General features: G+C 34.3%; 1 protein-coding gene across 3 annotated transcripts; it reads right to left on the minus strand.

Annotated features, from left to right (window-relative positions):
- Positions 1-9,511: 9,511 nt before the first annotated feature.
- INSIG2 (insulin induced gene 2) lies at positions 9,512-40,422 on the minus strand. Of its 3 annotated transcripts, none has more exons than XM_074301847.1 (6): positions 40,309-40,422; positions 33,825-34,163; positions 25,255-25,379; positions 21,067-21,233; positions 20,771-20,870; positions 9,512-19,837 (listed from the first exon to the last, which is right to left on the minus strand). In XM_074301847.1, exons 2-6 carry the CDS (start codon positions 34,066-34,068, stop codon positions 19,796-19,798), a joined length of 678 nt encoding a protein of 225 aa, XP_074157948.1. In that variant the 5' UTR covers positions 34,069-34,163; positions 40,309-40,422; the 3' UTR covers positions 9,512-19,795. The 3 variants fall into 3 exon arrangements, with proteins under 3 accessions (XP_074157948.1, XP_074157950.1, XP_074157949.1); XM_074301849.1 differs by lacking the exon at positions 40,309-40,422 and adding an exon at positions 40,041-40,062; XM_074301848.1 differs by lacking the exon at positions 40,309-40,422 and adding an exon at positions 35,199-35,268.
- Between the last annotated feature and the right edge of the window lie 31,667 nt (positions 40,423-72,089).

Here is a 72,089-nt window from a genome sequence, read left to right on the forward strand (position 1 = left end):
TAATGTCTCTCCTTTCTGTTTCAGATTTCTGCTTGAGAAGAAGAGGATCCTGAAGAGGATGTGAGAATGGAATTCACCACCACACAAAACTACTACTTCCAAACCAAGTTAGGAAAGAAGTTTAAAGGGCAAACAGAGGAATTAATATTTGCCCCTAGGAATAAGGAACTTTTTAATGGAGAGGAAGGAAAAGTGGAAGGGTCAGAACTGTTTTAGGAATTGCCAAATTCTGAAATAAATCAAAACTATGAGTTGAGGAATAAAATGTCCTTAATTGAGATAAAGTGCTGACCTGCCATCTCACCCCCCTCCCAGAGATTTCCAGTGTATTCCCCAACCAAAGAGATCCATGAAAAACTTTTTATATTTTTAGGAGGTGAGGTGAAAGGTGAGGTAACAGGTTCTGGTCATGGGATCTCAGTGGCCTTGGTAACTGGAGCAAGGAAAGCCATTTCATTCTGGCTGTTTTGCCCTTCATGCTATGAATCCCAATAGAAAATGAAAAGAATATTAGGAACTGAGATCCAGCTGAGCTGGGACCCTCAAAGAGGGTGGATGGGGGGAGGGGTGGGAAGGTTGGGGGCAGGGAGAAATGTAATAGGTATGGTTTGGCTCAACTTAATCAAGAGTAAATATCTTAAGAGCAGGAATGTAAGGATATTACTGAAATTCTGATTTAACAAGGATCATTTTAGGGAATAGCACTACATATTACATTTGGTATTAACAATTTTCTGTCATAATACTCAAATTCTTTTACTCTGAATTCATTCTAACCATAATTCTATCCTGTGTATCTCTCCCATTCCCTTACTTTGGCCTTGAGCTCAGGACCTCAGGTGGAATAACTCTCACCTATTATTCTCCAAGTTCATCCCCACTTTTCTGGTTTCTTTACACAGTTCTGAAATCGTGGTCAACTATGTCAGCCATTCATTCATCTTTGAATCCCTTCCCCTTAACATTTCATCATTTCGGCGACTTCCAGCCAAGATGGCGGCGTGGAGGCAGACAGCTGCTTGAGCTCCACGTTTTCTCTCAGAACTTACTTCATGACAAGCCTCAGAGTTAATGCTTGACCCAGAAAGAAATCCACAAATAATCACCAAGAGAAGACATCCTTGAAAGTCACCAGAAAAGGTTTGTGTTTGCTTGGGGGAGGGTGGAACAGACTGGGCGCAGATTGAGGGCAGGCAAGCCAGAGTGAGACAGACAGCTCACACAGCTCAGACCAGAGGGGGGAGGGGTACGATCTCTGCCATTTCTGCAAAAAGATTTTTACCCCAGTGTGGATATTCTGTCTTGGCAGCAAGCCAGGAGCAGCAGAGAGGGTGCAAACACTGGAGGTGAAGATTAAAACCCCCGAAAGCCAGCCACTTGGGACCGGCCACCCCCACCCCCATCTGGAGTGACTCTGAGTTCTCAGAGCCTCAGAGCGCACACTCAGAGCAGCCATCACTGTCCTGTTAGTGGCTCTCTGCTGCCCTACCCCCAGTCTGTAGAGGAAGCCCATTGACACCATCCAGCCCCATCCAGCTTTTGTATGGAGAGAGAGCAGACTTCAAATACTGAGGAGACTTACTGAATACTGAAACAGACTGTCCCCAGAGGAATCCCCTAAGGGGGATATGATCTGCTCCTCAATACAAAAGAACCTCATAGAGGAAATCAAAAAGGCTCTCACAAGAGAGCTAGAAGAGAAATGGGAAAAGGAAAGGGAAGCTTGGAAAGAGAGCCTGGAGAAGTCATCCAGAGTGGATAAAGAGATCAAATCATTGAGAAACAAAATTAGTGAATTGGAAAAGGTAAACAACTCCAAGGAAAACAGGATTAGTGAACTGGAAAAGGTAAACAACTCCAAGGAAAACAGGATTAGTGAGCTGGATAAAGAAATCAGCTCTCTAAAAATTAAAATGGATAAAATGGAAAAAAAATTCCATAGAAGATAAAAACACAATTGGACAATTACAAAAAGATATAAAAAAAGTGAGTGAAGAAAATACATCATTGAAAATTAGACTCGAACAAGTAGAAATGAATGACTCAAGGAGAAACCAAGAGGTAGTCAAGCAAAACCAGAGAAATGAAACAATTGAAAAGAATGTCAAGTACTTTATTAGAAAGACAACAGACCTGGAAAACAGATCCAGGAGAGACAATTTGAGAATAATTGGACTCCCTGAAAAATGTGAGGAAAAAAAGAGCTTGGACACTATTTTCGAGGAAATTATCAAAGAGAACTGCCCAGACGTTTTGGAAACAGAGGGTAAAATAGACATTGAAAAAATTCATCGATCACCTACTGAAAGGGACCCTAAAATCAAAACGTCAAGAAATATAGTGGCCAAGTTCAAGAACCATCAGACAAAGGAAAAGATATTGGAAGCTGCTAGAAAAAAGCAATTCAGATATGGAGGATCCACAGTAAGGATAACCCAGGATCTAGCAGCGTCCACATTAAAAGAACGAAGGGTCTGGAACATGATATTCCGAAAAGCTAAGGAACTTGGTATGCAGCCAAGAATAACTTACCCAGAAAGAATGAGCATCGTTTTCCAGGGAAGAAGATGGACATTTAACGAAATAAATGAATTCCATCTATTTTTGACGAAAAAACCAGACCTACATAAAATGTTTGATCTTCAAATACAGAAATCAAGAGATTTCTAAAAAGGTAAAAAGAAATCTTGAGAACTATATTTCTGTTATAAAAATATGTAAAGAACATATGTATAATTTGTCCTAGAAACTAGAGGTGGAAAGGAAATTATATCATAAAAAAGTGTAGAGTGGTGGTACTACATCTCATGAAGAGGCAAAGGTAACCTATTATATCTGAAAGAAAGAAAGGAGGGAGATGAACATAGTGTGTATCAATAGACATATTCGATTTATGGTGAAACTTCTTCCACTTCATTGAAAAGTGAAAGGGAAGGAGTAAGCTAAGGGGAAGGGAATATATAGCTTGCCCAGATTAACAGAGGAAGAAGTAAGTAGTCTAAATAGTCCTATCTCAGAAAAAGAAATAGAACAAGCTATTAACCAACTTCCTAAGAAAAAATCCCCAGGACCAGATGGATTTACATGTAAATTCTACCAAACATTTAAAGAACAACTAACTCCAATGCTATATAAACTATTTGAAAAAATAGGGATTGAAGGAGTCCTACCAAATTCCTTTTATGACACAGACATGGTACTGATACCTAAACCAGGTAGAATGAAAACTGACAAAGAAAACTATAGACCAATTTCCTTAATGAACATTGATGCTAAAATCTTAAATAAGATATTAGCAAATAGACCTCAGAAAATCATCCCCAGGATAATAAACTATGACCAAGTGGGATTTATACCAGGAATGCAGGGCTGGTTTAATATTAGGAAAACTATTAGTATAATTGACCATATTAATAATCAAATTAATAAAAACCATATGATCATCTCAATAGATGCAGAAAAAGCATTTGATAAAATCCAACATCCATTCCTACTAAAAACGCTTGAGAGTATAGGAATAAATGGACTATTCCTTAAAATAATAACGAGCATATATTTAAAACCGTCAGTAAACATCATATATAATGGCGATAAACTAGGACCTTTCCCTGTAAGATCAGGAGTGAAACAAGGTTGCCCACTATCACCATTACTATTCAATATTGTACTAGAAACTCTAGCCTGGGCAATAAGAGCCGAGAAAGAAATTCGAGGAATTAGAGTAGGAAAAGAGGAAATCAAATTATCACTCTTTGCAGATGACATGATGGTATACTTAGAGAACCCCAAAGACTCTGCTAAAAAGCTATTAGAAATAATTCAGAGTTTTAGCAAAGTTGCAGGATACAAAATAAATCCACATGAATCCTCAGCATTTTTATACATTACCAACACAATCCAACAGCAAGAGATACAAAGAGAAATTCCATTCAAAATAACAGTCGATAGTATAAAATATTTGGGAATATATCTACCAAAGGAGAGTCAGGAATTATATGAGCAAAATTACAAAACACTTGCCACAAAAATAAAATCAGATTTAAATAATTGGAAAGACATTCAGTGCTCTTGGATAGGCCGAGCGAATATAATAAAGATGACAATTCTCCCCAAACGAATCTATTTATTTAGTGCTATACCAATCAGACTCCCAAGAAACTATTTTAATGACCTAGAAAAAATAACAACAAAATTCATATGGAACAAAAGGTCGAGAATTTCAAGGGAAGTAATGAAAAAAAAATTAAATGAAGGTGGTCTAGCTGTACCTGATCTAGAACTGTATTATAAAGCAACAGTCACCAAAACCATTTGGTATTGGCTAAGAAATAGACTAGTTGATCAGTGGCATAGGTTAGGTTCACAGGGCAAGATAGTGAATAAAAATAGCAATCTAGTGTTTGATAAACCCAAAGATCCCAAATATTGAGATAAGAATTCATTATTTGACAAAAACTGCTGGGAAAACTGGAAATTAGTATGGCAGAAACTAGGCATGGACCCACATTTAACACCACATACTAAGATAAGATCAAAATGGGTCAAAGATTTTGGCATAAAGAACGAAATCATAAATAAATTGGAGGAACATGGGATGGTTTACCTCTAAGACTTGTGGAGGAGGAAGGAGTTTGTGTCCAAGGGAGTACTAGAGAGCATTATTGATCACAAAATAGAAAAATTTGATTACGCCAAATTAAAAAGTTTCTGCACAAACAAAACTAATGCAAACAAAATTAGAAGGGAAGTAACAAATTGGGAAAACATTTTTTACAGTTAAAGGTTCTGATAAAGGCCTCATCTCCAAAATATACAGAGAATTGACTTTAATTTATAAGAAATCAAGCCATTCTCCAATTGATAAATGGTCAAAGGATATGAACAGACAATTTTCAGATGATGAAATTGAAACTATATCCACTCATATGAAAGAATGTTCCAAATCACTATTGATCAGAGAAATGCAAATTAAGACAACTCTGAGATATCATTACACACCTGTCAGATTGGCTAAGATGACAGGAACTAATAATGATGAATGTTGGAGGGGCGGTGGGAAAACTGGGACACTGATGCATTGTTGGTGGAGTTGTAAAAGAATACAACCATTCTGGAGAGCAATCTGGAATTATGCCCAAAAAGTTATCAAAATGTGCATACCCTTTGATCCAGCAGTGCTACTACTGGGCTTATATACCAAGGAAATACTAAAGAAGGGAAAGGGACCTGTATGTGCCGAAATGTTTGTGGCAGCCCTTTTTGTAGTGGCTGGAAAATGAATGGATGTCCATCAATTGGAGAATGGTTGGGTAAATTATGGTATATGAATGTTATGGAATATTATTGTTCTGTAAGAAATGACCAACTGGAGGAATACAGAGAGACTTACATCAACTGATGCTGAGTGAAACGAGCAGAACTAGGAGATCATTATACACTTCAACAATGATACTGTATGAGGATGTATTCTGATGGAAGTGGATATCTTCAACATAGAGAAGAGCTAATCCAATTCCAATTGATCAATGATGGACAGAATCAGCTACACCCAGAAAAGGAACACTGGGAAATGAGTGTAAACTGAGAGCATTGGTTTTTTTGTTTTGTTTTGTTTTGTTTTGTTTCTCTTCCCAGATTATTTTTACCTTGCGAATACAATCCTTCCTTTGCAACAACAACAACAAAATTCGGTTCTGCACATATATATTGTACCTAGGATATACTATAAGATATTTAATATGTATGGGAATGCCTGCCATCTAGGGGAGGGGTGAAGGGAAGGAGGGGAAAAACTCGGAACACAAGGGATAATGTTGTTAAAAAAAAAAAAATTACCTATGCATATGTACTGTCAAAGAAAATGTTATAATTATAAAAATTAATAAAAAAAAAGAAAAATTAAAAAAAAAACATTTCATCATTTCTACTAGGTCAGCTTTCAAACTAGAGTAGTTCTCATTATCTTTTGCAATCCTATTGAAGAAAGTCATACAATGTATTGGGTAAGTCCGTTATAATTTCATTTTAACCTCAGGTTTAGTTGCTGCTTTTATTCATCTCTTTTTAATTCTTTATCACAAACCATGCTTCTTTCTGTTCCCTACAATCCCTTGTGGTTAGAGTCCTGGCCTTGGGAGTCAGAAGACCTGAGTTCAAATTCTGCCTCAGATACTTACAAGTTGTGTAACCATGATCAAGTCACTTAATATCTCTCATCTTCAGTTACTTTATGTGTAAAATAAAGGGTTTGAACTAAATGACCCTAAGGTCCTTTCCAGCTATAAATCTATGATTCTATCAGCTTATGTTCTTTTCTCTTCCTCCTCCAATTGCAGCATACATATACTCTACTTTCTTTCATCACCTCAAAAATGTCTGTCTTCATCTATAGTTTTGCCAAAGTGGCCTTCTCACCAAGATTTCTTTCTCTACCTATATTCCTTTGGTCAATGGCATTGGCTTGCACTCATCTATTTTCATATTTTCTTTCTAAAGATTCACATATGACTTTCTCCAAAGATGTTAGCTAGCATTGAGAGGATGTCAAAAATATGCTGATATGTGTTCACAAGCCCTAACAAAACAACTAGTACAAATTTCATGGTGATGTCAAGGGGAAAAGCAGAATGAAATGATGCATGTAATAAAATACTATTTTATACAGCAATTTTAAAATAATATTCCCTTAGTCATTCAAAAAGTTATAATTAAAATTGTTTAGAGTAACTCTGCCAAGTTTCATTCCATTTAATTTCTATCATCTGCTGTCTTGCACAGAGCAAAGTCACAGTTGCTTCAACTATGAAAGCTTATTTTACTCCAAAATCTAGTTTTTAAAAAATTCAAAGGATGTTTTGCTCTTTTCAGTTCTTGTTAGCCTAATTATATTGTTTCATGTTCTTCAAGAGATTAAGTATAACTCAGGCTAAGAACAAAAACATATCTTCAAATCCAATGTGGCTAACACACTACTGTTTCCATAGTTTTCAGTAGGTCATTTGTATGTCAGTTCATTTGTGAAATTAATCCAAACATGAAATTTCCATATCAAGTTATCCTGAAATATAATGCAGAATCTTTAAAGTCACAGTATTTAGATCTAAAGAGAGATTATTTAGTCTACCCTTTTCATTTTATAAATAAGGAAACTGAGGTTTCCTCAGGTTATATACCTTTCCTAAGGTAAGACGGGTACTAAGAGGCAGAACCAGGATTTGAATCCAGATGCTTGGCTTTCAAATACAACCTGCTTTCTTCACTTTACACACTGCCTCTGACAATCTGACTTTATTCCATGTCTTTATACCGCTATGGGATGATATTAAAAACCTCCCTCTTAGTTGAACTAAAAATAATAAAAAGTATTATTTTTTCAACTTATAACTATTTCCAAATTTTTCCCTTTAGGAAATGTACAAGTCAAAGGAAAAACAAAACAAAACTAATGCTTTGGGGAAATGGAATGAATGGTAACCAAACTTTTAAAAAAATACTACTTTTGTATTATAGATTACTATTTTTTCCCATTCTGGTATGTTTCCGATATTGATCACAGAGAGATCCCTTTAATTATTCCACTTAAAAGAGATGGTCAGGGAAATAACTGGTTAGTTACTAAGTTATTAATATGAACTAATATTGTCATATGTTACTAAGAACAAAGAACGATAGATAGATAGTTGGTCCTATTTGAAGGAATAAATGTTAACATTCTCTCCCCAGTCTCTCTCTCTCTCTCTCTCTCTCTCTCTCTCTCTCTCTCTCTCTCTCCTTCCCCCCCCCATATTTGTGTGTGTGTACATATATTCTTGTATATACATGCATGTGTATACATATATTTTTATGCAAACATACACACATGTGCACACATATTGTATGCCTATTCACCATCCACATAGATGTACATGTACACACATATGTATACACACACACCCTTAAATTATCATGGGTTAGGGAGATGTCTGAGGCAATGTGAGAACTATGTGAGTTTGAACCTTTCTTTTTCCAAGATAGAGATATTTGGATCTAAAATACTAAATTTGTTTTAATTGTTTCTGGTGAATGTTTCTAATATACGGAATTATACATTAATATTTTTTTCAACAGCCTAAACAGCTTCAGTTAGTAAACCCAATTCCCAAAACTCAGTTCAATAAACTGAAGCAATGTAAAATATTTTTAAAACCATTTTTGAGATGCTAACTTGTGTTTTTCTAGGAACCATATAAAATTATTTGGATCTCAAGTGTTCAGTTCTCTTCTTTGAAAGTCACACCCTTTTCAAAAAGGACTTTCTTGATTTCAAGATTTCTTGATACCTACTTTGTCTCATTTATTCTTGATTTCTGTATAGCCCTTTGCCACTACTGACTATCTCTTTATCTTCTCCCTTGGCTTCCTCAGGGTTCTCTTCTAATTTCTCTGGACTACTTTTTCTCTTTCTTTGATTTCCCTTTGTTTTATCACGAATATAAAGGTGTAGATTGTAGAGGGCTGAAACCCCAAAAAGATATGCTTGAATCAGATACCTGTTTGATGTGAGATAATGACTATTAGCCCATATTTGGATAAATGGCTCTTCTCATCCTTGGTGCTTGCTGAATGTTTGGTGATAATCATAGGCAAGGACTGGAGGGTGGAGGGAGAGAGGCCAGAGGCACTTGGCAGCAGGAGGAGGAGAGAAGTTGGTGACTCTGGACTCCAGAATCCAGGATTTTACTTGGCTGCCTCTTTCGCTTCTCCCCCTAAAGACCAAGGACTTTAATTTATTTTGACTGGCTGACCCCGAGGCCCTCCAGGGAGTGAGTCCATACTGTACATATAGGCATATCCTACAGCTGTCTTTTCCCCTCTTCTGTCTATGTTCTTCGGTGCAAATCTATTCCCAATAATTTAACAATTATCTTTATATCAACCATAAATTTGTACAACCTACCATGCTTTTTCCTCTGTATTTTAGATCAAATAACTTCTAGGCTACTAGACATCTCCACTGGACTCACCTCAAACTAGACATATCCCAAACCAAACAATTCATCTTTTTGCCAACCTGACCTCCTCTCCCTTCAAAGATTCTGTTAAATCACCTCCATCTTTCCAGTCCCCAAAATCTTGAATCACCTTTCAGTCACTCCTCTCCTTCATCTTCTCACATCAGACCTATTGCCCCTGCTCTTAGCTCACTATTTGTTTCCCACTCCCATTAGAACCAACCTAATCTCAGGACCTTAAATTCTAGACTATTTACAAGAACCTCCTTGCTTACCTAGTCAGTTGTATATAAGATTGCTAGTGATTTTTTCCCCCCTAATGGAGATCCAATTAAAAATAATAACACCAGGGGAGAGCTAGGTGGAGCAGTGGAATAGAGCCCCAGCCCTGAAATCAGGAGAACCTCAGTTCAAATTTGGTCTCAGACACTTAATACTTCCTAGCTGTGTGGCAAGTCACTTAACCCCAATTGCCTTAGCAAAATAATAAAATAAAATAACACCACCACCACCTCACTTGCTCAGTTAACTAAGCAACAAGCATTTATTAAGTTCTTACTATATGACATGCACTGTGTTAGGTGCTAAGGATACAAATACAACAAATGAAACAATCTTTACTTTAAATCTTTATGTAAACATAAAAAGAATTTTTAAAATACAGTGAAATGCTAGGTAGGTTGAGAAGAAGAGCACCTAATGATACCTCTCTTCTCCCTCCCCCTCCATATTATTCCTTGATAATTAAAAATGGAAATCTGGATTAATTCAAATTGACTGGTTATCCAAACAATCACATTTTTAAATACTTTTAATATTTTTTTCCAATTATATGTAAAGTCAAATTTCTTTTTTTTAAATGTTATGTTTCAAGTCTCTTCTTCCCTCACCACCCCAATGAGAAAGTCATTTGATATAGATTATACATAGTCATGCAAAACATATTTCTGTATTTTAGTAATGTTAAAAACTACCACCACAGACAAAACACACACACACACACACACACACACACACACACAAGAAAGATAAATTTTAAAAGTATGCCTTAATCTGCATTTAGACTTTATCATTCTTTCTTGTAGGTGGATAGCATTTTTTATCATGAGTTTTCCGGAATTGTCTTGGATCACTGTATTGCTTCAGAACACCTAAGTCATTCACAGTTGATCGTCATACAATATTGTTGTTACTTTGTACAATGATCTGAATTTGTTCATTTAAGTCTTTCTATGTTTTTCCGAAGTCATTCTATTTGTCATTTTTTATAGCATAGTAGTATTCCATCAAAATCATATACTTCAACTTCTTAAGCCATTTTCCTGTTGATTGGGTATCCCTTCAAATTCTTTGTCATCACAGAAAAGATGCTATGTTTTTACACAAAGGTCCTTTTCCTTTTGGTGGGGTGGGGAGGTGGAGACTGGGAGTGGGGGAGGCAATCTTTTTGGGATACAAACTTAATAGTGGTCTTTCTAGGTCAATGCGTATGCAGTTATATAGCCCTTTGGACAAAGTTCCAAATTGTTCTCCTGAATAATTGGATTAGTTCACAACTCCATCAACAGTGTTTTTAGTGTCCCAATTTTCCCATATTTCCCACATCTGTCATATTAGCTAATCCGATAGGAGTAAGGAGATACCTCACAGTTGGTTTAATTTATATTTCTCTAATGAATAAGGGATTTAAAACATTTCTCTTGTCTGTAAAGAGCTTTGGTTTTTTCATTAGAAAATTTTCTGTTCATATTCTTTGGCCACTTATCAACCAGAGAATAATTTCTTTCCTATACATTTGACTCAGTTTTCTATATGTTTGAAAAATGAGGCTTCATCAGAGAAATGACATTAAAATATTTTCTCTAGTTTTTGGATTTCCTTCAAATCTTGGTTGCATTAGTTTTCAAACAATCACATTTCATATAATCTTAAAAATACCTTAGCATGTTCTGTGAGTAATTTTCAGTATTCCCATCCCACTTATCATGTGCACTTGTTATAACCCCATTCATCAAGATTAGGACTTGAGTTTGATGTTATTTTTAAAGGCAATCTAATCCTACATTCTTGGCTTCTTCATCACTTAGTAGATGACCTTAAAGAATGGTCTAAAAATGCATTATCCTATAGACAAACTCTTTGAATATAGTGAGTCTACTCTTCAGGCAACAAATGAGCCAATCTGTCATTGGGTCCATTTTTTAAAAAATATTAAGTTAAAAACAAGTTTTTATTGCTGGGCCCATATTTGATGAAAATTTCTTTTCCAGTTTAGCTGAACCTAACAGCTTGATAAATCTTGCTCTCAGGTGACTTGCTCTTCAAAAAAAACTAAAAGGTTACCTCTATGACATGATGAGTCATCAATATAGGCATTTAATGAAGGAATTCTTATATTAAGATAGTCTTAGAAAACTAGAAAAGAGAATGGAATAACAAAAATGCTAAAATACCTACAAATAGTCTTGATGTTTCCCTAGTTTTGCTTGTTAAAAAATAATGCAAGTCTGAAAAAAGCATCCATTTTGAAGTAATTCAGTAGCAATAAAAGTCATACCTGAGAGTTCATTCTGAAAATCATTGCACAGACTATAATAGTTTAAACACTTTCAGATTATTTTTCAATAAAAGCTAAACCCTTCTTCACAAAGAAACACTGTGTGATTGGTGTCATATTGCATTTTTTAAATTACAATTGTAATTTCACAACAATTTGAAGGATTTGTGAGGAGAGTATGACAGTTACACCTAGAACAACAGTAAGTAGCTCGGTGGTGATTCTAGTAGAGAGCAATAGATAAGTCCAATAAAAATTCCAGTTCAACAGAGAAAAGAATCCTCTGGCCATCATGTTACCTGAAGACACAGATAGTACTCTGAGGAAACAAAAGAATATTGGAGGCAAAAAGTTAATCCAGCTGGGAAGCCATCCAGAAATGAGCTCTGGTTACGTGTCCCCTTTCCCACTGGTGGTATCATGAATTCTGACATACATGTACAGTAATGTATGTGTGAAGAAATCTATTTTCTCTTATTTTTGCTGGGTTTTGCTTTGAAATCATATATTTGGTTGGCCTTATAAAAGAAACCCATTGATGGAGGCTTCTATGAGCCATGGTTTTGAGCAGATGTTAATTCACATGCTTTCAATCTGATGGAGCTTCTGAGGAACCCAGGTGTAAGGAGCAGCCCACATACTACTATTCCACTCTATGAAACTTATCATCCAGTTCTACTAGGGTTACTTGCTATTCTTTGCACATAACATACCATCTGCCATTTCTGAACCTTTAAGCCAGCTATTCCCTAGACCTGGAAATCTCTCTCCACAGTTCTACATCTTAGAACACCTACCTTTCTTCACAACTCTGCTCAAAGACCACCTTTGTCAGACACCTTCCCCCTGAGGTTACTTTCCATCTGCTGTGTATATGTCTTGTAGATATGCAGTTATTTCTGTAGTGAGGGACTAGCCACTTGAGCCCAATCCTTCTGAGTATGTGCTGGATGCTACTAATACAATTCTGTGGATGGAAGAGGCTAGGGAGCCTGCTTCCAGGAGAGTGAGGACACACAATGCAAGTGCTCTAGAAAGGTTTTGAGCATGTTTTGTGGCGGGTGCTGGGATATTAATCACATAGTAAACAAACCTGAATAACTGAAACTGGAAGGGCATTCAAAAGTCAATAACTAGCCTCATCTCTTTGGTTTGACTTCTGCCAGACCGGAGAGACAATACCATAAAGGGAGAGGCCTTGGGTCCTGCCTGTGTTAGGCAGATTTGTAGCCGGTGAAGATACGTCTCCATTCTTGATTTTGAATTTGTTCTTTCATTTTAAGAATGAAGGTTACAACCTTGTGAGTTTCAAATGGTCCCAGAGTCTAGGCCAGGTTCTGCAGCTAGATTTGAAGCCCCAAAGAATGACCTTCAAGACCACAGCTCCACAGCCTTAAAGACAAGGGTTTCAGCAGCTTTGTGACATGTGGACCTGAATCTGGTGAGATTAAGGCTATGTAGAAATAATGGGAAGTCTGAGCCTACTCTCCCCAAGTAGGGGCAAAGTGCCCTGCAAAAGAGATGGGAGGAGAGAACATTTATATTTTAGTTCTCACTACCTCTTAGAGATTTTTTTTTTTTTTTGTAAAAGAAAACAGATGTTAAACAAGGGGAATTGAGGGCTAACAATGAGGGGAACACAGCTAGAATGGAAGATAAAGCTTATAGATTTAAATTCTAAAACCTCAAAGGTACCTCCAAAGTCTTGAAGAGGCCAGGAAAAGCATTCGAAACATTTCAAGGATTGTTTTTACCTCTATTTGTAATTCCAAAACTGAAGCAGTGCTCACAGCACTGAGCACCTGATTGAGTGAAAATTAAACAACTGCTCTTGTTTCTATAACCATTTTATAATTTACCTTCCTCATAGTAGTCATTCGAAGTGACTTCTATGGACTTCTCAAATTTATAGTATTCAATACAGACTTCTTAAAATGCCCTTTGCATACTCTTACCTTTCAACCAAACTGAATTAATGGTTCTCCAAATGCTACATTCCATCTCAAGCTGTTCTCCCACTTGGAATGCCCTTTCTCATCTCTGCCTCTCACAATCTTCTCTTACCCCTACCCCTACTCTCACTACTTGTTAATAGTCTCTCCTTCTTCAAAGGACCTTTTATTTATTTCTCTGTGCATCTGCTGTACTCTCCTAGTAAAAGGGAAGCTCAAGGGCAGAAAGGTTTACATTTTGTAAACCCTTTTGCTCCAGAGTGTAATTGGTGTCCTGCATACAGAAGGTACTTAAAACAGTACTTTATAGGTGAAGACACAGACTCAGAAGTTAAATGACTTCTTTAATCACATAGACTATAAGTGGCAGACTTGAAACTCAAATCCTGGGCTTTTGTCCCCCAAATCCAGTGTCCTTACATTATACCACAATATTGCTTCCTTAAAGTAATTATCAAAAAAGTTTTTACACATAGTTTTCTATTATTTAGTGGACTTTTGTTACTATGAAATGAGAAGCAATTAAATAAAGAATATATGTAGTAGCATGTTTTAAATTAATATGCACATTTATGAAAGTATGAAGTCATTTGCATTTGAACAAGGTGATACACTTGGATTCTAAAAATTGATTCCTCTGAAGCAAAAAATTAATCAATTAGGTTATAATCAATAATACACATATTGTAGTTAGATTTTTGTCAATATAGATTCTCCCAATGCCACTATTGAAGAACACTGTGGACATAATCTAGGATAGGGACATGTTGATAATTCCACTAATAGTTGTTTTTACAAACATTTTTGGTCATAATTTAAAGATGAATTTTTAAATTTTACAAGCCAAATCTACACAGAAAATATACTTCCAGATACATCCATAGTAAGAATGATGGTGTCACTTACTAATTCTTTAAAGTCCTCTTTTGTGGATCTCCAGGTTTGTACAAAGCAAAAAAGATTGTTTCAAGAGAGTATACTCTTATATCACAGTGGGACAAGTCATTCTAAGAAACTGTTTAGTTGAAATGGGAAAATTATAAAGGGAATAAAAATGAGCTTCAATCTGCAACACAAAATTTCTAAGGAATAGTTCTAAAAGGAAATAGTTTCACCATGTTGTTCTGCCCCCTCTTTGTCTACCCAATTACATATAATGATAAATCAGTCTATGATAACATTCTTTTTGCATAAGTTGTATGTAACAATTCTTTAGTTAAAAGGGGAATCTCGTGAGCAAATCAACTTCACAGTGGCACAATGTGAATCTACTACTTTCAGATTAAAAATGAAATTATTTTAGAACAACAACATCACTTACTATGTGAGCATTCCCTTTAAAGCCTCTAAACCTTTGGGAAGGACATAAAGCACTTAAAAACACCTCTGAGAAGGCAAGGTCAGAAACAAAGAGATCATAATAGGGCTAAATTTATATTTCCTGGAAAACAAACCCTTCACCACAAACTCTTCACTAAATGTTCAACCAGTGAAACACTGAAGGGGAAAAATTGCACACACACAACCATCAGTTTTGACAAGAGGCCCATCAATAGCTAAGTCTTTTACAGCCACATCATTATCAATCTGATCTGCCATATCTGATGCTTGACAACATTGTCTTCCCAACTGTTGACATATCCTGGAAAAGTCTATCTTGTAAATCACAAAGAAAGATGACAGGTTTCATAGATTTCATAAGTGCTGATAGGAAGAAAGGCAGAAAAGTATAGATATTTTTCTCTTGAATATGTTGCAGAAGAAAATGTGCCATTTGCACAGTCTTAAGGTTTATGACAACTTCATATTAATATAGTACTTTGCAGGAAAAAAACAAGAATTTATTAAATGTCTACTATGTCTGACACTGTACTGTGCTTTACAAAATATTACCTCATTTGATTCTCTCCACAACCCTAAAGGTAGGCACTATTATTATTATTCCCATTTTATAGTTGAGAAAACTGAGACAAGTAGCAGTTAAATGTCTTGCCCAGGGTCACAAGGTTAGAATCTGAGACTGATTTGAACTTAGACCTTCCTGATTCCAAACACAAGTACTCTATCCACTACACCACTGAACTGCCTATATATAAACAAATTTGATTCCTACAACTATCCTCTAAGACATTAAGTAATGCAAAGATTATCTCTATCTTACAGATGAGAGAACTGAAGCTTGGATAGGTAACAATCTCCCCAATATAATGTAGGTATAGTAATGAATTCAATTGGATAACCAAATTCTTGCTGTAGTAGAGTGCTGAGTTATTTGAAATTATTCTAGTTCAGAAATGGTGAAGCCTGGCTATTTTATAATGAAATGCTCAAAAGTGATATAAATGTGTCACAGTAGAAACACATTTCTACTGCATTTTGGAATCAAAGAGAATCTGAACTTGAGTATCAGCTCTGCCTCTTATTATCTGTAGAACTTTGGACAAGTCAGCTTCTCTGGGCCTGTTTCCTCACCTGCAAAATGAGGGAGTTGGACTAAATATTTTTTAAACTTCTTTCAGCTCTAAATTGTCCACCTCAATTCTATATTGGGATGTTACCAGTTAAAAAACAATTTGTGAAATTGTGTTAAGCATTTAGTCTTGTGCTAGGACTATTGGGAAAAAGAAACTGAATACAAAAAAAAAAATATATATATATATATATATACATATATATCATAGAGATGATTATCTTAGTAACAATTTCTTGAAGAAAAAAAAAAAAAGAAAAAAATGTCCTTTTCCCTTTAAGTGTGATTAAAGAGTATCCCAAAAATCTCAGCATCATTTTAAGTCTCAGCTATTAAGGATTAAAACTGTACTAAAATTTTAGAATACTCCATTAAAAATGTGCTATTTATTGAAAATTAAAGTGATTACTATAGAAAAGCAGGAGTACTAAATGATTCACTGCAGGGAATTGTTTGGAACTAGATCAACAAAATAAAGATACACCATGGAAACTTTTCTTATAGATAACCAGTCTTACAATGATATCCCCTTTCAAAGGGTTCTTACCTAAAGTTAGTATTGTCACAAATATCTATCAAAATATGACTTATGACTTCTTTGAAAGAAAACAATCTAGATATGTGAGGTGGAAATTAGAGAAAAACTAGAATTTATCAGATTCAAAAACCTTGAGTTTGGCATGGGGTGGGAGAGAAGAAGAAAAACATTTATGCTCTCCTTATTAATTGGCAGAAGTCTTTCTGTAGGAATCTCCATAGCAGGAATCTCCCACCACAGGATTTAAAGGAATAGCTTAGTCTATTGGGAGTAAAGAGAATCTGAGTCCTTCCCAATTTCCTTTTGTTTCCTTCTCCTCAATGTTACCCCTTCCTATCTCTCTGTATTATTTTATCTAGTATTTCTTGCTGGGATGAGGGTAGGTAACATTATAAAGCAAAAATATAGAAATCATTTTCTCATTTAGGAATGGCAAATCAAACAAAGGAGAACTAAATGACAATAAAATCTATTCATTCATTTATCCATCATCTAAATGTCTCAAAGCACCTGACTAAGTGCTAGGGTGGATGCAAAGATGAAGAATACATAGTCCCTGTCCCTTTACTTCAAATAGAATAATGCAACAAGAAAACCATTTCTTGAAACTTAATTTATATCTCCTTAAAAATTAAGAATACTAAAAAAATGTAAAAGATAACAAAAATAAGATATATATTATTGAAACCAATTATTTTTTAGACATTGACATTTTGAATTTTTCTTCTGTTAGTTCAACATAAAAAAATTTAGAATACTATCCTTAAATAAATGTACATTGTCACAAGATTTTACTGCATCATAAAGTTATCTATGCTGTCTTCTTTATTTTCATGTTTACAGTCTTCTTTTCGATATTTCAATATTCAATAGAAACCATACTTATTGTTGGCTTTCTTGACAAGTAGATATCAAATACATTCTGAGTGAAAAACATAAAATCCATAAAAAAATTACAGGGAAATGATTATTAAATGCTCAAGAGACTAATTTATGGTAAATGAGAAAGAACTAATGTTGGCACTTAGCTGAGAATTGACACTGACAAAGTAATCATCTACAGTGAATTGAAGATTATAAAAAAGCAAAAGGCTTTGGAATTAGAAATATGATAAAAATATCATTTAAACAGAATGAAATATTTAAAAGTTGGTGGTGTAGCTTTACCAACTTGAAGTGATAGTTCTGAAAGTCTAAAAAGTTAGCCACCTGTCTGATGAAGAAAATGTGAGATAGAGATTTAATTTTGGATGCTAATTTGCCAATTAAGCTTATAGGTTATATACTGTATATGGCAGGTACTTCATAAATATTTAAAAGAATCTTCCAAGACTAATATATAATTATTAAGTGTGTCTATACAAGATCTTAATGCCAAATTTTCAAATACATTTTAGTTTTCAGACAATTTGCAAAACATTTTCTAAAAGCCTTATGTCTTTGCAAATAATACTCTATATAATTTCCCCTAAATTATTTCTTTTTACAAGTTAAAACTCTGTAGGTTATTTGGCCCATCAGGCTGATTCACAGTATGATCACTTATTATTTACTAAGACAAAAAAGGACAAAAATGATAATCGTATATTTAATATGTATCTTGCTTTTAAAAGCAACTTTTAAAGTTAAGTACAGAGATCTTTTAACTTATTAGTAAAGTTTTCATAGTGCTTACAAAATTGTATCTAAAATATTGACTTATTTATACTAACTTAATAACAGCTTTTTGAAGATAGAATAATAATTTATAATAGCCTACACAAGCTACTGTAGCAAAGGCTGGGTTCATATGTTTAATATGTTTTTTTTTAAGATTTCATAATTCCCTGTCTTAAAATGTGAAAGCAGATTAAAATTTGGCATAAAAGGTCTTAGTCTGGTAACAAGTTCATTAAACTAAAGTTTATTTTTAAAAATCTACTTAATATCATAGGAAAATGTGGGTGTATGTGTACCTACATACATATATACACACATTCTATATATACACACATATATACAAGTATATATTTTGAAATACTATTTTGAAATATTTTCCATATAGCAAAAATTATTATTGATTTCAAATATGAAATTTGGAAATAAATTAACTAATTGATATGCTTATAATTATTCTTAAATGATTATAATCTTAAAAAGCAGATAAAAATGCAAAGAACTTTTAAACAAGACCTTTAATATGCATAAAACTCTCAATACATATTTAACCAATAGACTGGAACTCCTTACTATTGGGTATGTTAATACATAAAAAAAATTACATGCCCCCAATTGCATAAAATGAAGCTGTAAATCCAAGGATTCCAATAAGTCAACCAAGCCAAAGCGATTTGTTAACATTATCAGAACCCCCAAAATAGCATTAGAACCTTCATTTCTACAGATATGGGGGTTGTTTCATGTGCAAAAGAATTAAGAGGTGCTAAATTTCTTGTGACTATTAAAAAAGCCACTTTAAACATTGCGTAGTTGCAGAAAGCCTTTTTTTTCCCCCAAAAAAAATTAACATTCATTTCAGTTTTGCTCTTTCATGGCCCTTATTTTTTTTTTTTTAAAACTATTCATCCTCTCCTAAAATCAGACTGGAAAATAATAATGCTGATGATCTCTCACGGGCTTCACATACAATACTAGTAACATATGTCTAAATAGTAAAATCTGTCTAAATTCTTTGGATTCTCTCCAGAATTTCAGGTAGATATGTATTTCAAAACATTTCACAAAAAGTTCATTTTTATCATAAGACAAAAAATTCAAATACTCTAGGTTTTTGTTTACACATTAAGATAGAATCCCAACCACAAAGTAGGGTACCCATAACTCACACTGATATTCATAGAAAAATAAAAGGCAAGAAAATAAAACACAAAAGAGAAAATATCAGCAGATCAATCAAATTCTTGGCTTTCCTCTTTACATTATGCCATTTCAATAATTTTAATTTGTTCATAATATACTCATATTCTGCATGACAGTAATATAATGTTTTGGCACATTAACATTGTGATAAAATATATGTTAAAAAAATTTAAAACTCATCTATTAACCAATATTCTTGTTTGTGGTGAGTCATTTTTTTTTTTTTTTTACAGTTACTTAAATCAAATACACAAAGGTTTGTAACTGATTTACAGAAGTAGCAATCACAGATTGCAGAAATATATACCACTGAAGGGAAAAACTGCATCTTAGCAATTTTACAGTCCAATGTTTTCTTGGTGTCTCTATCATTTACATGCTTCTTTAAATCTTGCTTTTTTTCTGTACAAAAACATATTTTTGCTTTCTTCATTCTTGATGAGATTTTTCTGCAGTGACTTTACATTCATACTGCAAAAAATTAAAAAATTAACAAATAAAGCTTTCTTTCACAAAACAGCTTTCAAATAACTATAAGGCTAAAATGCTTTGCAGAAATATTAGAAAATGACAAAAGAATATAGACAAAGAAACATGTAGAGGACTTAAAACCTTAAAAGGGCAGGAGGAAAGTACAACCTGGTTCACATAAATAAGTATGACTTAAGATCAGAATTGCTAGTATGAAACAAAAAGGATACATAAGTCTTTTTTTTTTTTTAATCATCATAAAGTAAAGAATGCCAAATAAGAGCAAGTGAATTTAAGGACTAGAGTGCTTAATTATCTTGAATATACATAGACATTTTGCAGGTTTGAAGAAAATAACATTACTAGATATTAGCACATTAGGGAACCAATGTAAAGAAAATATCCTTAAAAATTTAAGCACAGGTTTTGCACAACTGATTGGAGATAAGAGAATGTACTAGAGATAACAATTAGATGACAACTACTAAGACAGTGAATTAATCTAATTTGCTCAAAAGCAAATGGAGATGGTCTCAGCAAAGTATCTTTGTAAAGATCACTAATATCCTAAAAATCTAACAAAATGGCAGAAAAATATGGCAAAATTTGCCAATGAGGTTTTTTGTTTTTTTTTTTTTAAACTCAGTAACATTCTGAGTGTGCGATTACCTGGAATATTGTATGCTACAAACACAAAAGTAAACTACAAACACATGAAAATAATGTATTGGTCACATAAATCTTTTTCAGTTTCTCATTTAATAATATTTATCTTTCTTATATCATTTCAACCCAAATTGTTCATTTCAATGTATTCCTAAAGTAACAGAACTTTAAAAATGTTATCTTTACAAACTAGATTTCTTTAAATATGTGACCATGAAGGAAAATATGCCACTTACAAAAATACTATACAAATAAGCTTTAACTTACCATAGCTAGTTGTCGACCAATGTTTCCCATCGTTATGCCACCAGCAAAAAATATACATGGTAACCAAGAACGAACATAAAGAAAATCTGGAGACGTATATCTAGAATGAAAGAAATAATTTTTAGTGACACTCAGAAAAAGGAAAACTTAACTATAACCAGAAAAAATTTGACTTGGCAAGAAAATGATCATGGAAACACTAAACTGGATGTACTCAATTTCAAAATATGTTTAAATTAAAAATCTATTCTTCTTTTCATTCATTATAAATCCCCACCAAAAATACAAATACTTACTGATAAACCCCATTATAGACTAGTAGTTGAGTGACCAAGGTTGCCAAGAAAGCAATTCCTACTCCAAGGCCAAAACCACTTCGTGATCTATCAAAAGTCCACCACAGACCAATAGATAGTGCAGCTAATGTGAGAGACAACTGTATATTGTTGTCAAAATCTACTTTCTGGAATTACTGTTAAGGATTCATTTTAAAATCTCAAAACAAAGCAAAACAATGCATTTTTTTTTCTAAACCAACAGAAATCCTATACTGACTGATACTGGTAAGAAAGGAATATTAATTCTGTTTACTCTCAAATATATTGTTTTCCAGTTCAACAGAGAACACTTTAGTGTATAAGAACAATCAGTAACATTGGCATTACTAATATTTATTGAGGAAATAAAATATGTGGACAATTTAATAAACAGAATATGGAATCCTTTAATACCTTCCAAAAGTAAATAGTGTATCCCTTCTTCATTATAAGATCTGGTCTAATCATAAGATATATTATAAGAAGAAAAAATCATGTATCTGAAAACTTCTTAACATGGGTCAAAAATTAATATACAGCTTTAAGGTTGTTTTTTTTTTTTTGTTTTTTGTTTTTTGTTTTTACTTTTTTGCTTTTAAAAAAAAAGTCCTCATGAGATTATTTCTGAAACTGGTTTAGAATTACTTGAGAATCATACAAGAATTTGAAAATAGAAGAGTTGACAGCTATTTAACAGGGTACCACATTTTCTATGTGATTTACTGACAGACACATTTTATAATAATGCAGTTCGGAAATAAGAGTACCAAGGACACAGTATGCCTTTCTATTATGTCAACTGTTCTAGTTTTAATTTGTTGTGGATAAAGCCTTGAAATGGGCATTATCTTGCAACCTGTCACGTTATTTTGGTGTCTGAGACTTTTTGGTATAGGACAGTTTGTTCAAGTGATATTTTATTTCAAGCACCTACTTAAGCATCTATTCACAAATGTGTGGCTCTTTTCTTCCCCAAATCTCTTTTTACAAAATAGAGCTTTGCAAATTCAATTTTCTCATTTCTTTGCTAAAGGATTATACTAAAGGTATTAATTTCAGATGTCATTAAAAGGGCATTATCTAGGTCCCACAAGGCCACTCTGTGGCTCTTCAGACATGAAGCTCTCTGGGGTGGGGGGGGGAGGTGTCCTGTGTTTCTCTTGAGACCATCTAGTTCTGCCTTCGCTGCAAAGAAAGGCAAGCACAGTAGACAGCATTAAAAATATCCCACAAGGAGTTTTCTTTTTCCTTTCTACATATCCTCTTGCTTCTCTTCTCCTCCCAGCAACCAACATTTCCTCTACCTCACTTAGCCTGAAGCGTTCAGAAACAAAGGATTAGTCAGGTACAACCCTCCAAGGTTACTAAGTGTGGCCATTCATTGTCTAGGTTTAGATTGTACTATAACCTGGTTTATAGCTATACTTGTTGGAAAAGCTTTTCTTATCCTTCAGTTGGCAATAAACTTAACAATCCAAAATAAACCTCTGATTTCTAGGAAGCAGTAAACATACTGCTACAATATGAAATCTGGCACTAGATGGATCCATTTTAGACTCTTTCAAGGAGTTTCGTTAGGATATCATTGTAGGTCAATATCACAAAAAGACTTGGAAAAAAAGTAATAGATAGAAGGATATGTCTCAGTATGTCTCAAAATACAATATCCCTTTAGAAACTCCAAGTGATTCGATACCACATTCTCTCATCATAAACAATGGCAGTAGACTTTAGGATAAAGGTAATAAGGAAAAAAAGGAAAGAAATTTAAAAATAAAAGGAAAAGTATTAGAAAGAAGGGAGCCTCTGATAATTTTCTCACTAAAAAAGGGAAGTGAAAAATTAGTTTAAAATAAAGTGGGATTATTAAGATTCAAAAGAGGCCTTTTTTTCATCACTAAAAATGAGGAGATTGGACCTAAATGATATCAGTGGAACATAGGCTTCTTTAAGCCTGAGATTATTTCCCTTTTTGTCTTTATATCACTAGTAGAGTGCTTTGCACACAGTACTAAATTGCTAACTCTAAGGTCTCTTCAGGGTAGCAAGGAAGCACAATGGATAGAATACTGGCTCTAGTATTAGGAAGGTCTCAGTTAAAATATTATCTCAAGAACTTACTAGCTGTGTGACTCTTGGCAAGTCACTTGACCCTGTGTGCCTCAGTTTCCTCATCTGTAAAAATAAACGGGAGAAGGAAATGACAAATCACTCCAGTATCTTTGCCAAGAAAATCCCACAAGGGGTCATGGAAAGTTGGACACAACTGAAATGACTGAACAACAACAATGAAGTTTTAGAGCTCTAAAACCCTATTTTCTAAGTCCCTCCTAAGCCTATATGATTTATTTTCTACATGACCACAAAATTCAAAGGTTTTAATAAAATTAATATTACTATTAATTAAATCTTCAAAATAGAAAGAATTATCAATGTAGAAATCAGAATAATGGTCCACAATGTTCTCTCAAAGATTTCCAATCATTCATATGTTTCTATGTCCAAGGATATATTTGCATAGCCATGATATTTATTAGACCCAAAATAACATTTCTTCTTAACAAAAAAAAAAAATTCTCATATTTCTACCTTCCCTCTAGTTACACTTTCATAGCTGACCTCTTATATAAATTGTAAAAAAATCACAATACAAAACATTTTTCTCAGTATTCCCGGACCAATGTTCTTGTGATTGCTATGCTCAAGCACTACAACTTACAATGTTTGAAATCTAAGTAGATAAAAGGCATTTTTTAAAATACCTCTACTAGGATGGAATCAAGAACAACACATTGAGGTAGAATCTTAGGAGAAGGAAAAAGTATTTAAGAGGCTGTGTAGTTTGTTGGTCTTTGGGATAGGAAAGAGAGAACCAGGAAAACACTGGCTCACAGAATTACAGCTGGAAGGAATCCCACAGGCTGTCTTTTCCAACCCTGTCATTTTAATGAAAAGAAAAACTAAAGAGGCCTAACTTTTGACTTGTACAAGTCACCCAGGTAATTAAGTTATAGAGGAAGTATTTGAACTCAGGTCCAGTAAGTTCAAATCCAGGCCAAAATGATTCCTATAACTCTGAAACTCCAAGTAGGTTCTAAAGGCCAACAAGAGCTCAGATAAGGAAGATGAGTCACATGATAAAACTGGGGTGGAGGTGAGGAATGGGGAGAATACATAAGGGAAAAAAAATAATAATATTATCAATATAAATAATAATAATAAAAATAAAGAAAATGAAAAATGGCTCATGAGGGGACTAGCTAGCTCAGTATTACCCCCTTCTACATTACAATAATTAATGAAAATATTCTGCTTCCAGTACTGGGATGGAAGTCAACTTGTAACTCAAAGTATGAGTGACAGGCCTGACATAACCTATTAGTAGTTAATAGGAAAAGGAAAAAGGCATTATCCCCATACTTCTCTCTTTAATTTCCACTCACCAGAAAAAAGGGTAAAACCAAAAATTGTGACTAAAAACATTTTAAAACTCTAAATTTCTATTTATATTAGTGATTTTGTATTGAGATGACACCCAAAATTAGTGAAAATTACTAAAGTACTGATCTCAAAGAGCTAAGATGACATGTATATTTAAGGATTTTACCTACCAATTCCTAGCTTTGCTGTTTCAACTTATTCTTGTTTGGGGGGAGGGAGGATAAATTAATTTTTTGGTGATTAGTTGTTATTTATTAAGACAAACAAGTAACAGTCTACCTTTCAAAAAATATTATAGCTTCTTAAAATTTTGATAAGGCAGGAAAAGACAGAATGTAAAAGGTAAATATCCAAATTCTATGCATTTCAAGATAAAATATAAAAGAAACATTATTCTAAAAAGAAAAGAAATTGTTGAGAACATGGTTTCACTACTGAAGTTAACAAACTAGATGTAATAAATTTAATCCAAAACCTAAATACTAAAAAAACTGTGAACAGTTTTAAAAGATGCATCTGAAAAATACATATTTTAAGGTAATACTTTAACCTACATAACTATATAACTATTCCTCTATGAGATTTTAACAATACATTTCAAATTCTTTTTATGAGTAAGTGAGAATATCAAATTTTGACAACAGTTACATTGAAAGGGGCTGTTTAACCTTTGGTTCATAGGAAGTTGCTTTGTTACTTTGCATTTCATTATAGTGAAAAGGATACAGCACTGGCATGATTTATACCAACAAAGACTGCTACACATCGCATTACACTGGACCACTCTCTTTTAAATTTATGTGGCTCTCCCAGATGCCTGTCAATGCAGGGGTATAATAACCCAATCACAGCTGTGGAAAAAGGAAAGAGAAAATTAAGCCATCTTCAATGTAGCACTGGGAGATACCTAAGCTAAAAGAGTTATTATAATCAACATTTTCAGAAGCTTTTCATTAAATTAATATCAAACACTAAAATTTTAAATTTGACTATAAGAGTTAAATAAAAATAGGGATAATGCCACTGAAGGGAACATTATTAACTACTATAGATCATTAAATTAACAAAACATTAATAATTTTCAAACTGCTTTACAGTTTAGCCAAGTGGACTAGACTCATTTGAGTTTTCTATTAATAAATATTATGATACCAAATAGCTTTAAAATTGTACAATGTACAATGATCCCTCTGAGCAATGAATCTGCAGCATCAAACACTACATATTTGAAATAAAGCAGAGTGGTATACATTATATTAACATGATGTGCTGATATTTCCTGTTTCTAATCACTATATTCTGATTTTAAAGGACCATCCCACCCAATCTGTTCTGACAGTACTTGTTCCATTTCATCAATAAGGTGACAAAAATATAAAATTCATTATACATAGAAATCTAAAAAAAAAAATACTTGGCTTACGAACTAAATCTGGCTCAAATTTTAAAGCTTTTTTTTTTTTTTTAGATGCCATTAACAAATATTTACTGATTGATTAAAGTGACTATAAAAAGACAAAAAACATAATCATAACAACATTTCTTGGTCTGGAAAAGACAATCTGCAATGCTAAGTAGACAATGACACAGAAAACATTACGAATGAACAGATAAACCAAACACAAAGCACTTTGATGCAGAGAAAAGAGCACTAAATCTGGAATGAGAAACCTGGCTGTGATGCTGCCTAGTCCAGTAATCTTTTAAGTTAAGTCCCTCTCTGTGTTAGCTTCCTTAGCTATAAAGTTGACATAAATGATAAAATTCTCCTCCTCAGAAGACCATTGTGAAAAAGTCTTTTTAAGCTTTAAGTGCCATTACACTTAAAAATGGAAAATATCACTTGAGACTTGGAACTTACTTGCCCTAATCCAATACAAAACATTTGTCAAACATCAATAGCATGTATCAAATGGTAGCGAATTTATCACATCTCTGAAGGAAAAAACCCTAATATATTTAAATTTTTCATCAAGTTCTTAGAACTACATATATTTCCATGTACCAAATTCAAATGTAATTTCAATTTATTGATCTTCCCAAAAAAGATCATTATTATATATCTCCTTTCTAGTAATAAAGATACAACTGTCGGTAAAGAAACATGGTTACAATTTTAATATAACCCATGGTTTGTCATTAAAACACTGCACCAAAGTCTAAAAGTCAGAGGCTCCTGCCTTGCCTAGTTAGATGTTTCACAAGTAATGCATCAGATCTTAAAGGGGGAAAAATGGATCCATTAATAACTAAAATCACCTGCTAGCTGACCAGTGAAGCAGCATTTAGAAACAAGATGGTGTGACCACCCTCCCATCTGGAGATAAGATGTTGCAGCAATGTAAGGTTTGGGAGTTGGTTTTTTTAAACACAAAAAAGCAATAGCTATGACCTGACCTTGGTATCTACTGAGAACATAGAAGATATACATCTAAGCTTCATAGCAGTGGGAGCATTTCAGCACCTAATAGTAAATTTTAAAGTTAAAGATTATGTTATTAAAAGTAAATTAAAAATCCTTAGAGACTGAATATTTCAGAAATCCTATTTAATAAATTTGACAAAAAAACATGGATTGATCCATCCTTAGTAATTCATCTGCAACTGATAGGACATTGACTATTCTTCTCTCAGGAATTTATGAAATAAACTATTTTGTCTGTCTTCTTTTTGGTTTCTTCTTGTTCCTGAGTGAAACTGACTAAGATCAGGCATTCCAAGTCAATTTTCCTCAGCAGCTGATGTCATAGGTAAAGAATTACTGCATGGAGAGATCTGACATGTCTGTTGCAAAGGTACAAATAAGTAAAAATGACTATATTTTTATGCACGTGGTATAAGACTCCCAAGTGAGAGACAACCTGAGAGAGAAGAAAAACACAAAAAAAAAGGAATTTACACCGCCACTCTGCCAACCTTGGGATTTGCCAATAAAAATCAAATCTATTGAGTATGCAAGACTCTCAGTTGTTCACTGAGAGAAGAAGAATTCTAGGAAACTTGTCACTTCTCATTACATGTCTTCTTTCTTTTAAATAAAGGTATGGCAAAGTTGGATACCAGATATTTACAAAACTGTGAGCTGCCACTATTAAACAGTTTGAGAACTCAGTAAGAATGTACTTCTCTTGCTCCCATGCCACTTTAATTCCTATCTTAATAAGAACTACAGAAGTTATATTTTGTTCATCACTATATAAAAATAAAGTCAGACTAGTTGTTGTTCTAGTAGATATTTCTCCTATTTGGAAAATATTCTCACTCCATCTGTATGGGATTTGCCAGTTGTCTTCATATTCTGCCAATTTATTAAAACTAAAGTTTTAACATTATTAAGCCTTCATTTCTTCATAACCATGTAACTGAAACATGAGAGGCTACAGTTCTTTAATGAGAGAAAATCGCTAATTCAAGTACATTAATGTGTTCAAAATCAAGATTGAAAAGCCAAAGCAAGTCGTAGGAAAAAGGGCCTCATTGAAAAGGCTTAGGACTAAAATGTTAGGAAACCTGACTTCAAAGTACGACTGATTATACTGCCAAGGACAAATCATTTAGCCAATTTAAACCTCAGTTTTCTCAACTGTAGAATAGGCATAGTTTTTCTATTATTTACCTCTCAAGATTCTCTTAAGAACTTAGTAAACCTGAAAGTGATAAGTAAATATGACAGGAAATTCAACCTAGTAGGGAACAGAAAAACAGCTGCGAGTGATTTCCCTTTCAGTGGGGTAGGAAACTTAAAAAATTGCAGCACCTGTGGCTGTTTCTCTTATAGCTATATCACCCTCTGAAGACTTTCCTCACTATTGCCTAACAAAGAAGTCAAAGAATACGAACAGAGTGATCAAAAAAAAAAAAAAAAAAAAAAAAAAAAGAGATAATCATAAGAACACTTTATATCACTAAAACTAAGAAACGCCAATCAAACTAAGCTTAAGAGGCTTCATTGTGATGAACCCAGAAGAACACCCAGAAGACCAGCAAAAATGATAAAGGATAGAAATAATCATTGTTGAAAGGGAAGAAGACCATACTAGTGCATTGTTGGTAGAGCTGTGAATCAGTACAATCATTTTGGAAAGCAATTTAAAATTAGGCAAAAAAAAAAAAAAAAAAAAGTGACTAATTCATACCCTTTGATTCATAAGTTTTACTACTAGGCATATATCACCAAAGTCATTCATTGATAAGGAGAAAGCCCATATGTACACCAAATATTTCTAGCAACACAACACAGTGGATAAAACAATGGGCCTGAAATCCAGAGACCCAAGTTCAAATCCAACCTGACACTTCTTAGCTATGTTATCTTGGGCAAACCACTTAACCTCTGGCCAGTCAGAATCTCCTTAACAGAACCTATCTCTCAGGGTTGTTGGGAGGGTTAAATAAGATATCTATAAAAGGCCAAGTACTGTGCCAGGTAAACTGAAGATGCTTAATAAATGTTTGTTTTCTTCTTTTTCCTTTCTTCTTTATGTTCCTTCATTTTTTCCTTTTTTTCCCAAAGATGTACAAATAAAGTAGAAGTTCACTGATTAACGAATGACTAAGTTAATTGTGATATATTAATGTAATGCAATATGTACTGTAAGAAACATGCAATATGATGAATAAAGAAAAGCAAGGAAAGAATCACTTGAAGAGATACAAAATAAAGTAAGCAGAGCCAAGAAAAATATTAATGGAAAAAATCATCACCAAGTAATCAAGTGAATTAAAATAACCCTGTGAATTTTGTAGTAACAAAATTACAGAGAATAAATATGACTTTAAAGAAGAGATGTGAAAAGACATCTCCCTCCATTCCTTTAAAGAGACAGAAGTTCCATGGATATGGAACTCCACATAGATTTCAGACTTTTTGAATGTGTTGATCCAATGTGCTGATTTTTCCCCTCTTTTTTCTTTGTTTTTTCCCACTTTTAAAAATCAATGATGTCAATAAAAATTTATTTTTAAAAAGATTTTCCTCATCATTCTGTTTTCCATATCTTTTCTTCCACTATCTTCAGTAATGATTTTCAGCAAATGAGTCAATTTAATTCAACAAAACTTTATTAAACACTTACCATGTGCATATTATACTAGAACTTAGGGTTCAAAGACCCATAGGAAATAGTTTATACTCAAGTAGATTATGTTATATTGAAAGATATCATACACATATAGAGGAAGAAAATGTCAAGAACTTGAGAAAAGAGGGCAGGTATTATAAAGAATATGGCACCAGATTAAGCCTTTATGAGACAAAAATAAGGAACAGATTCTGGGTATGTAACTTTTGCAAATGTTGGTGATTTCACATCAAGTTTAGGAAACTATCCATAACTATGCCCAAAAAGTTATCAAACTGTGCATACCCTTTGATCCAGCAGTGCTGCTATTAGGCTTATATCCCAAAGAAATACTAAAGAGGAGAAAGGGACCTGTATGTGCCAAAAGGTTTGTGGCAGCTCTTTCCATAGTGGCTAGAAACTGGAAGATGATTGGATGTTCATCAATTGGAGAATGGTTGGGTAAATTATGGTATATGAAGGTTATGGAATATTATTGCTCTATAAGAAATGACCAGAACCAGAAGATCACTATACACTTCAACAACAATACTGTATGAAGATATATTCTGATGGAAGTGGATATCTTCAACATAAATAAGATCCAACTCACTTCCAGTTGATCAATGATGGACAGAAACAACTACACCCAGAGAAGGAACACTGGGAAGTGAATGTAAATTGTTATCACTACTCTCTATCTACCCAGGTTACTTATACCTTCGGAATCTAATGTGCAACAAGAAAATTGGATTTACACAGATATATTGTATCTAGGTTATACTGCAACACATGTAAAATGTATGGGATTGCCTGTCTTCTAGGGGAGAGAGTAGAGGGAGGGAGGGGAAAATCTGGAAAAATGAATACAAGGGATAATGTTATAAAAAAAATTACTCATGCATATAATATGTCAAAAAATTTATAATTATAAAATTTAAAAAAAAAAGGGAAACTATCCATAGCCAGTCTGACTAGAATGTACTGTCAATAAAGAAATACTAGTCCAACTATGCCCCTATTCTACTCAAAAGCTTCCAGGAACCCCCTACTGACAATTCTAAGTCTACATCTTATTTCTTCTTTAATTTCCAGTTTTTATGTAATAAGTAGAGTAGTAAATTCATATAACTTATAAGTAAAAAGTTATTCATGAGAGGGGTGCTCCAATATTTTACTGCTAAGAGTGTATAATCAAAGATATTTAGAAATCCCTATTCAGGACAATGGGGAGTCCATAAGGTTTTTAAACACAGTTCATGGTCAGATCAGCCAGAAATAAAGACTCGCCAGATCTATGCCTTTCTTCCTGAAACCTTTGGCCACAAAAACTTACCAATTTGGAATGACTGACATTAAAAAAGCAGAAAAAAAGGAGAAGGGAAGGGAAAAGTTATGGTAAATAAATGTATTGTTAGAAATTATGAAGGTCTCAGAGAAATTCAGAAAGTCTTGTATAAATTGTTGCAGAGTAAACAGAACTAGAAGAACTAGTTCAATGACAACACCGTGGTAAAGATGATCAATTCTTAAAGACTTTAGGATTTCTGATCAGTGTTATGATATACTAGGAATCCAAAGGACTAAATATATGCAATTCTATTCCGTCTCCTCAGAGTGGTAAAGAGCTTGAAATGCAGAATGAGACCTTTTTTGGACACTGCCAATACAAAAATTTGTTCTGCTTAACTATATGTGTTTACAATAGTTGTTTTTCTTTTGTTCTCAATGGAGTGGGGAAGGCAGGAGAGAAGGTAGACAATAAGTGATTAGAAAAAAATATAGATATGTGTGTGTGTGTGTGTGTGTGTGTGTGTGTGTGCGCATGTGTACACATATTTTTTTTAAAGAAGTTAATTAGAATGTACATTTTCTAACTCTACTCCCTCTTTGTTCCAGATGCTTCCTAGAATTGTTGTACTTTCCCTAGTGTGAAGTTGTCACAGGACAACTATCAAGTGGTTTGTAAAAAGGGAGACGGATGGGGGAGAGGGGAGAGAGAGGGGAGAAAGGAGGATTGGAAAATAATTAAGGGCAATGTTCACACTTTAGATTTTATTTTCAGAATGTATATGAATGGATATAGAATGAAGTAATAGCTAATACTGATACCAGCTAACATTTATATAGCATTTTAAGGTTACAAAGTTCTTTACATATATTATCTCATTTGACTATCACAACAACCCTGTGATGGAGATGCTTTTACATTTTTAATTTTATACACTGGATAACTGAAGCTTAGAAAGTTTAAGAGACCTGCTAAAGGTCACCCAGCTTGTGTCATAAACAGTGTTTCCTAACTTTGAATCTAGTACTCTTGCTACTATGCCACAATACTACTTTAATAAGCAGAACCTAGGAAAAATTGTATATAATAATAATAATATAAATTGAAGGAACTTTAAAAATTGCTGAATGCTGTGTAATTAAAATGATCAAATTTAGCTCCAGAGAAGACTTGAAAAAAATACTATGTTTTCCTTTTTTTTTTTTTTTTCTTTTTTTTAAACTATCTATGACAAGGAATTAGATATGTCTCTTATATAAGGAGAGAGAAGAAAGTCAGATTTGGAAATAAAAGTGATTACAAAAAAAAGATAAATTTTTAAATATTTTCAGGTTAAAGACAGGGGGAAAAGGACCAAAGAATCAATGCTACCTCAGGTCACTCCAACATTTCTTCTTAGAGTACAGTGGAAACTGAATGTTGCATACCTTATCAGACACGATTGATAAGTCAGTTTCTTTGGCTTAGCTGTTTATCTTTGTAAGAAGGACAGGTTACATTCAGAGATGGGAGGTGGTATTAAGAAATGACAGATGTAAATAAGAAAAAAACTTAGCATCAATAATTAAAAAAAAAAGTTACACTGGACAAATGTTTCTCTGCCTAGCTTAGAGGCATTGACTACACTGGTCAAGCTAGGTCCCAGATCTGTACAGAACAGCAGTGAATATTTATTTATTCACTGTTCCCCTTCCAAATCACAGGCAGAAGCAAGCAACTGGCTACTCCTTTAATTTAAACCTTGATCTATCCTGTAAAGAACCAAACAGCCATGGCTGCCAGCAAATGCTTCTCTGGGCCTTTGTTCTTTCTAGTTCTGACTAGAAAGTAGGTTAGAATTCAATCTAACTCCCTTGGTGAATTAGGGTCAAAAATTTTAAACTCTACATTGAAGAAACACCTAAATATGAATCAAACACATGGAGATATAAGCAGGCGCTACAAAGACAGCACCACAGTACATTTGTTTATTAGCTACTGAGCCTAAAAGGTGGTGGGGGTAAGATTAGGCAACTGAGAGAGAATGTAGGCTTGTAAATACAAGAGACTTACTCTTAACATTGCAAGTATATACTTTGGAACAGCATTCAAGAGAACTTCAGTTTAGAATAAATTTTGTAACATATCAGAATCTTGCCAGAACATTGTTTCTGGAATCTATGCAACAAGTCTGTGACACAATTGATCCCATTTAATAAGGAGATATTTCTGGTACTTTTAATAACTGGGTTCCCTTGAATGAAACAGAAACTTCCATACTGTACTGGAAGATATAATTTTAGGAGAACTTAAAAATACATTTAAATAGTCTTTACAATCTTTTACTACATTTACAGAAGGTATGATTCAGTGAGAATATTCAATAATTCAAAAAGATTAAATTAAAAACCTAAAACCTATTCTTCATAAAAACTCAACAACAAATAATATGATGTTAAAGAAGCCAATTAGTAAAGATAGTCATTTAATTTTTTTAAAAAAGAAAGAATTTACTTTCCTTAGTTATTCACTTATTTTTTATTTTTAAGCTACACTAATTTGAACATTAGAAACATTATGCCTGATAGGCCTGAGGAAAAAAAAAAAAGAAAAAAAAAACAACTTGCACACAAATTTCAAATATAATTATGTTTCAAAATTGAATAAAACTTTTCAATTTATTTTTAAAATCTCAATTATTTGCTTTCCTTCAAAAGCAATAGCAAGACCAGATAAGCATATATACAGAGCCAATCAAAAAATTACCCAACATACATCTTCAAAATAAACTTAACACTCATGAACTGGATGTCACAACATCCATTTTAAAGGAAAAGTGAAACTGAAATTACTCAGGACACAAGAATTGAAAGCAAATTCAGATTGAAAGGGAAATTATTTGTTCAATGCACATTAATTTTCATTTAATTCCATGATAACAATTACAGATAACTCCTATAACCTACCTGAAGCTGTGCCACAGCATGGTGGTACCCACCATGCTGAAGAAAAGATGCTTGCAATCACATCAGGTGGAAAAAGTGTGACATTTCTCTGAATCTGAAGCAGATTTAATACTAATGCAAGAAACACTCCAATCAAAAACAGAACTACTCCACGAATCATCAAGTTCATACTCCGACTAGTGACAGAAGAAATATACGGCCCACACTTTGGGGGCACAGATGATACAGTCTCTTTCTCTGCCATAGTTTCATAAGTTCAATAACTTCTAACAATTACAGTAGATAACAGACTTTTCAGAAGAATTTCATCTTGTCCTAAATTAGAATCTACCAAAAATCCTGCCAAAAAAAAAAAAAAGATAAAGATGAAAAATTAGCATGGATTAATGTTCAACTTTTACTTTATTCAAAATTATTTATTAAAGAGATTAAGTTACAAATAACTGGATCCCAACTCACAAATTGTAATTATTTACTGAACAAAATTAATTTTAAAAGATGCAATGTAATGATAATTTTTCAGTTGTTTGAGGGGATTCTGATACTTCATAATGCCATTTGGGATTTTCTTGACAGAGATACTATGGTCCAGAGTCTACCATTTCTAATTCTTTTATTTCTCTTTAGTTATACAAATACCTGGTTATTAGACATTAGCACATAAGAATGATACTGACATTTAGTTCTTTTTTAATAATACAAACTGATCTGCTCAGATATAATAACCTGTTAAGGTATTAAAAATTTTTCTATCAAAAAGAAAAAGTCTAGCTTCAAATTTGATTTTCTTTAGTAGCAAATGTGATTTGAACATGAATTTTACAAAGTGCAGGCTTGACTTTAGTTACTGATATATACAGGACTTCATGAGCATGGACTCTTACAAATGAATAAGGTTCTCAGATATTAGTTTTTCTATTTATAAAAGAATAAACTCTTTTCATTCGATTATCTTCTTTTGCATGAATTAATATTTAAATAACTAAGCTATATAAGCAAATAACACCTGGATTTTTGGCAAAATAGTAAAGCTTAATTTTATCCTTTTTAAATCCTAACTCAAAAAATCCTCAGATTGTTCTGATTTCAATTCCTTTTTCAAAATATAAATTCAAATGAAAACAAAAGCATATGTCTAAATACCTAAACAAGGATGTTTAAATCAAATACAGTGTTTTCCCTAATTTTTGTTGAAGCATTATCAACCACTAGAGGTGATTTTGTGGGGCAGTTGAAGTATGTGTAACACATTTTAGAGCTGTCTCAATAAAACAAAATCAGCACATTATATATTAAGCTATATTAAAGGCCTTTTCAACAGTATTAGGTGACACCAATTTTTTTTCCCCCACCAGGGGAACCTAATGAACTAACTTTCAAATGCAATCCAAAAAACTGTTTGAGAAGCTTCTGTAGAACTCACATGGCTTCTTCCTAGAAGAAAACAATGTAATTAACTTTTAAAGACCAATATCAACATAGCTACTTGCAGCATTTTCAAGTTATAATATTGACTTTCTTGCTTTTAGAGAAAAATACACTGCATGAGATTTTAAAGACTTTATTAGACATGCATTGCAAGATAATATCCAGTCCCAAGTTCTGAACAGGAATATTCTAAAAATTTATTTTTAAATTAGCAGTTTGGAAGTCTAATTGCATTTCCCTATAGAAATATATTTTATATATCACAAATATATATATATATATATACATATCATAATATCATGATTACAAATAAACAAATACAAACATATATGTTTATACCATATAGTTAATCCATATTGTTCTACAGCTCAAAGCAGATACAAATTAGATCCTAACAAGTGGATTGTTAGAGGGTAAAGAATGATGGATTTAGAGGCAGGAGAACTAGATTCCAATCCTGCTCTAAGCAAACAAAGTGACCAGAGCAAATCACTTCAACTTTTGGTCTCTCTCCTTCATAAAGTAGGAAATGAATGTGGCATAAAAAAAAATTAATGAACTTTAAAGCACTAAATAAATGTTATGATCATAATTTAGAAGACTGATTTCATGGGGAAATGTGCTTCCTTCTAACTGGGATGTCAGGAATGAATCCTTAGCTGCCCCAGCATTGAAATGGGACAGAAGCAGAGCCACTCTCTAGAAGAAGATCCAAAGATGGAGCTCCAGGACTGACTGAACAAGTGCTAAAATATGTGTTTATGACATGTAAAATATGCATTAAGATACAATGGTCTCTATAGAGCAGAATTTAACAATTTTGTCTTGCTCCAAATGAATTAATTACCAAAAGCCCCAGAATATAACAATTTTAGCAATACATTGCCACTGCATGGATCCCAATATGATGTATTAATGTAAAAATAATTGTACTGAATAAATACTATGCTCCTAAAAAGAAATCTTTTGAAAAGGAAAAAGGACACTGAAAACAACATTAACTATACACTACATTCAAGTTTTATATTCTCCAGATTTAAGGAGTTAAAATACAACCTATGTTCAAACTAATATAGTTGATGGATATATATATATATATATATATATATATATATATATATATATATATATATATGTATGTATGTATGTATTTCTACATATGTATATGTGTTCTACCATTTAAAGTGACATTCTAAATAAAGCTTGAAAAAAAAACTGAGGAAATACCTTATATTTGGACTTTGGTTGGTACCCTCTAGCTTTCTGTGGCTAACAAAATATTTTGTTCTCTGATCTAAGGGGCTAAAGAGAACTGAAAAACAAAGTGATCTAATATCTTATTGATTTTCTGTATCTAGATTTCTAAAAAACGAAAACAAATGTTTTAAGTTAAGCAGTTCTTAAGAAAACAGTATAAATACCAAACTTTTAAGGTAATTTCAAGCATGATAGGAACAGAATACTGTAAAAAGATTGCTAGTCAGAGGGCAAGGGTCTAAATTCCAAGCTTCATTACTGTGACCTTGGGCAACTACTTAGCCTACCCAAACCTCAAATTCCTCCTCTGTTAAACAATGGAATTGGCCTACACAAGGTTCAGTTCAGCTTCAAATCTATCATCCTGTAGTGACCAGTTAGGTGTTAACTTTTTTTTTTTTGTATCATGGAAGCCCTTTGGCAGAATGATGAAAACTATGTAGTCCTTCTCAGACTATTGTATTTAAATGCATAAAGTAAACCCAATATATTGAAATGTAGTTATCACAAGTTCAAGAATCCCACACACATTAAGAACTTTTAGAGTATTTCATCTTTTAGCAACTTCCTAAATTGTTTACTTATATTATTTTACATAAGCCTTACCTGCTGCATTGATATAATTCTACTTTTTCCTATATAATCTTTATAAGTGGCAGAATCAATTTGTTTCATATAATAGTTTGAAAAAAAAGGTCAGAGAAACAATAGAGGGCCACCTCTCTGAGTAGCAAAATAAAAGTTCGAAAAAATAATTAGAAGGTCAAAATAATTTTTAAAACGTAAGGGAAAATTTAGGGACTTAATCCCAACCTTCTCATTTTAGATATAAGGAAACTGAAGCCCACAGACCAGTTTGTAAAGAGAAAACAGAAGAAATCTACTAGATCGCCAAAGAATTGTACCATAAAGTCCCACCAGGAGTGTCAAAAACAAACTATGTGGGTCACTTGAATAAAAGAGTTTAGGTGGATCAAATGCTAATCCACAAACAGTATTTTTACTACTACAACAACAAAGAATTCAAAGTATATGTGTACGTGATTTCACATGTAAATATACAATACACTGAATAATAAAATATGGCTCATAGAATCACAGAAATCGATTTTGGAGGGCCTTCAGTGACCAATTAGTCTTACCCCCTGATTTTATATATGAGAAAACTAAGGTTTGGAGGTCAAGCAACCTGCCAAATGTCACACGGGTAGCTATTTTCAAAGCAGCCACATAAATTTTAATTAATTTAGGAATCTATTGGACTGTACATTTAGAATTTTCTTCCCATAAGTGAGAAAACTGAGGACCAAGAAAACGAAATAACATCCCCAAAATTTTAAAACATAAGAATCACAGGCAGAATTTGAATCCAGAATCTCTAGCTCCCAATTCAGTATTCTTCCCAAGGTGCCAGGCTGCTTCCCACAGGTCATTATCAAATCACTTAAATAAGATGAAAAGTAGTCTTTTTCACTTTACAACAAGGAGATAAGGTTTTTCAGGGCACAAAAAAAAAAAAAATAGATATAGGATAGAATAGATTATTTGATAATTAGATAACTTCAAGGTTTAGCTTTGCTATGAACCACCTTTCCTTTCAGAATAACTTTTCTTATATAGTTCACCAAGGTGGGGTAGGGGTGGGGGTGGGGAGGAACAAAACTGAACTAGAATCCAGGAGATGTAGGATTCTATCATTATCTTAACTACATTAGCTAGAACAACTTACAAGGCCTAAAATTCTTGAATTGTAAAAATGAGGAGTCTAGATGATAACTAAAGTTTTGTTTTGTTTGTTTGTTTTTTCCAGTAATGATTGTTTTGTAGTAACTGACAACTATTTAAAGAATAGAACACTTGTATTATTATTGCAAGAACTTCAAGTAATCAACTATTATAATGTAAGATGTAATCTACATCATATGAATAGGAAGGCTCTTAAGTCTTCAGAAAAAATGGGTACTGCCAATAGGCAACTTTTAAGATATATATATTTTTTAAATCAGATTCACCTTAACAACTGTAATACAGTTAATACAAATTCAATTCAAGGTTGAAATATAAATTCAAACCACAGTACTCTCATTTCCAAACCATTACTGAAGAACCAATAAAATGTGTTATTTCCTAGAATAGCCTGTATTCAAGATGTTCTGATACATTTCGATATAGTAATAATGAAGTCAAATTACTACCTCACTCCTCTTTCATAATGGTTAATCACTGCCATGCTTTTTTAATTAGGACTGTATTCCTAAAATAGACTAATTCAGCAAGTCTAGTAAACCAAGCTGGTTAACTCTTCCTAAATTAAAACAAATTCAATTCAGAAGGTAGCTAAACAGGGTTAAATATTTTAACCTAAACACACCAAGGAAAAAGATATGCACCATAAAACTAGAAAAATAACTTACTGTTGTCCACTTCACATTAAAACCTTTTAACAGGCTCTCAGGTGCAAAAGTACATATTAGGATACTATTAAAATACTAGTAACTAAAAGACTTTTTCAATGCCAAATGCCATTAACATTTGAAATTTGTTTTCAGCTTTTCAAATGAAAACATTTTACCCTTTTATGTTCAATGAAGACATCTATAAAAACTACAGCTATCATATTTTGGAAATCTTCCTCCTTCCAAATAGACATGAGTCATGATCCAGACACTTTACTCCAGAAGTACTCTATAAACAACTTTGACAGCAAATGCTACTGAAAAAAAATGTCCAAGCAAAAAAAAGGAGGAAATGAGTTAATACCAGATTTTCTCCTCTGATCCTTACCAGTCTCTTCTTCTCCACTCTTTTTTGCCCAGTGGTTTATTAGCCAAACTGAAAGGCCTAAAATAATAATCTAATACTCCCTGACCTCTTTCTCTTTTTCAAAAAAAAAAAAAAAAAAAAAAAAAAAAAAGTACATTGTCCTTTGCAATTCTGAATTCATCTTTTTCCTAAACCAATCTTAGTACTTCAGGAAGCTACAGGAATCCCTATTCCACCCCTCCCCTTTTCAGCAAAGTAGAAGAAAAACACCTTAGAAACAATTAAAAAAAAAAAAAAAGTAACTACCTTGACCGTTTTAGGGCTTCTAAAGCTTCTTTGGAAAAAGTACTGTTTCGTGGGACTAAGATTCAACACTTCCTGGACAGTTACACCAATATAGTATCTACCAAAGCATGTCAATTCCCATGGCTCATAAACCCCCTTCCTCTCAGTTATCAACATTCAACTTAAAGGATCCAAGCGAGAGTTACCTCAGAGTTAACCACAAGTGCATCCCAAGTTACTCACCCACATCCCATCGTATTCTGGTTTTACGCCCCCCCCCCCCCTTCCCCATCTATCTACGGAGTCCGCAGTATCCCAAGCCCATGCCAGGACAGAGGCTACCTGTGCGCATCCATCTCCGCAGCCTGACACCCAGTGCACACAGACCTGAGCCAGCATCCTGGGCTCGCAGCCTCCCAGATCCCACCCCGCCCCCCTCATCTCCGCCCGGTCACTTGCCACCTAACAGATGCAAGCCCCCACCTTTCTCCTTCCGGGCAGGACCCCGGGCCCAGCACCGTCTCGCCCCCTCTTCTCCAGGCCCCTGAGACCCGGCCTCATCCCCAGGCACCACGGCGCGGTGCTCCCCGCCAAAGTCAAGCCCCTGGAATCCCCCGGGCCTCCCACGAGCCGACACATCGCCAGGGGGGTCCCGTGGCCAGGGCCGCCTCTCTCCCTCAGGCCATTCCCTCCAGTGCCCCGTGCTGCTGCCGAAGCCTCCCCCCGCCTCTCCCCGCCCCCAATAACTCACCCCAGCTTCCGCCATCTTCCCCGGCCGGGCCCCCCACAACCATCACCACCACCAGCCGACACTCCCCCCCCCCTCCGGGTTCCCCTGAACTCCTCCCCCTTTTCTCTCTCGTACGCCTGCGCAGCCGCACAAGCTTCGGGAAAGGCGGCTTCCGGCAGGCGCGCGTTCTGACTTCAGAGCTGGAGGCTTTTGAGTCCTGGCACTGCAACTTCCGGTCTCCGCGGAGGTGGCGCTGGCGGGGCTCACGGGGTTGGCTCGGTCGGGGTTCTTGTGACTGGGCAGACTATGGGATGAGAAAGTGGCCCGCTAGTGGTGGGCGGGCGTGAGGGAGACGTGCACACCGGCAGAGCTGCTGTGGGCCTGACCCGCTCTGATCCCTGTTGTGGACGTGGAAGGCTTGGTTACCCAGTCAGCGGCCGCAGCCATCACCTTCCGGGCGGTCCCGGGGCGGGAGTGGGGAATGGTGGAATCCTTCCCCATTCCTTTATAGGTGCGGAAATGTAGGCCCCATGAGGGGGATGACTCGCCCAAGGTCGTGCAGCTGTGGCCCGGCCTGTCACGTCCGCATTTAGCTCTCATAGCTGTTGTTAAACACCTACTGCTTGTTAATGGAGTCACGAGATGGTGCAGTGTGCCACCCTATTTGCTTCTATTGCTTTTCGTGTAAAAATGCGAACATACTGAATAAGAAAATGTCAGAACGTTCCATTATCTGCCAAGAAACTCCTTTGGAGTCCTTGGGATCACGTAATAGGACGCGGCTGAACCACGTATGTTAAGCGCTCTAGGTGCAAGAGAGCTGCACTCACCCCAGAGGCGGCTCTGGGATTTAGAGCGTCTGCAGGGGGCCCCTAGTTGGGAGAAAAAGTCTGTCAAATGAAATATCATGCAAATTTCTTTGCAAATCTTGAACTCTCCTTACATAACTGCTAGCTTTTTTTTTTTTTTTTAAGACCATTCCTTTTGAAAGTTGGGAAATTTGTTCATTTTCTGCTGACTTTAGAAGTTAACAGGAATCTAAATACCCCGAATCACTGGAATATCAGAGTTTGAAGCTGTCCCTGCTTTCAGTTAATGTTATACGGAAGTGAGAAATGAAATGATTTACCAAAAGTCATGCAACCTGTCAGTGACACATGCTTGAAAAACCTGGTTTCCTGATTCCGTGCTACCTCACTTTTTTTTTTTTTTTGTCTTTAGCCCTATGTTTGAAAGTATTCTCCAGTTGTTTTGTGTGTTTTGTCTTCTTAAACAAGGACTCCCACCTTCTGAGGGCAGGAATTAGATGACTGTGGAGGGGAAGATGAGGCAGGTGACTTTGCCCAGCCCTCCCTCACTTCAATCCTGCTCACTTGCATGTCACTGTACCATCTTCCTGATCTCATGCTCCTCTTCCAGAAGGAAGGGCAAACAACGACAATATTCTATATCTTCCATAATTCCCCACACAATATAATAAAGTACAGAATGGAAGGTAAACAGAACATTGGAATTGTATTAAGCTTACCTGGGTTGCAATTTTAATTTTGCTATTTATGATATGAGCTAGTCTCTTTTTACTCATTGGTAAAGAGGAAGCCACTAAACTAGATATCAGAAAGAGCTTCCAGCTTTAAATCTATGATGCTATGGCTACCACCTGATTAGAAACACGGAATGCCAGGTTTTGCAGAATCTGATTTCTAAATTTTATATTATAATAACAGTACTTAAGTCCCTTACTATTCAGAAGTTCAAGCTGCAAAGTGAGTTTTGTGATGTAATCATTTAACTTGTCAGACATGGTGAATGACTGAAGAGTATCCTGAGAAACTCAAGCTTCAAAATAAATAAATAAAAATACAAGAGCAACTTCTTTTATAGAATTTACAGATTATCTAGCAAAGTGGCACGTTGTCTTTCTATTGTGATTTACCTTTAGAATGTACTTAAAGGCTGTACTCTGTACTAGGCCCAGAAGAGTTAAGTTTACACTAGAAATTTGTACAACTTCTGATAAGTTAATTGGGAAGGTTAGGAGACAATCTTTCCTGAAAGATAAAGGTAGGACTAAATCAAACATCAGTACTCTACGAACTGGCCTAACAGATATTGTTGGCTCTTGTTTTCTCTATTCTTTGAGTATTATGTAATTATATCCTTTATATCATATGGTCTTAATGAATGAGAATTCCTAATGTATTAGGCCAGTTAAAATACTACTAAAAAAAAAGAAAAAATATTCAAAAATAGTCTTATTAAGAATACATAAATAATATGCATATGAAGACAACTGTTCCTTTCTCTCCTTCCCAATCTCCATTGCCTTAGCCAAGGCTTTCATACATCTTAATAGGGCTTTCAGGAAATCTTAATGAAAATCAGTAGACAATACAACTTCTCCATGTTCCTGAAGCCCTGTGTTTCATTTATTGCATTCTATGGTGATTGGGTATGGAAATGAGAAAATCTCAAATCTATTCCTGTAATTAACTTTATTATTTGGAAAATAGTACCATTCTAAGTAATCTATGACATTTTAGGAGAGCCAGTCCTGGATTATGTTAGGAAGACAAGATTTAGTCCTGGCTCTGTCACTGAAAAAGTGTGTAACCCCAGGGAAAATCATTTAACTTCATTGGGCCTCAGTTTTCTCATCTATAAAATGAAGAAATTGAATTAAATGATAAATATTTTTCCCCTGAAATTTAGCAAATCCAAAACCAACCCTTCCTGAACCTTCTCTTCCCTATTGTTGATAAGGATGCCATCATACTCCCTAACTACATAATCTGTTGCCATATATTGCCATTTCTACTTTATCAGCATCTCTTAAATACTTCCACTTCATTCACAAAAGTACGACTCTAGTTCTGATACTTATCACCTCTGACATGCACTACCATAATAAGCTTGTAACTCAATTTCCTGCATCTTCTCTCCCTTTCCAATCTATCATCTACTCATCTGCCAAGGTGATTTTTCTAAATTGAAGGCTTGATGATGTCAACTCTTCCATCCATACCTCCTCTCATCATGAATTCCATATTATTTCCAGAATTAAACATAAATTCCTTTGTTTGATTTTTAAATTTCTTCATAGTCAAATTTATTAAAAAAAAAAAAAATTATAAGAGCCATGCTCCAGTTGATAAATAATCAAAAGATATGATCTGTGCTCAAAGGACTATAAACTCATGCACATCCTTTGCCCTAACCATACGACTACTAGGCATGAATACCAAAAGAGATTAGGAAAAAACAACAAAAAAAAAAAGGAAAATGACCTAGAAGTAAAATATGTGTGTGTGTGTGTGTGTGTGTGTGTGTGTGTGTGTGTGTATTTATTTATAACAGCTCTCAGGGCAAAAAAAAAAAACAAACAAAAAACCAAGTAAATTGATAGGATGCCCATCAGTTGGAGAATGGCTCAATAAACTGGTTATTATGACAGAATATTATCTTTCTCTGGGAAATGATGAACAGGATGCTGGGGTGGGGGGTGACACTTGGAAAGTCCTCCATGAACATAGTGAAATTTACTGTATACAAAGTAATTGCAATGTTCTGGGATAACTAGCTGTAAATGACTTTGCTATTCTCAGTAATACAATCATCCATGACTACTCTGAAGGACTTAGAATAAACAATACTATCCATATCCAGAGAAGGAACTGATTGTGTTTGAATACAGATTGAAGCCTTCTCTCTCTATCTCTCTCCCTACCCCCCCCTTTCTTTTTAACTTAATTTTTCTTGAGGGTTTTTATTTCCATTAGGGAGATCTATATTTTCTTTCACAACTCGATTTTTATGGAAATGTCTTGCATAACTTCACATGTGGTTTCTTAATTGTGGGTGGGGATAAGGTAGAGAACCTAGAACTCAAAACTCTTAAGATGATAAAAAAAAAATTGTTTTGAATGTGCCTGGGGAAATTATTAAAGAAATTAATAAAAAAGTTCTTCATAACTTGTTTTTCCCCCAACTTTTAAATCTTTTTGTACTTCTGTACATTCACTACATTTCAGTAACAATGAATTTGCATTTGCAATAGGACAAAACACTACATTTCTCTTCTCCTTGACTTAGTACTTGCTACCTTCTACATCTAGAATTCATTGCCTCTTGCCTTCTGCCTCTTAATTTCCTTGTTCAAGATTCAGCTAAAATCCCACCCACTCAAAGAGGTCTTTGCACATCTCCCTAAACCCCTATGTCCTAATGCCTTCCCCTCTCAGAATGCCTTCCATCTTTGATTTTATTTTTTAAATCAGCAAAAGAAGGCTTTCTAATCTGCTGAACTTGGGAATAAAAAAGTTTCCCATTTCAAATATATATAGTTAATCAAAACAAGCTTACATATTAGCCATTCAAAAAAAAAAAAATTGGTCTCATTCTGCAATGAGTCCATCTCTCAATCAGGAGGTTGGTCACATGTTTCTTCATTAGTCCTTTGGAATCATAGCTAGTCATTATAATAAGGTTCCAAATTCTGAACTTGTTATTTGCCTTTACCATATTGTTATTATATAAATGGCTCTGTTGACTTCATTTGGTGTCAGATCATACAAGTATTTCCAGGTTTCTCTATAATCATCCCCTTCATCATCAGTTACAATAGTATTTCATCACATTTATATGCATAATTTGTTCATCCATTTCCCTAAATTTATTGGTCCTACCTCAAAAGAATTTCAAATATAATATATAAAATGTATTATACATATAAGAATGTAGAAAAAGGTAAAATATTACTTAGAACTTGATCCCTTTCTCAATGTACTCTTCGTATTCCCTTCCTTGCATTTCCCCTTTCCCTCCTGTTTATTGTTGAATGAAATGTATTTCTCTACTCAACTGTATAAGTCAATGTGTACTCTTCCTTTCTTTAACCAGTTCAGTTAATAATGAATTTAAAATGTCAGCTGTTCCCCCTATGTCCTTTTCACTTAGTAGATATCTACTTGTATACCTTAATTATGTGACAGCACTTTTCCTAACCTTCCTTTTCCTTCCCTGTCCTCCAAGGGTATCTCTTTCCCCCTATCTTTCTGTTTTTCTTTTAAGATCAAGAGAAAATAAAACCACTCCTGGAACATGTTTATTTAGACTGCTTCAATGACTCATAATGATGATAGTATCAGAGAGACACAGAAATCATCTTCCTCTATTAAAATGTAAGCAACTTTATACTACTTTAGTCTATCATCAATGTTCATTTATATTCACCATTTTATGTTTCTAGACAGTTCCTTCTGGGTTTTTGTTTTTGTTTGTGTTTTTGTTTTTATCAGGAATTCTTAGAAGTCCTCTTTTTCATTAAAAACCCATCCCTTCCCCCATAGTAGTATCCTTAATCTTGTAGTATATATTAATTATTATACTTAATTATATTCAAGTTATTTTTGACTCTAAGTCTATATTCTTTGCCTTCTAGAAGGTTATATTCCTAGTTTTCCAGTACTTTATAGTGGAAACTATGTCATGTTTGATCATGTGTGATCACTTGACTCATTAGTACTTGAATTATGGCTGCTTGAAGTATTTTTTCTTTGATTATAAAGTCCTAGATTTTGGCTATAATGTTCCAGAAGTTTTTATTTGGGGGGTTCTTTCAGGAAGTGACTGGTGTGTTCTTTCTATTTCTATTTTGCCCTCTAGTTCTAAGGGATCTGCAAAGTTTTCTTCCTTCCTTCCTTCCTTCCTTCCTTCCTTCCTTCCTTCCTTCCTTCCTTCCTTCCTTCCTTCCTTCCTTCCTTCCTTCCTTCCTTCCTTCCTTCCTTCCTTCCTTCCTTCCTTCCTTCCTTCCTTTCTTCCTTCCTTCCTTCCTTCCTTCCTTCCTTCCTTCCTTTCCAATTCTGTCTTCTATAGTCCATATTTTCTTCCAGTTTTTTTCCTTTGGCAATTTCATTTGTAAAGTGAACAAACAAAAACCTCTTATCTCTTCCTGGAATTTTCTCTGAAGTTTAACTGGTAGTTGTTATAGAGTCATTCTCTTCTGAATTTTCCTTGAGTATCCCTGTTACTATAACAGCTCATTATGGAGGTGTGGGGGACAGAGAGCAGGGCTTCTTTTTGTTTATTTGCTTGATTATTTTTTCAAACACCCTTCTTCACTTTAAACCTGTTTTTAAGGCTGAGTTCTGCCACATTTATGGAGGAAAGATTTAGGCTAGTCCTAACTTAGAAAACTGAATGTTATATTTTTCCAGAATCCAGGACAGTCTGGGAACATGCAAGCTTTTGATGCTCCCAGATTGGACTGATCCTTTGCAAAATCTGATTGCTGAAATGTAATGACCAAAACCAGGAGAATAATTCATATAGAACATCGATATTGTAAGAATAAGGGTAATCCATTTTGAAAGACTTAGTTACTCGAACCACTTCACAATCAACCATAATTCCAAGGAATTTATGGCAAAACATGCTATCCACCTCCAGAAAGAAAACAGATAAATTTAGAGTACATATTGAAGCATATTTTCTTCAAGGTCTTTATTTTTCTTGCTTTTTTGGGGGATATAGAGAGATGGGGAAATTATTAATACAAAAATTTATTTTGCACATCTATACATATTTGTAATGAATTTTATTTTTCTTTCCTTCTCAATGGGTGACAGAGTGGAAAGGAGGAGGAGAACTTGGAACTGAAAATAAAATAAAAATTTAAAAATATTTGATTATAGCTCTCCCTACTCCCCATCCCACCTTAGTCTGAATCCTACAAATTCCTGAACTGGATTTTGGTTAGAGTAACAGAAGAATGCTGCTGGACTTACTAACAATCTAAGAAGTTTTGTTGCTTCCATGACAGAACTGCAGACTCCATTTTGTGAGATTCCTGTCCTACTCCTTTGTTGGCTGGGCTAGATGTTAGAACTGAGATTCCACTCTTCTCCTGGAATCTGAGATAAATAGGTATTGCTTACTTTTTAAACTCTTGTTTTCTCAGCATACCACCCAGAAATGTCATCCCCATGTTCAGGTCCCCTTCTCAGTCTACCTTAGACTCAGAACTGGGTAATGGACAACATAGCTGTAGTCAACACCTCCCAAGCTATGCTCCAGTATGGATATGAGACCTCTGGTTCTGATACTCAGCCTCTGCATTGCAGTGGTTTTGTCCACCTGCTCCAATATCAATAGATTTTTCTATTTTGCTATATTGATTTGGACAAAGAATTCATTGTAACTGTTTCTGGCTTTCCTCTTTAGAATTCATTCTGATTCATTTTGGAGGATTTGTGGACAGGAGTTCAGCTGAATTTTTTTCCTGTTTTTTTTTTTTTTTTTTTTTTTTTGCTAGCAAATGATCTCGACTTAATCACCCCCTTTCATCTTTTAGTTACCCATTTGTTTACATGTTTTAATAAATATTTGTTGACTTCTAAAGTCTTTTTCACCTGTGGCTCTATCAGTGCCTACCAGTGGAAGAAAAGATAATTAAGTGTTTTCTTTCTTATAATCATTATGCTTTAACAATCACTCCCAATGGAAGGAACTAACAAATGAATGGAAATAAATTATTTTATTTAATATAAATATTTTCTGCAGTTTATTTGCCCAAATCAGGTGAGACATTGTTAGACCTGAACTAATAATAGCTCAGGGCCTCATGACTAAACCTGATAGTAAGTTTCCTGAAACCTTGAGCTGGGACATCTTACTTAAGAAAATAAAATACTATTAATTCCATAGAAAAGCACCAGTGTTACAAGTGGGATATGTTTTAGAAACAACACAACACCCTTAAAAAGCCAGTAGATTTCCCTTTGTTTAATCAGTAAGATGATGGAGAAAATACTATTGTTCTTCTTCATGATGGACACTATATTACACAAAAGCAAACCTTCTAGCATAGGAATAGAGTAGAACACCACATTGGGGTTTGAAGTGTTTAATAGGATAATATATCTGTGAACATGTTTTCTTAAGTATGTTTAACATATAATCATTTATAATTGGTTTTTATTATTGTAGAACTTTTCCAGCTATCTGATATGTTGCTGAGCCATTGCTCAAATAATATGTAGTCAGACTTGTCACGAGTATTTTACCTTCTCCATAGCTAACACAGTGCTTTGCATATATTAGGCACTTAATAAATGTTTTTGAATGAAATCTTCATTATTTAAATACTTTAAAGGATGTGATCTCTTTGATTTGGTGACTCCTCTCCTATCAGTTACAAATCATAGCCCATTCCTATCTTTGCATCTCATGCAATTTTTGTTCATATTCTTCTTTAAATCCTTCACAAAAGGTCTATTCAACAAAATAGAAGTCTTTTTCTAAATCTCTAGAGATTCATGTTAAATGATAATACCACATTGATCTCATCAAGTACCTCATTGAAGACCTTTTCAGTGAAATCCATGACCTAACTATCCACATAGAATAAAAAAAGTAAATGAAGAGTTCATTTTGCCTACATTATAATATATAATTGGATGGGCATCTCATTGAGTTAATCCATCAGTACATATGTATGTGTGTGTGTGTGTGTGTGTGTGTGTGTGTGTGTGTGTGTGTGTGTGTGTATCTTGAGTATACTTTATAGAAGGAGAGTTGGGTTGAGACTAGCTGGGAAGAAAGTGTGCTGGATAGTATTTAGAAATTTACACTAGTGCTATCAATAATCTCAAATTTTTCCCTTACATAGGACCCATATTTTAGTCCTATTATCCCAGTGATGCTATAATGATAAAAAATAATAAGAATTATTTATACTCTCAAAGAATCAAAATGGTGGCTTCTCTAAAGGCTGTGGAGAGATGGCTACAGCACATTACCAGTAATGAATTACAGATAAAAAGTAACATAAAAGGGACCTTCTAGGAATTTATATGACCAGAAAAGGAATTGATATGATCATGTAGCAAGAGTGAAAGTTACTATAAGAACACCCTAAATCTTTGAATGAATGAAAACATAAAACTACAGTAATTTATGTGTTGTTATAAAGAAAATCTGATACAAGAGAACCATATAATACACCCCCAAGCCTTTTGAAATGACTTGCATTATCCATTATTTTAGATTATTACAAATTCTAGTAGGTACTATCAGATTGGTAAGACTTTGGATATGTGCCTGGTAATGTCTAAAAAACAGTATTAATACATTTTGAGTTGCTATAACAACTTGCAAAGATCATTTGCCAAGTTATAAAGTGAGAGTGATCTCTATCCTTGGAAGGGATACTTAAAATGAAATAAAAATCAATGAAGTATTTGAATCCTGACATATTTTCATTAATATAGGTAATTAAAAGAAGAAAATATATGCATATATATACACATAAACATAAAAACATTCATTTCTAGATAAAGGTGAAGAAAAAGGAATGAAGTTGTGCACCCACAGAGCTATCCTTAACAACATCCATCATAGAAATTAAGAAATAGAAATCTCTTTAGTTGATTTCTTTAATTATTACAATAATGGTTCCTGACATTTTAATTTCATGTTTTTAAGAGACAGAGCAACAATATATATTCAGGGAAGAAAGCAACTGGATCATGGACCAAGATCACAAAACCATTTTTATATAAAATGCCATACCAAGTATTTGCTTTGTCAAGAGCATTCAACCCACCTTAGACTTAAATAAATTAATTTTCTAAAAACACTGGCAAATTAGCATTCAACTTAAAGTCAGGAGACTTTGTTTTAAATCTCATCTTTGACATTATGTAACATTAGGTAAGTCACTTTAACCTTGTGAAGGCTTTTTGTTTTTTTAGTGCAAAATGGAGATAATAGTGCTTGAACATTACCTTATAAGATTGTTATTAAAAAAAAAAAAACCTTAATAATCTTAAAGTACCACATCAGTAATTCATACTGAATTGTTAGAAGTTTAAAAGAAAGCGTATTAAACCATGGTCTCATATAAGTTCTTAACATCAAATTAACGTCTTTTTGCACTACAGAAAATAGAATCCAGTAATATTAGGAGGAGGCCTAATGACTTTAGTTGTATTGTTTGGAAATGATGCCCTTCAAATTTGGGGCATCCTCTGCACATTATTTTAGCAGTTATCCCCAATTTCAAAATTCAGTTAAAGTTTCATGTAAAAATTTTTATGGCTGACAGAGAGTGTATAGCTAAAGATAGTTCACAACAGGAACAATTATTTTATTTGGGGCTACCCCAATCACTGCAAAACCATACATAGGTAATCTATCTCTTTCTTCTGGCTGTCTGGCCAAAGTTCTAATGCCAAAATCTTATCAGAATAGTGGGGATAGGGAGGGATCAGCTTCCTTTCTTTCACTACTCCACTAGGAGTTAAATCAAGGGTACTAGTGCCAATCTCTTATAAAGATTTTTTCATCTAAAAGAAAAAAATCAGAGCCATTTTTGTGATACTATCTGTTGTTTTTGTATTGATGTGTTTATGTATGTGTCATAACTAAACTATAGGCTTCTGGAGGCAAAGTATAGATTTTGGCTAGCTTTCTTTCACATACTAGCACTCAACTAATTGTTTACAACCAGAAAATTTTACTTTTCTTTTGGATATTTGGATCTTGGTTCTCAAAGACTGAGTAAATTGGGAAAGGATGAGACACCATTGTATGTCCAAATGATGCCAATATTAAGAAAAGCAGAGTGGGTTTAGTGGCAAGAGAATATGAAGTTAAAGGATCTGGTTCAAATTCCAGTTTTGCTTCTTACTGCTTGTGTGGCTTCATTTGTTAAGGTTTCAAATCTTTATATATAAAACAAAGGGGTATTGGACTAGTGAATCCATGAATCAGGATTTATTGAATCAAGTAGCATTTTTCTGTTCCTGGTTTATCTCCCCTATGAGAGTATAAGCCATATATTTGTAAAATATTCTATTTTATGTTATGATTTTATATATTTATTATCTTCTCTACTACTTCATAATGCTCTCCTAGGTATAAAGACATTGACTTCTTTTTTTTTTTTAAAGACATTGACTTCTTTATCTGTGTAGCTAAATGCTTGTTAAATGGTCCAGAATTTGTTGAATTTTGGTTAGCAATAATAGAGGCTTACTGTGGACCAAAGTAGGCTGTCATTTATCATCAACAAGGATTTACAGACAAAGTGGTTTAAAGAAGCTAGATCTTTCCAGAGATAATCATCAGATAGCTTATGTTCTCAGTTGTTCTGTCAATACTAAGAGATCCTAAAGTACTGACGAGCTGCTCTGTGGAAGGCATGAGAGGGCATGAAAAAAGTCAGACAGGTTGAAAGAGCAAGAATAGATTGAAATCTGGACCACTGGAGGACCACTACTAAATTGATGATTCCAGATTCAGCAAAGCATTAAGAAGCAAGGTTGTAAAATCTTTGCAGATTAAAAGAATAAATATAAACCTTTTAGGACACTGAAGGGAAATTTCTATGATCTAAATTTAACAATTGGCATAATTTTCATACATTTGGTTACTATAAGTACCCAGAGTATTCTTTTGAGGATCTTCATTCAATCCACTTGCTCTGCTGGCAACAGTGTTTGCCAAAACTTCAAAAGTAATTACAATTACTCATGATTTCATAATAGTGGCTTTTCATCTTGGAACTGAAATGAACCTATGAACTCATTTCTCCTAGGATACTGAATATCAGTAAGATGTTTAGATAATTTGTCCACCTGTGGCCTTGACCTGATTTTATTTCAAACCTGCATTAGTTAGTTAAACCACAGTCAAATCTAAAGTTTCACGACAGATTAAAAGGGATGAAAAGAGGAAATCTCACAGAAAAGCATCCAGCAGACACAGAAAATGTCAAGCCACTTCTCTCCTTGGGTTTTGTAACATCTTAGTTGTGGCTCTTTTCTATATATCTTTGTCTCCTTAGAAGATCTTTAGATGTCATTTTCTCCCTAACCCAGACTCTCTTTCAATCAACTTCCATCAACTTCCATGGATTCAATTATTAACTATGAAGATGACTCGTGAATCCATATATTCAGTCCTCATATGTCTCCCAAGTGCTAATCCTGCATTTATAAGCAATATCCTCATTAGTATGACTCCAAGCACCTCAAACTGAACACATTTAAAACATAATTCATCTTTTCCATTTTATTGTTGTTGTTGCCATTGTTTAGTTATTTTAATGCCATTTAGAGATTTCTTGGCAAAGCTACTATATTGCTTTGCAATTTCCTTCTCCAGATCATTTTATAGAGGAGAAAACTGAGGCATACAAGGTTAAATGGAGTTGTCCAGAGTCACAGAGCTAGTAAATATTTGAGACTGAATTTGAACTCAAGTTTTCCTGACTCCAGAACTAGTGCTTGATCCATTGTACCACTTAGTTCTCCCTTTATTTCCCCTTAAATCCATTCTAACTTAGGTACTTCTAGTAAGAGTACCACCACCTTTCCAGCCACCAGATAACCTCAGAACATTCTCAATTCTTTGTTTTTACTCACTACCCATAACCATTCAGCTGTCAAATCTTGTTAATACATCTCTAAAATTTAACTCCTTCTCTATGGGCACACCACAACCACTCTAGTCTAAATCTTCATCATTGAAGATACTTCCTACTTGGTCTCCCTTCTTTTCCCTTCTCTAATCCATCCTCCAGAAAAGACGCCAAATTGATATTCCTCCAGCACAAATCTGATCTTATTACTCCCCTATTCAATATGCTTCAATGCCTCCCTATTGCTTTTATGTTAAACTACAAATTCTTTTATATGACTTTACATACCTTCAAAATCTGGCTCTAATATATGTTTCCACTTTGATTACATTATTTCTTCTTACACACTGCTCAGTGCACTAGCTAAACCGACCTACTTGCTATTAGTGGTATGTAACATATCATCTTTTTTCCTCCATAGCTTTGCATATCTTCTTCATCTCTATTTTTTGGAACCTTTAACTTCTTTTGATATTGAGCTTAAGGAATACTTTCTTCAAGAAGCATTTCTTGATTCCCCAGTTGTCAGTATTTCTTATCCAAATCACTGTGTACTTATTTTGTACATAGTCTATATTTCTATATAGGAGAACATGCTATCCCTGTGAACAACTAAGCACTTAATAAATTTATCGCTATCATAATGTAAACTCCTTGACTGTAGAAACTATCTTATGTCTTTGCATTCTGAACTCCTAGGACAATGCCTAACACAGAGTAGATAATTACTAAATGTTTGTTAATTGATTGATGTATAACCTCTACTCAATGAATACCATTAAAAATGATTATTAGAAAAGTAATGTCACTGAAACTGCAGTTTTCATCTCAGTTCATTTACTCAGACTGCCTTTTACCACTTAGTACTAATTAATACAATATATTTCATCCTAGTCTACCAAAATAGGTTTCTATTATTGCTAACCAACAATCAACAAATTAAATTAAATTCAACCAACATTTAGAACCAAGAAATAGGTTTTGCTGGGGCAATCAAGATATTGCTTATTTAAAAGCTCATGGCCTTGTTCTTAAATACATGGAATACCTACATCAGACACCATAGATCTTATGTATTTCTGACTTTATGCCCACTTAACAAGCACCTATAATAATTCTCTTGAATCAGGTATTGGTTGTAGAAAGTCCTTACTTAGAATTCACATGGCACTTGGTACTTCTTTTATGATAATATATTCTGCTTTTAAAAAAAATGTGTAAGAATATAATTTATTCCATGCTAGATGAATTTTTCAATAACAGTGACTACACAGTTTTCATATGCCCTTCCTCCAAAATACCCAGCACAAAACCTTGCCCAATACTAGCTATTCACTAAATATTGGCAGCTTATGGCCACAGGGGGAAAAAACCTCTACTACTAGTAACTCTATCAAGAGCCTTAACTAGAGTGACTGAGTGATACTTTGCCTCCAAATCTACCAGGTGATGAAGAAGATAGAGAGCTGGGCCTGGAATCAAGAAGACCTGAGTTCAAATTTGGTTTCAGACACTGATTACTTGTATGACCCTGGGGAAGTCATTTAATTTCTGTCTGCCTCATTTTCTTCAACACTATCACAGGATTACTGTGAGGTTCAAATGAGATGATATTCATAAAGTGGCTTAGCACAGTGCCTGGTATATAGTATGTACTTAATAAATACTTTTTCCCTCCCTCTCTTTTCAAGGCACCATCATTCAGAAAGTTGTGTTTTTTACATCCCCCACCAGTAGCCTCCAACTCCCCACCAGTGGATTTGCACAAGAATTATGATTCTGGTTATATTTTAAATGTGAATACCTCAAAGGATCATGGACTTCATTATACTTCATTAGAATATAAACTCTTTGAGGGAAGGTACCCATTTTTGCCTTCTTTTGTAATCAAGAACTTAATTCAGAACTTGATTCCTAGTTAGCACTAAATAAAGGATTGTTGACTGACTTACTAGTATCCCTCCTTAGACACAACAAAAATGAATCACAAAATGAGCTTATAGTTCTTTAAAAGAGCATTAATGTTACAAACATAAATTCTACAAAATTAATAAGTGTATAAGCCATATACTTAATATATCTTTTCTCCACCAATTGATCATTCATGAATCAGTCTCTATAGAAATGCACAAGGCTTTTATTACCACCTTTTGGCCATATAATTAAAAAGCAAAAATTGAAAATTGAGCTACAAGCCACAGATTTTGCCACTCTAGAAAGGAGAAGTATTATGATTCTTACAAAGTACTATGACAGTAGAATTGATAGACGATAATTATGTAATTTAGTATGGTTCGTATGATTGATCTGATCCTACAAGGAGATGTTATGGGCCAGAACTTGAAACAAGGTACTATGGATTTAATCCTACAACAAATAATGGTTTCCTAGTGATATAATGATTGGTGTGTGACTCAGTGTACAGCATATAAGCAAAAAGCTCTCAGGGCCAGACACACAAGCCCACACTCGGAGAAGGAGACAGATTCATTCCAACTTCCACCTTTGTGCTGGCTGGAGACATTTGGAGGAAGAGAGGCTGAAGCTGGCAGATGCAAAGGACTAGCAGCAAGAGCTTTCAGAACCAAGGAGAGAGATAGGCCTATAAGAAAACTAACTGGGCCCAAGGAAAGAGAAAATAAAGGATTTGGGCTTTAACTACTGGCTGCATTTGGGGTGATTACTCTGAACTGAAACAAAGACTGTTCCCAAAAGCCCCCCAAGAAACCTGCTCCCAGAGAACATTACATTTTTTTTAAAAAAGAACATTACAGAGAAGTAATAGAATTCTACTTCTGGAGGTGATGACCTGGATTTAATTCCCTATGATTTGACAGTTGGACATGTCTTAGATCAAAAAATAGAAGAAAACAGAGGATATAAAAGGAAAGGATAGGAAATCAAATAAACAACTCCTGGAAAGTTTTGTGACAACAGATAATTAAAAATGTAAACTCAAAACAAATTCATTTTGGGTGAATAAATAAATGCAAAATACAACTGGAAGAAAAAGTTAGTGAAATATAAAATAGGTTCAGGAAATGATTATAAGCAATAAACTATTTGTCAGAGAGGCAATGATAAAAAAATATAAAAGATAAGACATATTTTAGTTGTTACAAGGACATGTAATTTGAGGTAAAAAAAAAAAAAGTAACAGTTTCTTAAAATAGTTTCTTTATCCCTTCACTATATTGTTATGTAATGCCAAAGAAACTGAGGCAAGATAGAGATTAGAGAGCATTTCATAATTTATTAAATGGGAGAGAACCAAATGGATCCATGGTTTGGTCCCAGGGTTGAATAAAACTATCATTTCCAAAAATCCAGCAAACAATGTGAGTTCTCAATGACCTATATACACATGGCTCAGACTCAGGGGGTAGATTGAGGCAGGGGCAGAGTCAGGGTGCTGAGAGTGGGAATGGGACTCTAACAAGGTAGGGTGAATCTCCAGAGATGAGATGACATAATAGGGGGAGGCCCCCCAGATATGGGGAGAGGCATCTTGATAAGATGGTATCTGACATTCTGGTAGCTTGGGATGGGGAAAAGCATTTTGATATTCTAAAACATAATATCTTTTATCCTTATCAAATATTCTGATAAAAGAGGGAGGGGAGGTTTTTCAGGACTGAGCTTTGAGAAGCAGAGAAACTGAATCAGTATTAGGTCAGGATAATTAGAGAAAGTGAGAACTGTTCTTTGTACTTTCAGAATGTGAATGTTTTTCACCTCTCTTTGAGATAAATATATGGATAAAAAAGATTTTTGTAATCCTATTGGCACTCTTAAAAGCAATCTACCATTTTAACATCTGTTGTAATTTCTTTTAGAATGCCAGTTCTCTCAGTAAATGTATTTTTTTTAAGAGTGATTGAAATACTAGAGAAATCTTTGGTTTATTAGCACTATGTCTACACAGAGGGATACAGAGTGGTAGTGTATTTGCCCTGATAAATTGAGTACAATTTCCTCCAGTGAAATCCACACTAGTATACTCGTATACAAACTGAATATCAGTCCTTGATGATTTAGTTATCATCATCATCACTGTTGTCAACACCAAATAATTATTGAGTGCTCAATAATTATATTTTATTCCAGGAGCCAAGAAATAATTAAAATATGTATATGGAATATAGTACTTTGGAAAAAGAGAATTATTTAAGGTTAGTGACTTGCTAAAAAAAAAAAAAAAAGCACATATAATATTAGTTTTCAGCAGCAATTACAAATTATATGAGGTGGTGAGAACAATTTCCTGACCCCTCACTTCCATATTTTTCCCCTAGTTTTTCCTCGAAAGGTATTGAAACCATTCTGAAGACTAGCTCAGGGATCTAAAGGCTCAGGCTACTGTCAGCACTTCCTTGGTTGCCTGAGTACAAAACAACCACTAGGAGCTTCTGATGCTGGCAAACCACCACGGGCAACTAAGAAACTGGGAGCTTCTTTCAGCCAAATCAATTCTCAGTATCCTCAATGCATGTGCTTGTTGAATATTCTTCACAGGCTATTACTAGGCAAATTTCTTTTTAACTATTGAAAGACCTACAAGTATCTTGTTTCATCCCAATATCAAACAAATTTCAGGGTATTGGCCTGAGTCATGCCTAGCCCACATGACAGTTTGTAAATATACTCTTATAGAAAATAAGGACTATGGCTATAACACTGGTAAAAGTAAGACCTTTGATTAATTGCATAGATATAGATAGAAAAAAAAGATTAGGTTTTTTTCAGAAATAGGTTCTAGTTTTAGAAAAATTGATTTAGAAATTAAAAGTACCAACTTTCAAAAAAAAAACTAAAACTGAGAAGGATCATTTGTACTTTAATGTTTTAGGAAACATATATGTTTAGTAAACCAAAAAGGGATAATTAAGCCCCTTGACCTAATAAACTGCATTTTTCTTCCCTCCTAAGGAAATATAATGAATCACAATTGTGGTCTCTTATTCTTTCAGTAGCTAATCTCACTTTTTTTTTTTTGGTCAGAGTGGATAATAACATTTTAGAAATGAAATCATTGTATTAAAAACACTATATTGTTTTCCATTAAAAATAAAAATCATTAGATATTTTCATTTTATTTAATTCAACAAATGTTTATTTTAACATTTATTTGTAAGGCATCATAGCAATAAAAAACAGGGGTAAAAAGACACAAAATGGGGAAGTTCAAAAGCTTACATTTTACTAATAGGACTTAGATTCTCAAATACTCAAATAGATGTGGTCTCATTGATTTGAATACTTCCAATAAAAGGCAATCCATTCATGTTCACCCACTCTGTGTGACCCTTTTTCATATCCAAGTTCACAGGGTATGATGAGGATAGATAAGCAAACAATTGCAAAGATGCCTAGTATCCTGGGAGCCTTCTTCAATTTTCACAAAATATTTCTAGCACTAAGCATGTCCATTAGTTTATGTAGAGGGCCACAGATAGTGGGGGAACTCTAGATGAGGTATAAGACACTTCAGCCCAGAGGGAACCTGCTAATAATGTCTGATTCGGCTCCCCATCTCCCCTAAGAGCTTTCAACCTTCCTGAAAAGTCAGGAGGTGGTGACAACCTGTGTTGTAGTTGAAGCAGAGTGATATCAAGTGGCAAAGAGTTATTCACATACAATAGCAACTTGTTTATGTGATTCTGCAAGTGCAGTATATAGTTAGCTCATGCTACATTGCTTTGGTTATAGAAGGGTATTAGGGTATATAAGGCTAAGAGAATTTGGAATGAATGCACTCCATGTTTGACCATGTACATGAATCTCGCCTCGTCACTCCTCCACAACACCAAGGACATGGGCTGGCCCTGAGATCCTCCAGAGAGCTAGTCTGGATGGCATATTTTGGCACCCTAGCATGGGGTCTCTAGAAAGCAATAGTACATTTTGGCACCCCAAGTTGGGGGCTCTAGAAAGCACTCAACAAGTTTATCTCTAATCTTTGCTACACGATCAGACCATAGTATGTTGTTTGTTTTTGTTTTCTTGGTGGAGTGTTATTTGTTTTGTGGTCATATATTTCACTGATGACATCCTTTAGTCTGATGATGTTCTTTCCACAGAAGCCTCCTTTGATGTTTCATCATAATGTAGAGATGACAGTAGATTCTTAAAGTCTATATCAGGTGAGCATTAGTTCTAGCAAATTTTACCATGTGGAAAGAATCTGAATAAGATACAGATGACAGAGTTTTTCTTTCTTTCTTTTATCTTTCTTCCTTTCCTTCATTCTTTTGTTCTTTCTTTTTCTTTCCTTCTTTTTTTGGAGGATCAGCTCTGTTAAATATATAAAAGCTCATCACTAATAAGTTGACCATTTAATGTTAAATCCTTTGACTGTGACAATCATAAAACAACACATAAACAAATGGAAGAGAGCATTTATCACTCAAAAACTCTACTTCTTTTCCTAGAAGATGGCACCTGAGTTAAGCATTGAAGGGAAGTAGAGTTTTAAGAGGTTGAGTTAAAGAAGGAGCATCTATATTCTCAGTGTGAGAAAACACCTCTTCTAGCAATCATTCTATTTAAAGAGCATTTATTAGAGGTCCAGTAGGTAATAGTCACTGCAACACATTAGAAATACAAATATAAAAGTGAACTAGTTCTTACTTTCCAGAGACTTATCTTTTATTTGGGAGATATAAAAATTGTAGATAAATAAATAGAGAATTATACAAAATAAAAACAAAGTGTTTTGGGGAATGGGTAAAGTGCCTCATCCTATCAACCAAAAAATTCAGAAAAGACCTCCTTGCAGTAAAGTAAATGTTGAGTTAAGGGAACTAGTTAGTAAATCAGTTTCCCTAAAAAACAGAGTATGTGAAGATGTTATTGCATTGTTTCAATGTAGCCCTGTATAATTTAGAGACCAGACTTGTTTGATGTTTTAGAGACCAGATTTATTGCTTAATCTAAGATGTGGGGGGCATCCCCAGGAACTTTTCAGGGGAGTTAAGAGATAGCTGAAAGGAACATAAGGAGTTTCCTGCCATTATATATCTCAAATAACCTTTGTATCTTATTTAGAAACTGCCTATGTGCTAGTCATTCAGTCATTGTTTCCTTGTTCTATTGTTTAAATTTTTTATCATATTAAATTTACAGAGACTAGAGGGAATGGGCCATATATTTGGCTTTCCATTCTTCTGGATGATAATAAATTTCTTTCTAAAAACTTTTTTTCAGGTTTAGGTTTATTCTCAATCAACAGCAATAACATAAGAGTAATTTTTACCCCCTGAGGCAACTGGGGTTAAGTGACTACTTACTCAGGGTCACACAGCTTAGGAAGTGTTATGCGTCTGAGACCAGATTTGAATTTAGGTCCTTCTGATTTCAGGGCTGGTGCTCTATCTACCTAGCTGCCTTCCAACAGCAATAATATGAAATTAGCCTATGTAGCCTAGTGGCTACCAGACTAGGGAGCTTTAAATGCCAGTATGAAGACAATAGGAAGTATCTGAAATTTTTTGGAGAGAGGTGTATGACATGGTCAAATATGTTTTAGGAACATTAATTTGGTAGTTATATGGATGATGGACTAGAGAAGGAGAGACTGGAGGCATGGAGATCTTAAGATAGCAGACTTTGCAATAGACCTTGCAATATTGCCTAAATATGCTAGAACTAGGGTCATGTCCTGGAGAGAGGAGAGAAAGAGAAAAGAATTGAGAGACACTATAGAGGCAGAACCAGTGAATCTTAGCCATCTTTTGGATGTGAGAAGTAAGAGTCAAGGATGGTTCCAAGGTGGCAAATCTGTAGGACAATTAAAATGGTGTTACTTTTACCTCTCTACCTTCTTTGCAATCAGTGGATCAATAAATATTTATTAACCACCCACTATGTCCCAGGCAATGTGCTAAGTGCCAGAGGAACAAAGAGAGACAAAAGATATTCCTCCTCAAAGAGCTCACCATCAAATGGGAGAGATGACATGCAAACAACTATATATAAACAAGCTCTTTATAGGATTAAACAGAAAAACAGAAAGAAGACACTAAAATTATGAGAGGTTGGGAAATGTTTCCTCTAGAAGATGGACTTTTAACTGGGACTTGAAGAAATCCAGGAAAACTTGAAAGTAGAGATGAAAAGACATTCCTGGCAGGGAGGAAATCTGGGGAAATGCTCAGATTCAGAAGATGGAGTGTCTTGTTCAAGGAACATTAAGGAAACCAGCATCATTGGACTAAAGAATATATGGTGATGGGAAGGGAAATAGAAGGGAGTGGTAATAATCTGTAAAAAGATCCCATAGGTGAGGAGGCAAGTAATGAATAGCTTTGAATGCTGAACACAAAATTTTACATTAGATCTTAGAGGTGAAAAGGTGTCATTAGAGTTTACCAAGTAGGGCGCAGGTAGACTAACTGGCTATTGCAATAGTCTAGCCATGAAGAAATGAGGACCTGCACCAGGGGAATGTTGGATAGAAAGTAGCTTATTCAAGAGATGTTATAAAGGTGAAATGGACAAGTCTTGGCAATGGATTAGATATGGGAGATGAGGGTGAGAAATTCAGTATTACTCTTACATCATAATCATAGAATGATGTTATTGTGTTCTGCAGTAAACAGGGAAGGTAAGAGAGAGCAGAGTTTGGGAGAAAGATAATGAGATAAGAACCTGAACATAAAAGTATTCTATGGTGAGAAAGATGTTCAAAGCACAAACTCAGATATACAAGTAAAATCTCAAAGAAAAGCATAGGTTGTACACAAGCTCAATAAGAATTCCTAGAAGAGCTAAAGAAAGATTTTTTTAAAAGAAAACAAAAATATTATTTTAAAAATTAAATAAGTAGAAGATAACTGGGGAAAGAAGTGAAAGTTATACCAAAAAATCATAAAGAGAATTAACAGCTTGGTAAAAGAAACACAAAATATTAAAGAAAATAACTCCATAAAAATCAGAATTGGCTAAATTATAAAAGAAGCAAATATTTCATTGAATAAAATAACTCCTTAAAAATTAGAACTATTCAAGTGGAAGTTAATGACTCCATGAAAATGAATAAAATAAAATAAAGTTTAAAAATGGGAAAAATAACAAAAAATGTGAACTATCCCATAGGAAAAACAATTGACTTGGAAAAGAGATTGAAGAATTTCTGTACTCTCTGATCAAAAAAAGAGCTTAGATATCATATCTCTAGATATTATGAAAGAAAACTGCCCAGATATCTTAGAACTAGAAGGTAAAGTAGAAATGAAAAGAATCTACCAGTCACCTCTTAAAAGAAATCCCAAAATGGAAACTCCCAGGAATATTGTAACCAAAATCTAGAGCTCTCAAGGTAAGAAAAAAATTTTGAAACAGCCAGCAAGAAATAATTCAAAAAGGTTAACCATAGTCAGGAACATTCAAGATTTAGCAGGCTCCACTTTAAAGGAACTAAGGATTTGGAATATGATATTCTGAAGAAAAAGGAACTTGGGGTTACAATGAAGAAGAATCTACTCATTAAAATTTAGTATAATCCTACAGGGAAAAAAAAAATTATATGTAATGAAATAGAGGATTTTCAAGCATTCCCGTTAAAAAAGAGCAAATTTGAATAGAAAAGTTGACATTCAAATAAATGATTAATAGAAAGGTAAACATGATTGAGTAACCATAAGTGATTTAACAAGTATAAACTGTTAACATTCCAATATGGTGGGAAGATGATTGGATTAGACAATTAAGTAATCATTGATATCTTTGAAAAAGGCAGTTTCTATGGAATTGATAAGAACAGAAAGTAGATATAAGGAGTTAAGAGAATGAAAAGAGAAAAAAAAGTAGAGGCAGGCATCTATTGCAGACAACCTTTTCAAGGTATTTAGCTACAAAGGCAAAAGAAATATAGGAATATATTGAGGATGGAAGGATCAAGTGACATTTTTTTTTTTTTTTTTTTTTGGAAAATGAGAGAAACATGGGTATGTTTGTAGAAAAGGAGCCAGTAGATAGAAAGAGATTGAAAATAAGTGAAAGAGTAGGGATGACAGAAGGGGAAATCTGTTGAAGAAAATGGAATAGAATTGTTTGAGCCAGTTTTGTATTCATTATATGTAGAAATAATAAGTCTTTAAAATAAAATAAGAATGCTTTCTCTAGACCAGTTCCCCTGTTAATGATCTGGACTTTAGTTCTATTTCATTCATTAGGCAGGTAATTTTAAAATTGAAAATCATATCAAAATATCATCTGGCAAATTTATTATACATACTGCTATTTCATAATTGTGAATATTTTATTATTTTTTAATCAGAGTATGAATTGGAATATTTATTTAAAATACTTGTCTAAAATACCTACTGAATATGTAAGATTTGGGTGGGAGGGATTTTTGTTCTAAAATAATTTACTTCATTTTTGGGGTCATCCTTAAGAAACAATAGCAATTTCTTCTTTTGGTGTAATCATTCTTCAGAGTATTCTGGCACAGCAGATCTATCATGTTGTACAGTGACATAAAAGTGCTCTATTTTATCCCTGTATCATTGTACAATTTTGAAAATACCCTTTCTTCTAATGGAATATTTTCCATAAATTTGGTTGCTCTTGTGACAAATTAGGAAACTACGTTGCTCCTTACATATTTTTTAAATATAAAGTAATTGTTGGGGAAGCATTCAGTGTGTCAAAATTTCATGACAGATTTCATTTTAACTAATGTTTGTAGATTATGGTACATTTTATTTTTGAATGCTGTAGTGAAGTAACTAAGTGCCTCAATAGATAAGCATTAGATTTGAAATCAGAAAGTCCTGAGTTCAAATTTGTTCTACTTATTAGCTGTGTGACCCTAGACAAATCATTTAACCTTATGAAGTACAAGTTTTCTCATCTGTGAATGGGCATAATAGCACCTCCCTCTCAGGGTTGTGAGAACAAAGCATTCACTCAGTTCTAGCAGGGCAAAACCCCATATGCTTCTCCCATATTACTTCAATAGGAAAAAAATCTGTCTATTATACTAAATATTTCCCTTGATATGTCATTGTAACCAATAAGCTTACAAAGTACAAAATTTTCTCTAACAGTTTCAACAAAATATCTGATACGTAATAATAATAGCTAACGTGTATAGTGTGTGAAGGTTTCCAAAGCATTGGGTGGTATAGTGGAGAGAATGCTGGCTTGGAGTCAGAAAGACATGAATTCAAATATGAGTTCAGACACTACTAGCTGTGTGACCCTAGGAAAGTCATTTAAGGAAGTAAGTACTTCCTTGTCTATGAAATGGGCATATTAATATCATCTACCTTACAAGGTTATGATATTGAAATGAGAAGTGCTTGAAAATCTTAAATCTCTAAATGCTAGTTATTATGATTATTTTCACCTTGTAATAGCTTCCTCTAGCATCAATGTTTCTCCTCCTTAAGCTTATGCTTAATCAGTCCTATAAACAAACATTTGATACAAACAAAACATTTTGTATCACAGACATGTTTTTTAAAAAATCTTTTTCTTGTTAAAGTATTTCCTTTTTTTCTTTCCAATTTATATATTTCATGGTAAAGCAGTCATGCAAAGCAAACACAGGAAAGACAAAAGGTTTTACCTCTCCATTAATAATGGTATATATAAATTCCCAGTGATAAATAGAATTGCATCTTATTTTTAGGTTTGAAATTTATATTTTGTGTTACTATTTCTTTGCTATTTAAGTTGTCTCCTTGGTCTTTGCTTGTACTAGTTCCAATCCAAGTAAATCTTGCTTTCAAACTGGCTATGTCTCTATTCATCAAAAAGGTATAGTATTTTACTTGGAAAAAATACTAGAGCAAAAAGAAAAAAAAGTTTAAATTAGATTTAAATCTAACAGTTATATTTTAAAAAATCTATGACTGTTATCTAGTTATCTAGTAATTTTTGTTACTGTTTTGTGGACCTTACATTCCTCCCTCCTGATTCCCAACACACACACACACACACACACACACACACACACACACACACACACACACACACACACACACACCTCCTAACCTTCTCCTGTCACATACACACATATACTCTTAGTCTCTCCACAGTTTAGAAATCTCTAACCTAAGAAAAAGAAATAGGCTCAAGACAGAGCCTGAAAGGACAGCTATGTGTGATGAGCTAGAGATACCTTTTTATACCACAAATAATCTGCCAACTGGTTAGATGTAATCTTAGATTATTTTTTGGTTATTTCATGTGATATTTCATTAAAAATTATATAGTATTTAGTTTTTAAATCTTTTCATTAACCTGACTCCTTTCTATCTTTCCAGTCTTTTTGGTTTTTTTTTTTTTTTTTTAGTATGATACTGGTTTTCCCAGTCTTGTCAGGGCTTGCAGTAACTATTCATAGGCTCAATCCCAGTGAAGGCCTTTGTGGACAGTTTAACCTTCTGTTTTCTGACCCATTCACTCCTGAAGGCAGTCTGGTAGTCCTCCACTATGAGAGTTCACAATATTAATTCTGAATTTAGTATAAACACACAATGAACTTTTTAGCCCTACTAAAACTCAGAACACGATCCTCAGCTTTTCTCAATAACAGCAATCATATGTATGGAATTTTCCTATCTTTTTATACTAAACTCCTCTCTAAATACTACAAGCTAGCTATACTAGTATACTTGCTATTCCTTACCCATAACATTTTATTTCTGTGCCTTTGAACTAGCCATCCCCATTCCTGGAATGCTTTCCCTCTCTACCTTTGACTCTTAGATTCTTTGGCTTTCTTTAAGACAGCTCAAAGGACATTGTTTGAAAGAGGACTTTTCCAGTTCCCACTTCCAAACTGCTAATGCCTCACCTTATGAGACTGCCATCCATCTATTTAGCTTATATTCTATATATACCCAGTTGTTGATATATTATTTCTCCTATTTTAATGTGAGCTTCTTGATAGCAAGGGATATTTTTGCCTTTTTGGAATCCTCAGCACAATGTCTGGCACATAGTACCCCTTAAATAAGCATTTGTTGACTTCTGACTGAAAAAATTAGTCCCAGCTTAAATAACTATAATTTGATGTTGGACAAGTTCCTTAACCATAAGGGACTAAATTGTCTTATTTGTAATGCAGGAATAATCACGCTTTAATTTCTTTCTTCAGAGGGCTATTTTGAGGAATGTCTTCTATAATCTGTAAGTACAAAACCATAACCAAAGCAAACCTGTTTTTGCTATTTCCTTAAATATATAAAGTCCTTGAGAATAAAAATCTTTTGTAATGCTTACATCATCTAGCCCAGTCCTGCAAAAACAGTAGTTTTTTTATCCAGAAGTACAAGGTAAGATTATGTAAACTACCCCCAGTCACTGAGCAATTGAATGACAAAGCCAAAAAATGTCCTCAGGTTCCCTATGCAAACAGCTTGAAAACACCCTCCTCCACAGAACCTAATGTAATGGAATGTTGCTTGTCCAGAATGATTGCAGGGTTTGCAGGTATATAATCACTCACTAGTCAGTTTGTAAATACTTTGCAAATTGCCTTATTTGTTAATGTGAAAAGCACTGTAGAAATACAAGGTATTATAGTAACCAGGGCTGAACATGGGAGATAAGGTATTGTGGAAATATGAACAAGTGAGTGAGGCATCAGTGTGTGTCATGTATCCCTCTGCAGGGAAGAAGCTTATAGGTTCTCTCCTCACATTTTCTAAGAACACCGACTCCCCTGGGTGAATAATTTGAAGGACAAATTACCACTCTTCTGGGTACCAAAGCCAGCTATAAGCTGAAATTAAATTAAATCATAAAGCACTACAAGAAACGGAGGGAAGAGTCAGAAATATAAAACCAAGGGAATCCAAAGTTAAGCATGAAATATTAGAGTCAGTGCTATGTCCTTGCCTTCAGTGCTGATGAAGTAAAAAATGAAATGCACCCTGGTTTGAGCTTAAAGGACCACCATCAAATACCCCTTGTTAAGCACTTACTCACCAACTACTGTAATGACTTTAATTCTAAGGGGGTGGGGGGGATTCCTTTGGGGAAAAGTCTGTGGTTGTGAAAGTGAAAAGAACACTCAAGCTAGTTCAGCCACTAACTAATTGAGTGACCTTGGGCAAACCTCTCTGGATCTTAAGTTTTCTCATTCAGAGAACGAGGGAATTGGATTTCTTGGTTCTGTTCCAGATCTTAAATTCTGTAATTCTTATCTTCATTTGGATGGTTTCAAAGGTCAAAGTGGTCAAGCATGAGAGTTTACAAGATTTAGCCCTTAAACCAGAGAAAGCTCCTTATGACCCTTCCCAACACTGGCCCAAATCACCTCATAAGAATTTTCTTTGCCACCCTCTCTTCTTCCTAGTTTCTACCTCAGACACATAGGGATCAGAACGGATAAAAATGGCAGTGGTAATAATACAGGTCACAAAGCTTTATTTAAAGAAAGATCAAATGTAAAATCCTCTGTTTGGCTTTTAAAGCCCTTTGAAACCTGACCCTTTCCAGTCTTACCCTTTACTGCTCTTTGGATACTCCATGATCCACCAAAATTGGCCTCCTTGCTGTTCCTCCCACTGCATTACTCAACCCATTCATTGCCTTTCCTCTGGCTGTGCTCTATGCCTGAAGTATTCTCCTTCCTCACATATGCCTCCTGGTTTCCCTTTGAGATTTCCTCTTATTTATATGGTACATATATGTACATTTAAAAAAAAAAAAAACTCCATACATAGTTGTTTCATGTTGTCTCCTCTTTTAGAATGGAAGTTCCCCGAGGGCAGGAGCTATGGTTTTTGGCTTTTTTTTGTATTTATGGTAATTGACACAGTACTTGACATTTAATAAATCCTATTGATCAATTTATTAAATAACCTCGTCCTTAAACTCTTCTTAGGGTTAGATTCCCACCCATTTTCCCCAAAGTATGATTTATTACTTGTAGATATCTGGAGGTTTTAGCAGCTATGAAAACTCTGGTTTTATTCCACCAGAAGGCTTAGATCCATTCAAGGTTGTGGACTTTTAGAAGAGATATTAGGAATTGTAGGTTTAATGTCCAAGAGATTCAATAGCCAGACCTTGTTCTGACTTCATACTCTGACATGCATTCTTCAGGGTAGGAACTATCCTTCTCATTCTTCATACTTCATACTCATTCTTTACTTGGAGAGCCATCACTTCCCTTTTGGAACTCCTGGCTTTTTATAGGCTTAGTTAAAGAACTACCTTTTTAAAGAGTTCCTTCCTAATTCCACCAGTTGGTACTTTCCCCAGAAATAATTTTGTACCAAGTTGTTTACCAATTGATAAATGATCAAAGGATATGAGCAGACTATTTTCAGATAATGACATTAAAGCCATCTATGATCATATGAAAAATGCTCTAAATCACTATTGATTAGAGAAATGAAAATTAAGACAACCCTGAGGTACTCCTTCACATATCTCAGATTGGCTAAAGATGTTGGAAAATAATGATAAATATTGGAGAGAATGTGGGAAAACTGAAATAATAATGCTTTGTTGGTGGAGCTGTGAAATGATCCAACCATTCTGGAGAGAAATTTGGAACTATGACTAAAGTATGCATACCCTTTGATCCAGCAATATCGCTACTAGTCTGCATCCCAGAGAGATCATAAAAGAGGAGGAAAGACCCCATGTACAAAGGTATTTGTAGCAGCTCTTTTTGTAGTGGCAAGGAATTGGAAATTGAATGGATGCTAGGGAATGGCTGGAAAAGTTATGGTGTATGAATGTAATGGAATATTTTCAGCATTTTATTTGTTTTTTTCTTTCTTTTTTCCTCTTTTGGTCTGATTTTTTTGGACAAATATGGAAACATTTAAAAGACTTGTACATATTTATTCTATATCAGATTGCTTTCTCTCCTGAAGAAGGGGGAGTTAAAGAGATAAGAGAAAAATTTGGGACACAAAGTCTTGCAAAAATGAATGTTCAAAATTATCTTTACATGTATTTGGAAAAACAAAATACTATTGATAAAAAATAACTTCGTACTTTCTTGTATATATCTGTTAGTATGCATTCTTCAGGGTAGGGACTATCTTACTTATCTATCCATATTTCCAGAGTCTAATATTTATTTTACACTTAATAGATGTTTGGTCAGTTGATCAAATGTTATATACCAGTTCAATATCTAATTTCATATATATGGAAATTGAGGCACAGAGATGTATTCTTAGCCAGTACGTAGCAAAGTCAGAACTCAAATTCAGGTTTTCTAATGCCTTTCCAGTATGCTTTCTTCTATGCAACATTCTGCTTAGAACTATACTTTTTACCCTTTATTTCTTCATTGTATCCCAAGTTACACCTTATACACCTCAGATGTGGGCTTGGTTTTCTATGTCTAAGACTTTCATGTTGATTTTGCCTGCTTATGCCTCTGTCTACTAACTGATGCTATATTCTTTTATTTCCTGATACACTTTGTCCAGACTTCCTCTTAGCACTTACTACTAGTTCTCTTTCCTTGCTTTTTGGCTCATTCACCATATGACTTATCTGTTGCCATTGAAGTCTGGTACTAATAACTGTATTTTCTATAGTTTTCTCATATTAGGAAAGTAACTCCAGTGCTTAGCCTGAATAGTCATCCTCTAAACTAGCAATATTTAGAGAAGCATATAGAAAAGATAAATATAACTCTAGCCTTATATCTGAGAAAAGCAGAGGGATCAACCCTTTGGCATCTCCAGTCTCCCTTGGAGAGAAGTTATATTACTGAGATAATCTCTCAAAGCTTTCTTGAGGATAGCATTGGATAAACCCATAAGAAAATACAGATAACTTAAATGAGCAACACGCCCTACCCCTACATTTCAAAAAGGTATTTAAAAATTATATTACCTCTTCCTTAAATTATTTGTGTTTTAGTAGTCAAGTGACCTTAATCCAAAAGCAAAAAAAACTAGTGATTCGGTAGAAAGTATCCTAGATTTAGAATCAGAGAAATTCGGTTCAAATTCTGATTCTGTCATTTATTATTTATATGCCCATGGACAAATCACTTTTAAATTTTCTTCCTCTCTTAAAATAATAGCAATAATTACTATATACCATACTTTAAAGATGTTATTTAATTTCATCTTCACAGCAGCCTTGGAAGATAGGTGCTATTTTAGACCCATTTTATAGATTGAAAAAAAGTAAGACAGATAGTAGTTAAGTAATTTGCCCAGAATCACACCTGAATCAAGTCTTCTTGACTCCAAGCCCAGTAATCAATCCTCTGCACCACTTAGCTGCATAGTTTATAATAATCCAGAGTCTGTTATGTGTTATAATGAGGCATTAGTAGGCCACTTATGGGGGCATAAGCATACAATACTGGTGTTATCTAGCTACATGAGGAAATAACATAAATTAAGACAGAAGAAAGCAACATAATTCACATAGAGTATTGATGTACAAGCTCTTCAGATGATGAATGTTGTATATTGATATTACTCAGAAGGCTGATTTTTTTTCTCTTGCATTTTGGCTGCTTTGAGAGTAAGCTTTAAAAAAATTAGAAAGATTTCTCTCTCTCTCTCTCTCTCTCTCTCTCTCTTTATCTGTCTGTCTCTCTGTCTTCTGTCTCTGTGTGTATCTCTCTCTCTCTCTCTTTCTCTCTCTCTCTCTTTCTCTTCCTCCCTCCCTCCCTCCCTCCATCCATCCTATGGAAATACATCTTTTCAGTATCAAGAGGGAACTCTGAAACAGTCAGAGGTTTTCCATATGTTTGCACCATTGTTACAGCTTTTCTTGGCCTGATGCAAAAGCAACACAAATAATGTAGGGATTTCTTTCCTGGGCCAGTAATTAACTATTTCCTTTTCTGTTATTCAGCATTCCACCTGATTCAAAATCTTTTTCCCTTTCTTAGACAGAGCCTCATGCTACTTCTTCATGTGATTTAGAAGACTGTCTTAGAAAAAACTTGCTACTGTGCTATTCTGTCTCTTATTACCTTTCTCAGATAGGATGTAGTCATCAAATGCTACTTCTCCACAGCAATGACATCATTGAGAAAGTAACCCCAAGCTTTAAAGTATGATAGGAAAACAGATCATAACAATTAACACATATCCAGTTTTTAAAAATATACATCTGGAAAGATGAAATACTCTAGATTCTCATTTTTGGAATATATTTTCCTAGTCATCATTGTTCCAATGGCAACTGGCAACCAAGTGGCTCAGTGGGTGGAGAGTTTGGCTTGGAACCAAGAAAACCAGAGTTCAAGTCTTTCTTCAGACATTTTATTAGCTGTGTAATCCTGGTCAAACAATTGTTTGCCTCAGTTGTAAGATAGGGAAAATAATGGTATCTACTACCCAAGGTTTGAGAATTAGGTTAGTTATTTTTAAAGTGCTTAGCATATTATATATTATATATAACATGCTATTTTTGAAAGACACTATTTTTAATACATCAAGTCTAATTATATCTCTGTACCATATGCTTATTGTTCCTCATTATATCCTTAAGGCCACAAAAAACAAGCCTAATTCTTTTCTATGGCACAATTATCCAAATGTTCAAAGACAAATATCATGTATTGCTTCCAATACAACTTTTTTTATTAAAACTTTTTATTGACAGAATACATGCATGGGTAATTTTTTACGACATTATCCCTTGCACTCACTTGTGTTCCAACTTTGCCCTTCAGCCCCTCCACCCCTCCCCTGGATGGCAGGCAGTCTTATACATGTTAAATGTGTTATAATATATTCTACATACAATATATGTGTGCAGAACCATACAGTTCTCTTGTTCCACAAGAAGAATTGGATTCAGAAGGTAAAAATAACCTGGGAAGAAAAACAAAAATGCAAACAATTCACACTCATTTCCCAGTGTTCCTTCTCTGAGTGTAGTTGATTCTGTTCATCATTGATCAGTTGGAACTGAATTAGATCTTCCCTTTGTTGAAGATATCCACTTCCATCACAATGCATTGGGGCAGCTAGGTGGCACAGTGGATAAAGCACCAGCCTTGAATTCAGGAGGACCTGAGTTCAAATCTGGTTTCAGACACTTAACACTTCCTAGCTGTGTGACCCTGGGCAAGTCACTTAACCCCAGCCTCAGAAAAAAACAAACAAACAAACAATGCATCCTCATACAGTATTGTTGTTGAAGTGTCTAATGATCTCCTGGTTCTGCTCATTTAACTCAGCATCAGTTCATGTAAGTCTTTCCAAGGCTCTCTGTATTCATCCTGTTGGTCATTTCTTACAGAACAATAATATTCCATAACATTCATATACCACAATTTACCCAACCATTCTTTAATTTAATTTAATGAATCCATTCATTTTCCAGTTTCTAGCCACTACAAAAAGGGTTGCCAGAAATATTTTGGCACATACAGGTCCCTTTCCCTTCTTTAGTATCTCTTTGAAATATA

Source organism: Sminthopsis crassicaudata, chromosome 3, assembly GCF_048593235.1.
Source record: "Sminthopsis crassicaudata isolate SCR6 chromosome 3, ASM4859323v1, whole genome shotgun sequence".
NCBI classification, from domain to species: Eukaryota; Metazoa; Chordata; class Mammalia; order Dasyuromorphia; family Dasyuridae; genus Sminthopsis; species Sminthopsis crassicaudata.

What these genes read in the sequence shown, in the direction of transcription:
- INSIG2 (XM_074301847.1), bottom strand. Translation starts at nt 34,068, where the DNA reads ATGGCAGAGAAAGAGACTGTATCATCTGTGCCCCCAAAGTGTGGGCCG. An exon ending in GTATAAATCATGCCAGTGCT is followed by an intron (nt 21,234 to 25,254) that starts GTATCCTTTTCA and finishes CAGTAATTCCAG; the next exon opens with AAAGTAGATTTTGACAACAA. An exon ending in GTCTATAATGGGGTTTATCA is followed by an intron (nt 20,871 to 21,066) that starts GTAAGTATTTGT and finishes CTTTCATTCTAG; the next exon opens with ATATACGTCTCCAGATTTTC.